Below are 72,089 nucleotides of genomic sequence, written 5' to 3' on the forward strand. Positions count from 1 at the left end.
TTTCTGGAGTTCCAAATGGCATGGTTCCTTTCAGGGTGGCAGGGTTAGTCCTATGGTGTTCCTCACTGTCCCCAATCTCTGAGGCTTTGGAGCCAGGCCGTCGGGGACAGACAAACACAGGCTGGAGAGCTTTAATGTCAGAAATGTATTTTCGCACAGATCTGGAGGCCAGAAGTTCCAGATCAAGGTGCCAGCAAGGTTGGTCTCCAGTGAGCTTTGTCTTGTTGTTCTATAGATCACTACCTTTTCAACTGTGCCCTCAGATGACCTCTTCTCTGTGGGCCCCCAGAGGGGAGGTAGGGGGAGTGCTTTCATGTGTTTCACCCTTATGAGGACACCAGTCCTAGCAGATTAGGACTCCTGTGACCTCACCAAGCCTTCAGTACCTCCTTCTAGGTAGGCCCTATCTCCAGATGCAGTCACACTGGAGATTAGGAATTCTTCATATGACTTTTGTGGGGACACAATTCAGTCCATAACAATTAGTACAGGAGAAAAGCCATGGAGAGAATTCTAGAGGAGTCACACGTTGATGTTATAAGGTAAGTGGGTATAAAAGAGCACCTCTGAAGTCCAATAGGTCATTAGAGCTAGAGGCTGACAGGAAAGTCTCGTACGTGCCACAGTTTTGAGTTTGATGCAAGCGCAACTCTGAAGGGAAGATATTTGGGAGGCCTTGGCCGACCACTATTTCCAGCCAGGGGTGATTCTGGAGGGAGTATCTCTCGGAGTGCTGCCTAGAATCAAGACTTTGGGGTTGGAAAAGTGCCACTTCCAAAGCTGGAGAAGGATGGTGCTGTAAGTTACTTGAAGAGTACTGTTCTGGGAGATAGGAGATCTGGGGTGTCTTCTTTGTTCTGCTGCTGACCAGATGTGAAAATGCAGATTAACTCCCTAACCATCTCAGTTCTACCACCATGTGCTGCTGTCATGTGTCCCAAGCCCCAGAGTTAGTTTGATCCATAAGCAGAAGCCGGTCTTTTAGTTCCCAATCTCTTAATCGGGCTGATCGTCACAATATATAGCGGACACGTGACAGCCACCGGGGAGAAGTAAGGGTTGTCTTCCCCTCAGGGAGAGTGGAAAAGCTCTAGGAGAGGGCATACCCGTAGACCAAAGGCAGCCAGTGCTGGGGAGTGGAGCCACGGAGAAGAGTGTGCTGATGACAGCCTTGTGGAGGGAGGGCAGAAAGAGCCACCACCATGACACTTGAGTTACAGATCGAGCTTGGGGATAGAGAAGGGATCAGGGCACGGTAGAGCAGCAGCTGGCAAAGTGATTCTGTTGAGCTTAAGCTCATAGTGCCTTAGCGAATTAGAATGGGAAATGCCTTGCTATTGTCTGTGACTCTGTGATTGTGTGAGTATGAGTGACAGAGTGGGGACAAAGAGAGAGGGAGGGAGAATACATTAAATTTTAAAGAAGGACAATAAGGGACGCCTGGGTAGCTTACTCAGTTAAGCATCTACCTTTGGTTCAGGTCATGATCCCAGGGTCCTGGGATTGGATCCCATACCAGGCTCTAGTGGGGGGCCTGCCTTCCCTCTGCCTGCAGCTCCCCTTGCTTGTGATCTCTCTCTTCCTCTGTAACAAATAATAGTAAAAAATAAACAAGGGCGATACGTTATGTTTACTTTTGTTTCTGATGCCAGACATGGGTTCAGAGGATTGAAGAGGGAGATCCAAGGAGCTAGCCTCTCAAGAGGAGTGAATACCTAGTCACTGGTAAGACCCCTGGTCCTGCAATACAATATGTCTCCTGTGATCTGGGTCCTGTTAAATGCCCCTCGCCATCCTTCACCCGATAGTTTGATTCTTCATTGCGTTCAGTGTGGGGAACTGGGAGAAGCTATGACACTTGGCCCTTTGTGGAGGAATGTTAGTAGTATAAATAGCAATAGTTATCAGTTCTGGAGCACTTCCATGACTCTGCTGCAGGCACTCTGCTGTGACCTGGGTTTATAGCAGTGAGATAAACATAGAAATAGATGTGGGCTCTGTTCCCAAGAATCTGAAACCCACTATTCTCCTTGTCCCCTTCCCATTCTGTCTTCTTCAGCCCTTGTGCAATCCCACCAAGCAGGAAGCTTGCTTCTCCCCTTCCCTCTCCTGCTCCCCCTGCTTGTGCTCTCATTCCCTCTCTCTGACATGTAAATAAATCAAATGTTTTAAAAAATTATAAAAAAGGCAAAACAAATAACCATTTTTGGAGAGTGATTTTCTGAATGCAGTTATGGGCAGTGCTGGGTACTGAAGAAGACGCTCTGCTGACCAGAGGAGTGGGGAAATTACAGAACAAATTCCACAGGTCATTGAATATATCACATTCATCACCCCACCCATAGCACTCATTAATCTCTAGCCCAGCCAATATGTTGGTTATAAAAATGAGCTTTCTCCAAACTGACAGGAAGTTCTCGTTTTAGCAATGTAAATCATTCTGATCTTTATCACTAATGTGATCTAATCCTGTCTAGTAAAGAAACTTGAGAGTTCTATATCTCTGTAAGCATTTAAGAAAAACAATGGACTCTACTCTAATTACTTTTTAACTAACTTGACTTGCCAAAGGAAGGAGAAAGTAAATATCAGAAATCTTACCACTAAGCACAAGTTGCAAGTTATACCTGCCAAAATGTGGTTCAAAATATAAGTAACCAGTCTCCTTAGAAGCCTTTTACCTTCTTATATCTGTTATGTTGGGTAAATGAGTAGTTACTAGAATACAGCTGGCTCAGTGATCACAATTCAGCTTACCCTCAGAAATATAAATAGATTACATGTTTAGCCCGGTAACTGGACACTGATATAGAATTATTCACTGGCTGATTCCTAGATCAGAAACCACAAAAAATTTTTCTTTTTTATGGAAGTATGGCTGTTACAATAGTCTCACCTGTACCTCATAGTGATTGACTTAACTACTCTATACGTTACAACTCTAGATGTAACATTTTAATAAAACAACAATATCTTTGATGGTATCATGGAAATGTAAGTGCCTTGTGCACTTTTCTTAATGTGTATAATTACCTAAACATCATAGTAAGTAAATCAAGGCCATTGTCAAGCTTCCGTCAAGGAGAGTCCTTAACTAGAGGGATTTCCCATTGCTCTCAGGATGATAACCTCTGAGTTACAGGTTCCGTTAGTTGGCCACACACATTTGGAGCCTTGTGGACTTTCTGACAGCTGAGCAGCATATCTGTTTCAAGCATTGTGATCCCTGTTCTTACTGCAAGAGTGACAGTTGTCACTTTTCCTTTGACCCCTGTCTTTAGGAAAGTGTCTGACTCAGAAAGTCGAGTCAGTACCCCCCAAAAATATTTTCAGGAGAACCACCTCAAAGATGATCACCTGAGATACTGTCAAGAAAAAAAAAAACTGAAATTCTAAGCAACATCCATAAAAAGTATTTTCATGTTGATAAGGAAAGATTTTCCCCTAAATACCAGAGAGGCTCCATGAAAGTGAGATTTTTACCTATTTTGTTCACCGTGTCACCAGTCCCTAGAAGAGCGCCTAAGACATCACTCAAGATTAGGTTGCTTTGAATGAATCAAATGAATGAATGAACTGTAGCCTTTGATAGTGAGGTAGTTTATGGTCCTTAGGCAAGAGATGTGATTTGTGTTGGGATTTCAAGAATGGGAGGTGCCGAAGAGAAAATTGAGAAGCTAAATGTGAAAATATGCAATTTACTGACTGGAGTAGTTCTGAATATATTTCAAACATAATTAAACTATGGCTGTGGGTCTATATGCGTTTTCATAATTTTCCCTTGAAAATGTGAGGCATACAGATGTCATCTCCAATGAATTCTCCTTGTCCGTAAACAGAATCACCAAAAAAAAAAAAAAAAAAAAAGGCATTCTGACAGTCTTCAGACCATCCACTCCAGGATTGTGACTCTTTCTTCTCCATGTTCTTTCTGACATCATGGACTTTCAGGTTGACCTCTCTCATCTTGGGTCCCACTCTCATTAGCTGTAGAAGTCATGCGATGTTTGTGATGTGAGGGTGGCAATACTCTCTGACTTTTGGTTACAATATGTCTTTGAAAGCCAGTGTTTATTCTGCTTTTACAGCATTTCTCCATTTGAATTGGCCACCTTTTAAGTGGTCATTAGCCACATGTGGCTACTAGCCATGGGACTTGGACAGCAGAGGTGTGGAAAGTCCGCACATTCTTCCACTCAAAGGATATTGTGAGTTATGCTACATCTTTTTTTTTTGAAGTGCCTTTTTTAGATATTTAAATTCAATTAGCCATTAGATAGTACATCATTGGTTTCAGAGAATTCAGTAACTCATCAGTTGTGGATAACCCTTGGTGCTCATCACATCACGTGTCCTCCTTAATGCCTATCACCCAGTTTCTCCATGTCTCCCACTCCCCTCCCCCCCAGCAACTCTCAGTTTGTTTCCTATAGTTAAAGGTGCCTCATGGCTTGTCTCCCTTTCTGATGACTCCCATTCAGATTTCCCTCCCTTCCCTCTGATCCTCTGTACTACATCTTAATCTCAACAGTCAAGCAGTGGTAGTAATTCAGTCATGGAGTCATGCATATTCTAAATCTGATGAGGTGGATTCCCATACTGCCCTTGTCTCTTCTAGAGCGCTTACATTTGTTATATTATTGCTGCTGCGTTCATGTTTCTCGTTCACTGAATGTCTGATAAAAGAATTAGTAAAATGTGTGACTGCAGAAAATACAATGGTCATGGATGATGAAGATTTTCTCCTTGACCAGACTCGAGTCAAGTTCCTCTGAGTCCTCTTTCTGTCTAGCCTTGACCTTAGGCTCCGCCCACTTAGCCCAGTTTTAGCAAGAAATCTGCTTGGTCATTTTTCAGCAATCTTCTATCCTACTCTTGATATCTGATCAAATTCCTTATCTCTCACCCCTGGTATCTTACCACTTTTTTTTTTTTTTAAGATTTATTTATTTTGACAGAGAGAGAGCCTGAGCAGGGGGAATAGCAGAGGGAGAGAGAGAACCAGACTCCCCACTGAGCAGCAAGCCCAATGCCAGGCTTGATCCTGGGATCAGATCATGACCAAGCCAAAGCCAGAGATTTAACCAACTAAGCCACCCAGGTGCTTCAGTATCTATAACCCTTAATATCTGATCCAATCCCTTATTCCCAGGGCACCTGGTTGGTGCAGCTGGTTGAACGTTTGACTCTTGGTTTCTACTCTGGTCATGATCTCACGGTCCTGAGATTAAGCCTCACCTCAGGCTCTATGCTCAGTGAAGAGTCTGATTAAAATTCTCTTTCCCTCTCCCTCTACCCCTACCCCTGCTCCCTCTCTCTAAAATGTATTAATAAGTCTTTTAAAAAATTCCTTATCCCCTGATCTCAATAGTTTATGACCCTAGCCTTCCTTCAACAATATTACTGTCCAGATGGTTTAGCCAGAATCCCTTCATCCTTACCCTTGATGTTCCATCTTAATTTTACATTCAGTGATCCCCACCATGCTCTTTAGCTGTAAATCTCCATTTGTCTGAGCTGAGCCAGATTTCTCTCCCATACTATACAATAAAATCTCATCATAGTAGCATCCCTTGAATAAAATCTTCCTTACTCTCTTTAATGGGTGTCACAATATATTTTTTTTCTTTAACAGTCAGGAGGGTGCTAATGGAGTACCATGACAAAAGGCCTAACTTCCTATAATGGACATTTCCTTGGTTTACCTGACAAATACTCTTTCTCTCTTCTAAGGAAAATTTCCGGTTCTCAGTATAACTGCCAACTGGCCCAGGGGTGGACAAGTGAGGCAGATGAGACCAAAATGAAAATTCTGTTGAGACACTGGACCTTGAGGATTCAAGCCAAGGACATAAAAGTGTTGGTACTCCATTATTCTGATGGTCCGTTAACTCTTGCTTTTTTGGTTCCTGTGTCTATCACTGCCCCTGCCTTTTTGAAGATAATGACCATTCATCTGAGTACACGGTTCACAGAATCCCTTTGCAGTGGCCCATGCGGGCCAAGGTAGTAGAGCATAATAGATCTCTGTAAGTTTTTAAAAAATGTCTTTGTCCCTGTTGCCCATGGCCATTAAAGACCAAAGGTCGGGGGTAGGGGGATATTGGAAAAGGTGAAGTTATAGTTACTCACTGATTTTTTGATTGGTAGAGAGAAAGCAACACCTACATACAGGGCCAGTGGGTGAGTGGAGGAAACATCTTTGGCTCTAGGAGGAATGGGGGAAGGAGAAATATTAATAATCTTTGTCTTTGGAACTGCCCCTGAAGACTTCCAGGAAAATGACCTAGCGTGACTCTCCTAAACTTCGGCAAGCCCCTTAAATTTAACTGACTTCTAGATCTGATACTCCCTGCTGGATAACTCTGATCATTATTGGATTGTTACTTATTTTATTTTAAAATTATTTTTAAAGAAAATTTTAATCTAAATACAATTAATTAACATATAATACTAGTTTCATACATACAGGTTAGTGATTCATCAGTCTTTTGTAACACCCAGTGCTCACTGTATCACATGCCTTCCTTAATGTCCATCACCCAGTTACCCCATCCACCCATCCCTCTCCCCTCCAAGAACCCTCAGTTTGTTTACGGTTAAAGCCTCTGCCTTCAACTCAGGTTATGATCTCAGGGTCCTGGGATCGAGCCCCACATCAGGCTCTCTGCTCCCTGGGGAGTCTGCATCCTCCTCTCTCGCTCTTCCTGCCTCTCTGCCTACTTGTGATCTCTGTTTGTCAAATAAGTAAATAAAAATCTTTTTTTTTAAAGTCTCTTCTGGTTTGTCTCCCTCTTTGACTTCATCTTGTTTTATTTTTTTCCTTTACTCCCCTATGATTCTGGTTTGTTTCTTGAACTCCACATATGAGTGAGATCATATGATAATTGTCTTTCTCTGACTGACTTATTTCGCTTGGCATAATACCCTCTACTTTCACCCCTGTCATTGCAAATAATTGCCATTTATTTTAACTCGACAGAGAAGGCCACTAGAAACAGCAGGTGATGGCCCCAGCTCCTGTTCCTCCATGCAGAACATCTGTCAACACCTGTGGACATCTTTTCCTCCCCCCATTCCTATGAATGTTGCTCAGTTGTTACATGGCATGGACAAATGCTGTTGGCTGGTGGCATGGACACACTGGACAAGCTTGGCCTTCGGTAAAACAAAGACTGGCTTCAATTACTCAAACTGAAACAGGAATGCTTGGATGAACAAGCCTGCCAGGAAGTCCCACTGGAGGTACTCAACCTGTGCCCCTTCCCTCCTTGGACCAAGAACCTGAACTTGAGAGATGAATGGCTTATCCAAGGTTATGGCAAGGTTACACAGAGCTGAAACTAGACACAGGTGTACATGCCTATTGATCAAGGCTGGCTGAGAAATCGAACTGCCTCAAATCTTGATTCTTTTTGCCACTTCTTATTCTCTGACCCTGTTTTTCATAGATTAGGATGTAGGAATAATAAAAATATCAGCTAATGGGGTATCCTGACTTTTTGATCTTTTAGTTCTTGTCAGACATTTACCATAATGCTTAGCACATGGATATGTGTGTGCACACACGTGCACATGCATGACACTCAAAAAATTGTTCCCTGATATTAACTTTATCAGTGCACTTTGCATCCACCACCAATTGGCTGTTTTGTCACAAACTGATTAAAGCAGAACTGTCAAGTGAGGAACTTCAAAGCCAAAGCATTAAGTGCTTTGAAAAACCAGCACCTGGGAGGATTTGTCTCAGCATCTGTGATTAGAAGGCAGCAAAAAGAGACTTTGGGGACACAGTTCACCCCTTCATGAAGCAGCCATTCAGAACTTTCTCCGAAGGGCTAATGCCTAATCTTCCAAAGACCAGCAAGAACAAGCTTATGGTCTGTTAAAATCAGATTTTTAAAAGATTTTTATTTATTTATTTGAGAGAGAGAGAGAGAGTGAGAGAGAGAGCATGAGAGGGGAGAAGGTCAGAGGGAGAAGCGGACTCCCCATGAAGCTGGGAGCCTGATGCAGTCCTTGATCCTGGGACTCCAGAATCAAAATCAGTTTGATTGACTCAATACAGTCAGGGAGGACAGTCCTCAGGAGTCACAGAATGCTGGTTGCCATGAGGGAGGAGTCTTTTACAAAGTCTGGGCTCTCACAGAAGGAGTCTGAAGCACGTGTATGGAAAGCAGAGGTCAGTTCTGGATTAGAAGCTCTTTCTGAGGGGAAATGAGTAGAAGCAGGGATTAACCAGGACTTGGGCTCTGCTTTATTCAGTTCAAGTTGCTGCAACAAATGATGACAGACTGGGTGGCTGAAACAGCAAAACATGTACTATTCCTTGCAGTTCTAGAGACTGAGAAGTCCAAAAGCAAGATCCTGGGAGATCTGATATCTAGCAAGAGACTGCTTCCTTATCTACAAATGCCCATATTTCTGTTGTAGACTTGCATGGATGACAGCTGGCAGAACAATCTCTCAGGTCGTTTCTCAGAAGTGCTTTTATCTCATTCACAAGTGTTCCAATCTCATGACCTCACCACCTCTCAAAGCCCATACCTCCTGATGGCACTCCTTGAGGGTCAGGGCTTCAACATCTGAATTGGGACAAGACACAAACATTCAGTCCATTAGCAAGTGTTGTCATGAGGACAGCATAGCTTATCAACTGGGTATCCCCAGGAATCCATGGGACTAGCAAAGCAGAATCTGGGGGTGTCACTGGTAGGAAAGCAGGAGGTCCCCAAGACCGTCCTCATAGCATTTTACAGAGACAGCAGAACCCTTGAGAAACAATAGTTTCCGTGACCCATACACCAGCCTTTATCTATGCCTGTCCTCCCTGCTGGATTCACAGCAAGCCTACTTCTTTCTTTTCCAGTACAAATGGATTTCCACTCTCTGAATCCTGATGAATTTTTGCTCTTTTGCAGTTAGTAGGTTGTCCCTCAGGATTCTGCATGTCTGGATTTGCAATCGTGGAAACTGCCAAAGGTCTAGGGACCTGCATGGCAGAACCCGGCCTCTACCACTATTGCCCAAGGTAGGGACTCTGGTCCCTTGAGTGTCCTGTGCTGCTGTCAAGGGTCTGTGTGCATTGGCTTATTGTTGTTTTTTTTTTTTTAATGTAATTGCTTATACGTGTGTTTCATCATGCTCAAGTGGCCTTTCTGTGAAAAAGTGGCCAAGCTACACCTAGAAGTCACTGAAGAAAGTTCTAAGAACTCCTGGTTAGTATGAGGCTAGAGAGAGAGAGAAAGAGAGAAAAGAAATCTGCCTCTCTGCATTTTGCAAGTCCCTGGGCAAAATCTGTTGGCTGTGCACTCCTCACACGAAGATTCCAGGCAGGGAGACCCTCCTGAGCCTCATCTCCCTGAGTTCCTCTTCCAGAAGCAATCCCTAGTTTGAGACCAGGGTTAGCGAAAATAGAGCAGCAAAGCAGGGTCCAGAAGGAAGGACTGCCACAGACCATGGAGCACCAGGGGGACAGGCTGGTACCTCCTCACGGTTGGGGTACAAATGGGCTCAGCTCAGCAGGTATAGGGGTGCCCTTGGCCCCTCTGGTGGGCTTTGCAGTGCCCCAATCTCAGGAAGAAAAAAGGCTGGCTCAGGTGACATATTTTTGACTGGGAAGGAGCTGACAGCAATGGAAATAAACAAGTAGGGAATGATGTTGGAAAGTTGGAGGGTTTGTCCTTTATATCTCAGCTTTCTCTCCTATCTTCCCTTGCTCTGTAGTGTGTTATCAAAGAAGTTTTTGGCATGATATTCCTGTTCACTGATTAACTCTTGAGCTGTGTCTTTTCTGCTGTTCAGCTCATCTGGTGAATTCTTTTACTGTAAAAAGTATCTTGCCCTTGCAAGGGCAATGGCAAGACCTGAGAAATCCCAGAGATTTCAGCTTGCCACCCAGAAGGAAACCAGGCTATTTGGAATGCTGGAAAGGATTCAGAGTAGGGGAAATCGTCTTGGACATCTGAGACCACCCCCACATTCAGCGGTCCACTGGACACAAACCCAGACCTTGATACTGATCCTGAACCATGCTCTCAACTCAGACCCCTGTGATCCTCGCCACAGTGCTTTCAGATCAGTGCAGCCATGCCCATAGGCACAAACTCTTAAGCCTAGATTCTGTCCTGAGAGGTGTGTCCCCGACGGCCTGGCTCCAAATCCTCAAAGATTGGGGACAGTGAGGAACACCATAGGACTCACCCTGCCACCCTGAAAGGAACCATGCCATTTGGAACTCCAGAAAGGATTCAGAGGAACTGAAATCTGCATTCCTACCTCTGGACACCCCCATATTCAGCAGGCCCCTGGATGCAAACCTGGAGCTTGACACTCACCCTGAACAAATCCCTCGACTGCTTCCTCCCCCAGAAAGATGGACAGAGTGCTGGCAGATCGGGCCTGCCATGTGGTGGGCCCTAACCATAACCTTTGGTTTGGTTCGGTTCTCAGGATTGTGACCCCAAAGGCCTTGCAGTAGGTGCCCTACAATTTGGGGACACATGGGCAATCCCAGAGGACTCAGCCTGCTGCCCAGAAGGAAACTGTGCCATTTGGAACTCCGGAAAGGATTCAGAGGAGCAGAAATCTGCATGCCTAGCTAAGGACACACCCACACAGAGCTGACTCCTGGACACAAAGCCAGAGCCAGACACTCACCCTCACCTCCACTGTCAACTCAGCCACCCTGACAGCTCTCCATGGGGTCTTCAGGTCAGTCCTGCCACGTCCCTGGTTCCTAACACTAACCCTTGGATGGGTTCTGTAATGATCTCCTCATTTCAGGTTATGTGGTGGTTCTGCAGGACATTGTCCTGGTGTGGGATCAAACACACTGAAGCATCCCGTGTGAAGTGGCAAACGTGGTAAAGAAATGACGGCTGGGGAATCTGAGTGTGGAGACAGCACGTATTTGTGCTGCTATAACAAGCTGACTGCACTTTGAAATCACCACAGAGGAAATGAATCTTCCAAACAACCATGTTAGCACGACGACACGGAAGCAGAGAGAACATCAGACTTTGGGATGGAGTCCAAGCCCTCCCAGATCCAGGTCACCCAACATGGAGAGGACACATGTTAGCAAGAGACTCGTGGGAGAATTAAATCATGGGCCCCTGTATCACAGGTGCAGTAGAAGAAGTGGATTTGGAATTTCAGTTTTTCCACAACGTTCCACCACAAGCTGGTTAGAACTGTGCAAAAGCAGGAAGGGAAGCCCCAGTAAAGTGGACTGGGGATGCCAGAAGGGGAGGCTGGAAGGGGGCGCCTGGTGCTCAGTGCCCATTACAGACTCCACATTGCAATTCCCCACAGGAGAGACTCACCAATTCCAGGCCCCACACGGAAAGCTGGAGGTTCATCTCCTGACTTTTTGTAGGAGCTTTGCAGCTCAGCTGGTGAGAATTCTCCATCACCCTGCCTTTCTCCAAGGGACTTTCCTTCAAGCACCCTTCCCAACTTCTTCCTCCTCCATGAAATAATGTTCCTCTCCTTTGTTTCTCACACTTGCCTGTGATGGGACCTTAGCTTGCTCAGCCCAGACTGCCATTCTCTGCTCTTCCCAATTAAACCCATGCTGCTGGTCAAATAACTGGCAGATTGAGTTTAAGGCCAATCGAACAAATAAATTCAAGATCTTGCAAGGAACAAAATCAATATGCACAAATTAGTGGCACTCCTAGGTGCTCGGAAGGAACCATCAAAAAGAGACTGCGGAGAACGATCTCATTTACACCTGCATCCAAGACAGCAAGATACCCGGGAGGCCCCTGAACCAAGAAGGTGACAGACCTGTCATCTGACAGCCCTGCAACAATGACGACAGACAGGGAGGGGTACACACGGAGATGGGGAGGCACTGTGCTCAGGGTAGAACCCACACTGGGAAAATACCTACTCTCCCCAAAACCGTCTACAGAGTCCTCACTCTGGCTCCCGAATTTCTGGACTCGGCGCAAGCCTGGAGTGGGTGTGGACACGGGAAGGACCCCGCAGGGCTGAGGTGGGGAGAGCACAAACACCGAAGAAGGCTGATGCTCCCTGACTGCAGACCATCTGAGGAGCCCAAGGAACCGAATCCGCGAGCACACAAACACAGACGAGGACCGAGGAGCACCCGAGCCCAGAAAGGGGGGACCCCACAGCCCCGTGCACAGCACAGCAGGAGGCCACGTCTCCTCACACAAAACGACGGAAGCCCCAGTGTCTACACAGGGCGCCCTTCCTCTGTGGGGTCCTGAGACCACGAAACCCTTGACAGTGCACTCAGGCGGCTTCTCCTCAGCTCCTCCAGCATCTGGTCCTTAGGAGGTTGGACTGCTGCCAGTGTGGGCGCGTCCTCCACAACGGGTCCGGTCAGTGTGGATGCAGAGCCACACCCTCCTCAGCTTGTCCTGTCAGGGTGGGAGGCGCCCCACATTCTCCAGAAGTCTCCACAGTGGGTCCTGAAGAGGCGGGGCTCTGGTCCCAGCTGTGGCTGTGCAGCCTGGGCTCAGGGCGGGAGCTGGGGTCTGGCGCCCACTGCAGGCGGTGCAAGGCAGTGCAGGACTGTGGGAGCTCACCCTTCAGTGGAAGGTCCTGCTCCCTCCTGGGGTCCAGCTGATGCCATTTCATTCCGGAAATTCAAGCTGCATGGAGCCCAATACCCCCCAACTTCCCCCCAAATAGCTAAGGAATAATGAATTGGAAACAATGTGGAATTACAACAGTCCTTGACCCAAACAGTGTCACTGAACATGGCCCTGATGCAGACCCACACTCTGACCTCAACTTGGTCTCAAGCCTGGACCCTACCCTAATCCAAGACCCTAACCCTAGCCCCCAACCCAAACAATGTTCACAAGAATCAAAAGGTAGAAACTGCAAATATCCATCAATGGCAAGTGCCTAAGCAAAGTGTGGTGAAGCATTTGAATTTGGGTACAGGTTCAGGTTTTAGTCAGAGTTCTAGATCAGGCTTTGGGTTTAGTGTTAGGGTGAGGGTTTAGAGTGAAGGACAAGGGAACAGAGTTATAGTTTAGGGCTTTAAGTTTATGATTTAGGCTTTAAGACTCAGGGCTTATGGGATAAAGTTCAAGGTCAAATTTGGGGTTTGACTTCATGCTGAGATTTGGGTTCAGGTTTCATGACTTGGAGGTCTGGTTTAGGGTTTGGGTTCGTGGTTCAGGGCTTGGATCCAGGGCTCAGGTACAGGCTTTGGGTTCCATTCCAGGTTTGGGATTCAGGGTTCTAGTTTGGGCTTTAAGGTCAGCTTAGGTTTCAGCGTTGGTAGGGTTTAAGGTTAGGTTTAGGGATGACACATTTTTTTCAGTTGTCATCATGGACAAAATAATTCTATCTGAAGTTTCTAAGTCAGAAATGTATTTCATCTGGGGGCGCCTGGGTGGCTCCGTGTGTTAAGCCTCTGCCTTGGGCTCAGGTCATGATCTCAGGGTCCTGGGATCAAGCCCTTCATCAGACTCTCTGCTTGACGAGGAGCCTGCTTCCCCATCTTTCTCTCTGCCTGCCTCTCTGCCTACTTGTGATCTCTGTCTGTCAAATAAATAGAATTAGTAAAAGCTATTATATGATCTTTTACAAACCATTTCCTATCTTTGCATTCTCATGTGCCAAGACAGACAGGGATTATTTAAAACCCTGAAGAGAGTGCTCTTGCTTTTAAATTGCCTGTAACCTTCGTGTAATAGATTTATGATTGATGATAGATTTAGTTAAAATATAACTATTTAAAATATTTACTCTCAGTAAACGATTTCAACCTATGCTCATTTTTTTTTAATTTATTTTTTATTTTCAGCATAACAGTATTCATTATTTTTCACCACACCCAGTGCTCCATGCAATTCGTGCCCTTTATAATACCCACCACCTAGTACCCCAACCTCCCAACCCCCACCCCTTCAAAACCCTCAGATTGTTTTTCAGAGTCCATAGTCTCTCATGGTTCACCTCCCCTTCCAATTTCCCCCAACTCCCTTCTCCTCTCTAACTCCCCATGTCCTCCATGCTATTTGTTATGCTCCACAAATAAGTGAAACCATATGATAATTGACTCTCTCTGCTTGACTTATTTCACTCAGCATAATAATCTCTTCCATTCCTGTCCATGTTGCTACAAAAGTTGGGTATTGGTCCTTTCTTTTTTTTTTTTTTTTTATAAACATAAATGAAATTGGACCATTTCCTTACACCACACACAAAAATAGACTCAAAATGGATGAAGGACCTCAATGTGCGAAAGGAATCCATCAAAATCCTTGAGGAGAACACAGGCAGCAACCTCTTCGACCTCTGCCGCAGCAACATCTTCCTAGGAACAACGCAAAAGGCAAGGGAAGCAAGGGAAAAAATGAACTATTGGGATTTCATCAAGATCAAAAGCTTTTGCACAGCAAAGGAAACAGTTAACAAAATCAAAAGACAACTGACAGAATGGGAGAAGATATTTGCAAACGACATATCAGATAAAGGACTAGTGTCCAGAATCTATAAAGAACTTAGCAAACTCAACCTATGCTCATTTAAGTAACTTGGTGCATAATCCCTTTTCTATTAAACCATAGTGCAAGGACCAATGCAGCGTTTCCAGGAGAACCCCACGCTATTTTTCTAGAATGGCTGTATGCTTATATATGGCGTCCTGTTTTCACTCCCTTTGTGGAGCACCTACCCTGGAGGTCATGTAATAACCAATGACCAAAAAAAACAAACAAAAAACCCAAACATCCAGGTCGAAGTGCCATCCCTGCCTGGAGTGGAGGAGACTGCTCAGACAGATCCCAGGCAGGCATCTCAGCCCAGGCCTGTGCTGGGGAAGCTGGTTCCTGGCTTTGGGCGCAATCTGGAAGCCAGCAAACTGACCCAAGAGTGCAGCCGGCGTTTAAGACTGATGATCTATTCGCAGCCAGGCTGCACGTGGACACCCGTTCAGGGAGCCCGGCTAGGAGGCTGCCCCAGCGCTGGCGCTGGCAATGCAGTAGCATGCCAGGGCTTAGCCCCGCACCCCAGCCATGGCTCAGGTTTCAGAAGTTAGGGGGCAGGGCCGGAGCAGAGAAGGGTCTTTGCTAATTTCTGAAGCTGGAAGTGAGCTCTCAGAGGACTCAGGAGGGAAGGGGGGGGCGGGTCGGGGGCGGCCTTGAGCAGGGGTTTTGCAATTGCCCAGGCGGGAAGGAGGGGCGCACAGCGCCAGGGTGCTGTGCTGCAGCCCATTCGGGACTGCAGGACACACCATACTCGCTGCCCCTGTGCTCCCACGCTGCAGCCTAGCCCCTGACGCAGCGGTGTCCCGTTCCCGTTCAGGCCTTCAGGCCGCCTGCTGCCCCTCCCCGCCCCATGGCTTCTCTGGAGGACCCTCTGCTCACAGGTAAAGTGACACCGCGACGCGCCCTCACCTGAAGCAGAAAACGCAGGACAGGAGCGGGGTGTGGGGTGGTCGGGGCCCAGCCTCCCGCCAACCCCAGGGCACCAGGACCACCCCGGACTCCGCACCACACCCTGTCCGCAGGGGGTCGGGCCAGGACGGCGCCACAGGAGGTACCCCCTCCTCCACCCCGCCAGCTGGCAGGCTAGCCCCCATAGTTCCGCACTCCCACACGCCTGTCAGAGACTCCTGCCATTCCCAGGGCACCCAGAACCCAGAGAGTGAGGCCTTGGGTGCTTTCTAGTGACAGATTCAAGGCAATTTTTCGACTTTGGGACTCAGAGTTAACATAGTTTTCATTTGTGATTATTATTTTTGTGTGGGGGCCGTAGCTTTTCTTTTGACCTATGGTTGTTTTCACTCCCGGTTCTGAAGAAGCCCCTAAATCCTAACCCTGTTGAGGACTCAGAAAGCTCTCAGAGCAGCAGTGCTGGGGGACAGTGTGGACACATGGTTTGGTTTCTCCTCTGGCCTGCTTCTGTGGCAGCCCCGCTCTGTCCTCCTCAGACTTCAGAGCAATATCTGAACAAGTGGAGAAGCGACCAGGGGGTCAGGAAGGTGGCCACCGAAGAGTGACTTTTCTGGAGGGTGGCTGAGCTAGCAAGTGAGCATGTTAATCCAGCTCTGCCTGCATTAGCGATGGAGCTGAACAGGAGCCAGGGAAGGGGAGGAGGAGCAGAGAGCAGGGACAAAGGAACCAAAGAGGAGATTCAGATGAAGGGAAGTAATGGGGAGGAAAGAGAAGAAACTCTAGAAGACAGGCATGTAGAAAGGAAAAGGGATGAAGTGGGCATTGGGAAAGGGCACCACCAGGGAAGGAGAGAGGGGAAGGAAAGAGGGAGGAAGAGAGGAAAGGGGAAAGGGAGAAGGGAGGAGTCAGCATGCCAGGGCTCCCCCTGCATCTGAAGAAGAGGTGACTGGTCCAGCTTGTCAAACAGGGTGCTCACTCTTTGGCCCCAGTTTCTGCTCCCAGTGCTACTGGGCTTTTCAAGGAAGGCAGGCTGTCCCTTGGGACCCACTGGAGCCCACAGGAGGGTGGGAGAGGTAAGATGCCACCAGGTCCTGTCCTGAGCTGCTCCCAGCCACCAGCCTCACCACATGGTGCAAGAGGGACCCCAGAACAAAGGAGGGACACAGGCCAGCATGTCTGCTGGTGGCCCTGGGCACTTAGCTCATCGCAGTGAACCACACGGCCTCCTCAACCCACGCTTTCAAAGCCTCCTTCTTCGTTTCTGGCTTTCATGTCTGTAGGAACATGAGCCAGATCTAACTCATCTCCGACAGACAATTCTGACTCACCCCGTGTCAGATTTTTATGAGTGGCTGTGATAGAGTAAGATAGCAATGCTCCAACAAACGGACTGTTTCCTCCCACTTGACCTCAACAGTCTTATACATTTTCTTAGCGAAAACATCTTGTCTCCTTCCATTAAGCTCATAACGTGGTCTAGTAGTATACATGCGCCTTCGGTAGATGCGAAGCGATACAGAGGTCCTTTTTTTTTTTTTTTTAATTTTACAAGGCAAAGTCAGTGAACACATCCAACTTGACCAATACGTCTCTAAAATGTCAATCCAGGCAAAGCTTTTTCTGCCTACAGTTTGGAGCCTACGTGGTGACATTTTTAAAATGCTTTCAGTCCCTCAGTGAGGCTCTTAGAAGCTAGCCAGGGCTTACTACGTGCCAGGCACTGTGTCAGGTGTTGGAGCTAAAGGGAAGGAGAGCTTGGAGGCTGGCTGGGGAAGGACATCCATGACACAACCACAGCTAGAAACGGAGGCCAGTGCTAGAAAAGAGAGAGCAGGCTGCATGGAGAGTGTGTACCATGGGGCTTGTGAGCTCACGAATAAGTGGGAGTAACTGGAGTGGGGAGATGGGGGAGAGAAGAGGGTCTTCCCATCAATGGGAATCACCTGTGCTTGGAGGCAGGTGCCATGAGAGGTCTCCACAGGAAGAAGGAGGCAGTGTGGTTGAAGGGCAGAGAGATGGGGCAGAACAGGCATCAGTCAGTTGGAGGGGTATGAATAGACTGATGGGAGGATTATGGGTGCCTTTGGAGGACTGAGAATTTGTTAGAAGATCAGTGCAGATTTCTATGGAGACAAATGCCAGGAACTGATAGGTCTTTGAAAGGTCACTCTGGCTGCCTTTTGGCAAAGGGGTTGGTAAAAGGCACTTGCAGGTGTGAACACACCAGGTGGGAGGTGAGTGCAGGAAATCAGGTGAGGGAGCATGGGAACTTGGTCCGGGGGTATATAAGGGAGAATAGCCTTTAAGGAGTTCCACAAATTGGCACCAGCTGTGGCTTCATTACAGAGCTGGAAGGGGTGTGTCCTGGAGGTTACAGAAATTACATGAGAAAGGGAAGTCTTTTTAGATCTCTTTTTCAACTAGAGGAACTCTCACCTTATTGATAGAATTCCAGAGTGGGAACCAATGATATGAGGACATCTTTGAAATGTCTGAATATATTCTTCGACATCTTTGAAAGTGACGAGGAGACCTTGGCCTTAGGAGGCCTTGGCCCTCTTTGTAGCCAGAAAGATTTCACGTACAGATTTGAGTTCTCCATTTTAAAGTCAAGGAGTCAGTCCTTCCAAAGGACACCTCCTATCATTTTACCCTCTCATCATACCTCACGTGCTGGCATCTCCAAGACCCTCTGTTCCAGGTTGAGAGTATCCACTTTGGCCAGGCTGGTCTTGCCAAGAACACCACCACAGGAAATCTAGAGCCTATAATGCTATTAATAACATCATCTAGGACTGTGTTTGCTGCCCTCATAGCCTCTTCCCACCATGACTCACTGAAGCTTTTAACACATTGTATCCATTAAGCTATAGTTCCCAAAGGTCATCTTCTCTAGTGCCATTAATTTTTAGGGGACCAGGCAAACCTTAAACTTGTCCCCCCTAATTGGACCCCTGTTCCCCCACAATCTATTTGAAAGCCTTTCACCATGATTCTTGAATGAGATCTGAGACCACTGCTGGTACCTAACACTTCTTGGCACCTTGTCTGTTAGGTTCTTGGAAGAGGAGATGGCTATGGAGGTGAGTGGGATGGGAGTGGGAGGATTTCTCCCTTCACTTTGCTTTTTGTGTTTTCAAATAATGGGTTTTGAGGGGGCGGGAAAGTTTAACCAGACCATTTATTTTCCATCTCCCATCGATAAAAAGTTTACCACTCCCCACTGGAAGAATTTATATCTTTCCTTTGAATCTCCAGGAAAATCTCCCAAACCCAGACCACCACCATGTGGATTCAGCCATCTTCTGATTCACCTCCAGATTGTCTCCTCCTAACTGCTCAAGCCACAGGTTAAGGGCGAAATGTTCAATGCCCAAGCAATTAAGTGGGGAACACGTTTATCTAAGCAATTGCATGCAGCTCTCTATCTGCATACAGGGGGTCTCTCCCAAGCCTTTCCAACCTCAGCAAAAGAAGACAAAGCCCCAGCAGTCTGGGGTATATATGATTCATTCATTCCTGTGTTCAACACTCATGGCGGATCCCCACCAAGACAGTGGGAGAGCAAGGACTGGAGAAATCCTGGAAGCTGAAGTCTGAGGAGGATTTCAAATTCAAGTCAGAGATGAAAGAAACATCTGGACTTGGTCCTCAGGTACATGCAGTATTCTGAACTGAGGCTAGAACCAGAGACCATTCTAATGAAAGGCCTCTACAGGTGGGCTCTCACAGGTGGGCCCCAACTCAGTTTCGTGTATATTCATTCATGAAATAGCTCTTTGGGTCAACATGCAGAAGAAAACCATTTCAGAAAACTGACAATGAGGAGAGGAAAGGGAAGCCAAAAGGCTTGTGAATGGGGAGAGAGGAGGAGCCAGGGCAGAAAACCAAGAATCCCTCCCTGCCCTCCTTGCTGCCAGGGAGGTCTGAGGGACTAGTTTCCACCTGGGATCCCAAGTCCAGAACAAAAGCAGCGGGGCCACGGCGGGGGAGGGAAGGGGGTCCTCAGCACGGGCGCATGGGGCTGCGGAAAGATGGGGGCTAGCGTGCCTGCTGGCGGGGGGCACCTCGCAAGGCGCTGTCCCCAGCCCGACCCCATGAGGACCCGGGTTTGGCGCAGCGTCCGGGGTGGTCCCGGTGCCCTGGGGTTCCGGGAGGCTGGGCCTCCACAACCTCCCTCTCCGCCCCCAGGTCGGGTCCGCGCTTTCTGCTCCAGGTGAGGGCGCGGCGCGGTGTCACTTTACCCCTGTGCAGAGGGTGGTCCGGAGAAGCCTTGGGGCAGGGAGGGGCAGCAGGCAGCAGGAGCGGGACAGCGGAGCCTCACATGGGAGCGTACGGGCGGCGAGTCCGGTGGGTCCTGAAGTCCCGACTGGGCCGCAGCACAGCACCGCGGCGCTGCCCGCCCCTCCTCCGCCAGCCCCTCCACCTCCTCCCAGACTCTCAGCCACATCCTCTGTGAGCTCACTTCCAGCTTCGGCAATTAGCAAAGCGCCTTCTCCCCGCCGCCCTCCACCCGCCCCCGCCCCCCTCCCTCCTGAGTCCTCCGCGAGCTCCCTTTTCGCTTTGGCAATTAGCAAAGCCCCTTCTCCGCGCCGCCCCGCCCCCCTCCCTCCTGAGGCCCCGCCCTGGCTGGGGCGCGGGGGGAAGCCCCGGGGGCTGCAAGCTTTGCCAGCGCTGGCGCTGGGCAGCCTCCTAGCCTGGCTCCTTGAGCGGGTGTCTACCCGCGGCCTGGCTGCAAAAAGATCATCAGTCCTGTTAACCCTGGCTGCACTCTCCCGTCAGTTTGCTGGCTTCCTGATTGCGCCCAAAGCCATGAACCAGCTTCCCCAGCACAGGCCTGGGCTGAGATGCCTGCCCAAGATCTGTTTGAGCAGTCTACTCATCTCCAGGCAGGGATGGCACTTCCACATGGATGTTTGGGTTTTTTTATTGTTTTTTGGTCATTGGTTATTATTACATGACCTCCAGGGTAGGTGCTCCACAAAGGGAGTGAAAACAGGATGCATGATATACCCCTCACCTCCCATGCTGTCTTTCTCTTAAATAATAAGCACTGCTGAACTATCTTAGATTCTGTACCTTCTCTCCAGCCATGAACCTATCACTGTCTTTAACTCTTGAAAACTTCATTAGACAAATTAATGTGGTGAAGGAAGCAATATGAGAAAGCCTATTAATCTGATGAGCATGGAACTGAACAAACCCTATAGATACTTTCCCTTTGATTTCTAGCCTATCAATACCTACAGTGAGTCACATACACTCAAGATTATTGTTTTTATTGTATACTTCATATATTCATTGATTTTGGACTCGTTATCATTTCGTTGAAGTGTTAAACTATGGTAATAAACAAACTTTTAATTAACTTTTCCTCCTATGATACAAATATAACTTGCACTTGAGCTTTAGCTAATTTTATGTTCTAAAATTGCCAAAACAAAATGATCAAGGTTTCTAGATTATTTACTGTCTTTTCTACTATATAATATTGTTCTATCTCTTCTGTATAAAGAAAATGAATGCTTGGGGCTCTTGGGTGGCTCAGTGTGTTAAAGCCTCTGCCTTCTGCTCAGGTCATGATTCCAGAGTCCTGGGATAGAGCCCCACATCAGGCTCTCTGCTCAGCAGGGACCCTGCTTCCCTTCCTTTCTCTCTGCCTGCCTCTCTGTCTACTTGTGATCTCTGTCTGTCAAATAAATAAATAAAATCTTTAAAAAAAGAAAATGAATGCTTGATAACTAAATGAATGCTTTACTGAACAAATTAAATATGGCAATAGCATTTTATTTTATCATGCTTCACATATTAAACAATAATATTATATCACTAGTCTACAAATAATCTACTCGCATAGTCATTTGGAAGCTTTTAGCAAAAGAATTCTTCCTCCTGATTGTAGTATAAAAGCCACAGAAATATACAGAAGACTCCTAGGATAGAAAGTTAAATCCAGTTATCCGTGATGCCTTGAGGAGGACCTGACCTATGTATGTCCTGGGATGCACTAGTAACTGTTACATGTGATAGGATTATATTTAATATATACAGTTTCATTTACTTCACAAAGGACATGTAAATTTGAGAATAAAATATTTGATGAATCTATAAAGTCTATATCTATTTGTAACTAATGTGGTAGAATTAAGATGTTAATTTGAAAAAAAATTCATTGAACACATTCAATTGTTTTTATATATATAAACAGCATTATTTATTTATGTAAATAAATGCATTGTCAGTAAAATCCATTTACTTATCAATCATAAGGGTAATTTTAAGTACTAAGAATAAGAAATATGTGAAAAGATAAGTGTTCAAGAGTGCAGTTTGTGGTAATTAATACAATATGATAGGCTCATAAAAATGATATATTACTTGAACTTAAAAGCTTCTATAATTAAGCGATGACCACTTGAAATTTGTAATTAGTCTTGCTGCAGTTTTTCCTTGCACTTATTGCCCTTCCCCAGAAGTTCATTAAGAATTTCTGTGAATGTCCTTATGTTTAATCTCATTCATAGATTCCACTGCTGCTCACAAAACAAAGCCAAAAAGAGAGGTAACTCTATGTGGCACTCCATCCACAAGCAATACATTCATAAATAATTAAAAAGCTCTCTACTTCATTTGTTACCCATTCAGCTGATAATTTAAATGAGTAACTGAGGCCATTTTATCAGCACTTTTAATAGAATGCGACTCAGAAACTTCACAGTGTTATTTAAGAAGAAATGCTCACGTGTTAAGGTTTTTATTTTTTTAAATCAACAAAATAATTTTCAAATATTAAAAGCAAATGTCTCCTTTTCCTCCAAGTTTCCTTGCTATGTCAAAGTTACAAATAAATATATTAAAATCGTATTTTGAGTAGTAGATAAAAACAAAAGTTTTGAAACTGTGGGTTGAGTGTCTGGGTTAACTTGTATAAATATCTGAACTCAATGTATTTAGACTTTATTAGATTTTTTTTTTAGACTATTTAAAAATACATGCTGAGATAATGACAACATTATTTTATTCATTTTAATAAATAAATTATTTTATTTAATTATGTTTAGATATTTATTTATTAAATTAATGATTTAATATTTAATAATCTAAATTTGAAATATTTTAAATTCTAAAAATATTTATTTAATTAAATTGATATATTTAATATAAATATTTAATAAATTATTTAACCATTATTATAATTATGCAATACATTATGTATTGTGTAATAATTGCATTTTAATAAATAAATAAATGTATTATTTACATTATTTTATTATATTTTATTTCGTTGACAAAGAGAGGGAGAACGCAAACAAAGGGAGCTGCAGGCAAAAGGAGAGGGAGAAGTAGGCTCCCAGCTGAGCAGAAAGTTCAACCTGGGGTTCCATCCCACGACCCTGGGATCACCACCTGAGTCGAAGGCAGATGCTTAAGTGACTGAGCCATCCAGATGCCCAAGGCTTTGTATTCTTCGCTTCTAAATATTGATGCTCCTTCATCTCTGGAGTTAGTAAATTGATGTTGAGAATTCATATCAAAGAATTGATAGTAGCTGTTAAACAGAAACATGTAATTTAGGGGAAAAAAAAGAACAGAAGGAAGAGAAAGGCCAAAAGTCAAAAGCACATTAATATAAAATTTAATTAGATAAAAAAGCTGATATTCCTGAAGGGGGCTAATAAAAGAGCTGCAAAGAGCTGATAGGATTAGAAAAATTGTCCACTCCTGGTCATTTCATAATTTTAAACTATTCCTTATTAATAAATATACATAGTTCCAGAAACACAAGCACATAGGAACATTTCCACCAAGTTTCCTCTAACAGCATTTACAATTAGACGTTCAAACAATGCAGTTCATTACATGTTGCATCTGTATCTTAAAGTTTAAACACTTTCTGTGACACATTTTCTAACAATTAAAATTAAAATATATATATATATATACCTTATCCCTAAATGGAAAAAAAATATATATATATATATACATAGAAACCTTATTCCTAAATGAAACCTTTCTTTGTTTATTAGCTTAAATAGGTAAATTAGCAACAACAACAACAACAAACAGCTAATATTATAAAGGTAGGAACAATTTACCTTTTCATTTATTGCTATTTTCTAAAAATTCCTATTTTATTTTTTTCTCAAGTCTGTCATAATAATTTTCTAAATCTCCTGCCTTATTCAATTTTTTTCTTTTAGTGGAAATCTCTATTTCATATTTATTTTCTCTTCCTCCACTCTTTGCTCTAATAATTCAATGTATTATTAGATTTTCTGTTTTTCTCTTTATCCAGATATATCTTTTCTTTCTTTCTTTCTTTTTAAAATAATTTGATTTGCTGGCATTTTACATCAGTACATGCTTTCTTATGGATGTTAGAAATGTCTGTGGAACTACTAGAAGAATAAACTTTTTTACCTTTAAGAAGTTTACAGTCTAGAGTGCCTGGGTGGCTCAGTTGGTTAAGTGTCTTCCTTCAGCTTAGGTCATGATGCCAGGGTACTAGGATCCAGTCCTGCATCAGCTGCCTGCTCAGCAAGGAGTCTGGTTCTTCCTCTCCCTCTGCCCCTCCCTCTCTCTCTCTAATAAATAAATAAAATCTTTAAAAAAAAGACTTACTGAAATCTGAGACTGAATTACTAAATTCAGTCTTAATAGAAGACAGCTAAACAAAGCAATAATCACAACTGGAAAATTTAGCGAGATCATGGTTTAACATTTTTGGTTGACACAGGACCTCTTTCAGTAACAACTTTCCCTAAATATCAATTTCTTTGTAAGGCAAAAAATTTTGACAAGAAATCCAGATCCTTCTGATCGTTTTCATATCAATTTAATGTGACATCCTCAGAGTATATAATCAAATATGTAATTATTCTATCTGTTGCCTTGTATATTGCCTGTATCTTTTTCAGACTCAAAGTTCCATTGAGGTAGAGTTTTTTTTTTTTTTAAAGCAGAGATTTTTAAAGTGTTTGATATATACAATATGCTTAATAAGTTTTTAAAAAACCTATGTATTACAGAAGCCTTAAACAGGCTTTAAAAAAAGAAGGTGATATTAGTGGTCATATCAAACAATTTTCAGGTTTCAGTCATGTAAATAACTACATTTCTCAGAGACAGAGAAACATACAAATGATCTGGGTCCAGTAGGATAATGCTAGCATGTGTTGTAAATTCTTTTATATGACCTTATTCTTGCAAGAATTGGTTATGTGGCAGAAAAAAAGGTATCACTATCTTATACTTTATTATTTAAAGAGATTTATGGAAGTGTTAATTTCTTACACTACCCCTTTGTTTCAGTGGACCCAATTTCCGTGGTAATGGTGAGAGGAAAGTAGGCAATTTAGGCAGCAGCCAAAATCACCTACAAGGCACTATAAAATAAGGCTTGTTCTAGATCATGGGTCTGTCCAAAGGGGAATGTTAAGGGGTAGAATGGATGATGGATGCATTGTGGACTTATAACTTTAAGATTAATACTGTTATGCCCCAATAATGGGTCTATGATTAAAGGAGCGAGACTGATGTAAAGCAAAGGTCAAGCAAAGCTTTATTTCATGCGAAGCATCAAGAATCTAACCGAACGTTTGGGGCCACACCTCTTATGAGAGAAGGCAACCCTTTGCTGTTTCACAGTCTAGCTTTTAAGGGCAAAGGCCATGCAGTCAGGCCTGGCCACGCACAGGTGACCAATGAGATTTTAACACACACAGGAAACTCCACAGTGAGGCTAGGTGACCAATTGAGGTTCAATTTACCCTAGTATAGACATTTGACCCAGCCTATTACACCTTGATTAGGATTAGTGCCAAAAAGGTTCCCAAAGAGCAGAGGAGTGGGGCATACTCATTAGTATCTAGGGAGACAATATGCAAACGCCGCCCCCCCCCCTTCTGCTCATTGATGTCTCCACCTGGCCTGACCCACCCTTGTATATTGGCTTTGTTACCTGGAGCTGATTTCCAGGACTTGTTTTTAAGTGAATCCCCTGGGGGAAGGGGAACAAGGACAGTTTAAGGGTTAACCTCAATGAAAGCCTCTTGCTAAAATATAAAAATATAAAATAGGTCCTTACATTACAACAACTCAGTAGGGAAAGTCCCAGTGTGGTGATAAAAGAAGTGAGGTAACTTGCATTGCACATTTTTTTTTAAAAAGTGTAAGTTGTATTATTCCGTGCCATGACATCATACTTTATCTTCATCTCTGTCTACTAGTTTAAAACTAGTTAAACAAATTCAACAATTTTTTTAAAAATATTTTATTTATTTATTTAAGAGCAAAAGCCAGAGAGAGAGAGAGAGCATGAGCAATATGGGGCTCGATCCCAGGACTCTTGAGATCCTGATCTGAACCAAAGGCAGACACTTAACTGACTAAGGAAATGAGACTCCCACAAACTCAACAATTTTATAAAATTTTTATTTGTTGGGGTGCCTGGCTGGAACAGTCAGTAAAATATATAAATCTTGATCTTGGAGTTGTACGTTTGAAATCCACCTTGGGTGTAGAGGTTTTATTTAAAAATAAAATCTTTAAAAAAATTTTTTTCATTTTTTTATTTAAGCCATTGTATGGCAGTGTTGATCACTATATTGTACACCTGAAACTAATATTAACCTTATTTTACCTAACTGGAATTTAAATAAAAACTTTAAAAATAAAATAAAAATAATAATCATAAAAATAAAAAAGAGGAAAAATTATTTGGCAGGAAATTTTCTTAATTGCATTATTATTTATTATTATCATAGTCTGTGTGTGTCGGTGGGAAGTGGCTGGTATTACAGTGAGTTCCATATCTGTGTTACACTGAGTTCCATGTCTGTAGTCAGTCTTTTTTTTCTTTTAGTTTATTTTCAGGGATCCAAAATTCATTGTTTATGCACCACACCCAGTGCTTCATGTAATAAATTCCCTCCTTAATACCCACCACTGGGCTCACCCAACCACCTGCCACCCTCCTCTTCAAAACCCTCAGTTTGTTTCTCAGAGTCCACAGTCTCTCATGGTTTGTCTCTCCCTCCGATTTCCCCCAGCACACTTCTCTCCATCTCCCAGTGTCCTCCACGTTATTCCTTATGTATTGATTCTTATAAGAACTTTTATTTCTTTGTCATTTCCTATTTAAAATCTATTAGAAGGCACTCTTATTTTCCCTTAAGTGGGAAGTCAAATGTGGAACAAATTCATCCCAAAGGAACTGATTCTATATTCCACTGAAGACCAGGTGGCTTCCATGTGGCATTTTGCCTCTTGCATATTGTTCATCTCCTACAACAAATGGGGGTATGCTCTTTAGTAAACTAATTCAACTCAATTAGAGGCATTGTCTTCAAGGGATAACATCATAGAGACTAGAATCAGAATCATACTTTTGGGAAAATTGGGCCCAGGATTTTTGTTTTGTTTTGTTTTAAGATTTTATTTATTTATTTGACAGGCAGAGACCACAAGTAGGCAAAGAGGCAGGGGGGGTGGGGGGAAGCAGGCTCCCTGCTGAACAGAGAGCCTGATGCAGAGCTTGATCCCAGGATCCTGAGATCATGGCCTGAGCCGAAGGCAGAGGCTTAACCCACTGAGCTACCCAGGGGCCCCTGGGCCCAGGTTTTGATGGCTTCTTTCCTCAATCTTATAAAACCTATGTGAACTCTACTGGATGCCAGAACTGCTTAAAAATATTTGGTCCCTTGTAATTTTAACCTTCCAGTATTCAATGCACCTGATCCATGTAATATCCTATAGTATTTTTGTCAAATGAAGACTCTCAAAGTGTGTTTCTTGGGAGACACTTTTCAATTGGTTGCTTACATTTCTGCATTTATTATTTGTTCTAGGCCATCCTTTGAAGATGGTTGTATTGAATAGACTTGGAAGACAGAAATAGTATCTTTTTTTTTAACTTAACCTGTTGTGTTTGCAAATATTATCTGCCTCTGTTTTGATTCTTCTTGTGGGAACTGAGGCTCAGAACTGATATATAACTCCCACCCCTACACACACACACACACACACACACACACACACACACACACAAATACACACACACACACAAATACTGTTAATATTCTGGCTACCTCTATTGCTGTGAATAATAAACTATATTATTTCTGAACCATGAGTCTGCGTCTTCTATCAACACCCAAGAAACTACGGCAGACTCATACACCAGCTTTCAAATAAGGGAAAATAATCTCAGATGCTTTATATTTTTTGATAGTGTTACCTACTTCTGAACATATGACTGAACACATATAAAGCTGGAGCCCTTTCCATTTAGAGCTTCTTCTGTGGAAGAACTATGCATTCACTAGTAAACAAAAGTAGATTCATCTTTTTTTTTTTTTCCTCCTGACACCATTTCCTCTCTCACACTGTTGCTCAAATTGGATGGAGTCTAAGGTCCTTTGAGGAAATTTTTGTTTAATGACTCAAAATAAAATAGGAAGAGTCTAAAGTGCTAAAAATACTTCTAGATAAAAGGTATAAGATAATGCCAGAAAGGATAGTAATTTTATCTAACAACTGCCTGTTCACCCCTTTTTTGTTCATTAACTAATCTCCAAATTCCTGACTAAATCCCTTTTGTAAGCCAGAATGTGAGCTAAAAACTGGGATTTCAAAAAATTTTCATTTGAAATCCAGTTAGTTAACATATATGGTTGTATTAGTTTCATGTGTACAATATAACATATAGCACTCAGTGCTCATCATGACAAGTGCTCTAATTAACCCCCATCACTTATTTAATCCATCACTCCTTTCAGATCCCCTCAAGTAACCATCAGTTTGTTCTCCTTAATGAAATGTCTGTTTCTTGCTTTGTTTCTCTTTCTATGTCTTATTATTTCCCCTTTGCTTGTTTGTTTTGTTTCTTTTATTCCATATATGTGTAAAGGTATTTGTCTTTCTCTGACTGACTTATTTCACTTTTAGCATTATACTGTCTAGTTCCAACCATGTTATTGCAAATGGCAAGATTTCAGTCTTTTTTATGGCAGAATAATATTCCATTGTATATACATACCACTTATTCTTTATTTATTCATCAATTGATGGATACTTGGGTGCTTTCCATATCTTAGCTTTATAAATAATGCTGCTATAAACATAGGGGTGCTAGAATCCCTTTGAATAAGTTTTCTTATATTCATTGGGTAAATACACACCAACAGGATTGTTGGATCACAAAGGACTTCTATTTTTAAATTTTATGGAAATTCCATACTGTTTTCAAATATGGCTGTATCAGTTTGCATCACCACCAACAGTTCACAATTGTTACTTTTTTTTTTAAGATTTTATTCATTTGACAGAGAGAGATCACAAGTAGAGAGAGAGAGAGGAGGGAGCAGGCTCCATGCCTGGCAGAGAGCCCGATGTGGGACTTGATCCCAGGACCCTGAGATCATGACCTGAGCTGAAGGCAGAGGCTTAACCCACTGAGCCACCCAGGCAGCCCCCACAAGTGTTACTTTTTCACATCCTCTCCAACACCTTTTGTTTCTTGTAGTGTTGATTTTAGCCATTCTGACAGGTGTGAGGTGGTATCTCTTTCTAGTTTTGCTTTGCAATTTCCTGATGATACATGATGATGGACATCTTTTCATGTATCTACTGAACATTTGAATGTGTGCTTTGGGGAAACACTTGTTCATGTCTTCTATCCATGGTTTTATTGGATTATTTGTTTTTGGATGTTGACTAAAAACTGGATATTAAGTAACACACAAGACAGGTTTCTTGAGCTTAAATTTTATTTGCATGAGTATCATTAACAGGAAAAAATATGCATATGTGTATGTATAAGTGTGTTTATGTATACATCTATCTATCTATCCTCTATCCCATGTCTTCTAATTGTGGTAAATCCTGTAAGGTGGGGAATGGGATAGTCTGAAGAAATATGCTTCTGGATATGCTGGGTAAGCAAATTTAATTGCACTCAGATGCATTGGATATAAGTGAATCACTTAAATGAGTTATTTAATATTATATAGAAACAAATTAAAAGTTTATGTAGTTGAAAATAATAGGTAGTTAAAATAATTTTTTTGTTTGTTGTTTTTGTGTCTTTTTTTGTTTATATATACTATGGTGTGAATGTTTATGTCTCCCAAAATCATATTATGGAATCTAACTCTGGAAGTGATAGTATTAAAACTTAGGGGCCTTTGGGAGGTGATTAGGTCATAAGTGGGATTACAGTCCTTTTAAAGGAGACCCCAGAGAGTTCTCTTGATTCATTCATCATATACGTTTACAGTGAGAAGATAGCCATCTATGAGGAAGTGGGCTCTCCCTGGATCTGCCCATTCCTTAATCTTGAACTTCTCCGTTCTAGAACTGTGAGAAATAAATTCCTGTTCTTTATAAGCTATTAAGTCTATATCATGTCCGTTATAGCAGCCTGCATGCAGAAGGACACTATGACCTAAAATGAGAGCAATAAATATAAAGTTTCAGTAAAGTCAGTTGGTACAATGTTTTTTTTTTTTTTTTTTACTTAGAGAAGACATGCTGCTTCATGTTAAACCTTGATATTGTATATGTTTCTTGAAGGGCCACTTCTTACTCCTTTGTGTGTTTTCCACAAAGTCCAGGATGATGCCTTACATAAAGGTAATATTTTATAAATACTGTTGGAAATATATACTTCTCTAAAATCTTATTTTGCCTACAGATTACTTGGATCCACTTTGCCTTGTGTAGAATATTTGAAATATATTAAGTAAAGAATGTCTCTCTAAATAACATTTAGAATCATCATTAGTTTATGACTCCTGACTCATTTGTTTATACAGTGATACTTACTTCAAGAACACTGAAATTTGTAATATAATTTTGAATTAATCACCAAGCTAGTTTATTTTAACTTATGAAAAAATAATTTCTCATGTTGGTTTAATTCTGCTCTTATGTTATGGTCATGACATTTTCATTAAAATAAAGTAGAAAATAGAAGTAAATAATTAATGAAAAATAAAAAATAATAAATAAAAAATAAAAGCAAATCTCTTGTGAAATGTTAAACTTTTCTTACTTATTTTGTTTTGCTTTTCCTCTACCATGCTGGCAAAGCTGTATGTTGCAGATAAGTATAATTTTCTAGGTGGTAGGTTTGTTACTTTTACTAAAATTTTCAAAATATAAAGAGTTGAATAGTCATGGATTGTTTATTAAACTCCTTATCTACACATATAAAAATAAAACAATGATGGTGACCTGGGTATTTCTAAAATTGTATTCTGTTTTTCCATATTATGGTTTACAATGTAATTAATAAAGATTCTGCATATATTAACATCCATCCCCTTCTATCTCATCTGTATGTCCATACAGAGCATGTATGATTTCTATTCATTTCTATGTTGTGGTGAAGAGATTGTCTGAAGTAGCCTATATTTATGCAGGTAGATCTTAAGCTACGGTGCTCTTGTTTATTTGCTTGTTTGTGATCAGTATGTCTGAAAGATGATAACTATTGCATCAGGTGTGACGATTAAAAAATATTATTGGTGCCTGATACACTGTGATGAAATAGGTAAGTCAATTCATAATTTGTTAATTAAATTAGAAAAGAAATTCCTTTGGATTTGTTCTTTATTAAAGTTTTTTTTTAACGAATGCCTTTGGATGTTTTTTGTGTAATATATATCACATGCCTCAACCTTTAAATTTGAATGTAGAAAAGAGTTATCAGAATGAGCCTAGAGGGCGCCTGGGTGGCTCAGTGGGTTGAGCCGCTGCCTTCAGCTCAGGTCATGATCTCAGGGTCCTGGGATCGAATCCCACATCGGGCTCTCTGCTCAGCAGGGAGCCTGCTTCCTTCTCTCTCGCTCTCTCTGCCTGCCTCTCAGTGTACTTGTAATTTCTCTCTGTCAAATAAATAAATAAAATCTTTAAAAAAAAAAAAAAAAAAAAAAAAAAAAGAATGAGCCTAGAAAATATTGTTATGGGGGCGCCTGGGTGGCTCAGTGGGTTAAGCCGCTGCCTTTGGCTCAGGTCATAATCTCAGAGTCCCGGGATCGAGTCCCACATTGGGCTCTCTGCTCAGCAGGGTGCCTGCTTCCTCCTCTCTTTCTGCCTGCCTCTCTGCCTACTTGTGATCTCTCTCTGTCAAATAAATAAATAAAATCTTAAAAAAAAGAAAACATTGTTTTGAAATATTTTTGTTCTGTTATATTATGTTAACTTAGGAAATAATGGTAGTTATTTTTATTAGCATTTCCTACTTTCCACATGCCCTTACAGATAAGATATCATGTTTTTCCTACTCTTTTTATCGTGGTTGTTATATTCTTCATGATCAATAACAATCAATAAAAATTCATAACATTAGTTTTCTTTGGGAAAGTGATATTTTAGCAAGAATCCATGACCAAAAATTTTAGCTGTTGTTCTTCCAGGAGATGAGACTATCAATGTTCCCGAAATTTCAAGAAATAGAACTTATTAAATGTGTTGGTTGATGTTTATTGTCTCTGAACTTAGAGGTGCATAATTCAATTTAAAATTTATTTTGGGGGCACCTGGGTGGCTCAGTGGGTTAAAGCCTCTGCCTTTGGCTCAGGTCATGATCCCAGGGTCCTGGGATCGAGCCCCGCATCGGGCTCTCTGCCTAGCAGGGAGTCTGCTTCCTCTTCCCTCTCTCTCTGCCTGCCTCTCTGCCTACTTGTGATCTCTATCTGTCAAATAAAATAAATAAAATCTTAAAAAAAACGGAGTGGACCTTATGGGGGTGCTTATCTGAAATTGAGGGACATTATAAAAAAATAAAAAATAAAATTTATTTTGAATTGAAAACAAGATCTTACTGAAGTTTAGGCATCCCACTTTATATCAGGCCTCCAGTACATTCTAATTTATTTATAGAAAATATCATAAACATGAATGACACTTTTCCTATTGCATTTATATGAAACTACAATGACTCAAAGATGTCAGATTTGAAAAGCACTACCTTTCTATAATTTCTGTTTCCTAGGAGGAATGGATATACCATTTTAGCTCAATTATCCAACAGTATTCAAAACCACCATGAATTTTAAAACATAGTTATTACACCCTAAAAATCAAGTATGAAAATGTATAAACAACCAAATCTCTATCTGTAAATGAAATACTCCCACACAGACGGGTTTTAAAACTTTCTAACTTAAGGAATTTGATAGCACAGACTCAGGGTAGTAGTTTCAGTGCCTACAGTATACTTTCAGGGAGAGAGTAATGTAAGCTCTGAGTCACTTTCTGCCTAGAGATGACCTAATAGTGGTTCTGGCATTGTTTGTTTGTTTTTGAAAATACGTTCCTGGGCGTCATTCAGAAAATGCAGAGTTTGGCATCTATATAAATTAAGGATGATCTTTTTGAACTTTTGTCTTTCATTACATCAAATTACCATAATTGGACAGAAATTCCACTAAATTAAGCATTGTTAGGAAATGTGTAAATTGGAGCTACTCAAATTAGTTGCTCTTTGAACTATGTGCTGTTGGTTCAGGATTAGATAAGGAGTTTGAAGGCAAACCTAAATCATTGCTTCCTTTTTTGAGAGATTCTCAGCATATTTTCTTAAAATTAGCTGAAATAAACAATGTGTTTAGTCGCAAAGTGATTTGCATTTTTGCACAAACTCCCTATCTCCTTGAGAATTATAACAGATATTTCATGAAACATCATTGATCTTTACTTTGTTACACTGCTGTAAAGTACATTCAGAGTTGCCAGTTAAAGGTGTTAGTGTTGAGATGAAATGTCATGCATTTTTCTTCACTTCCATGCAAATGAACACAGTAATTTATTAAGACACAATGAAGAAAAAAAAATTGACAATGAGTTCCAGATTTTAAAAATCACTTGCCATTCAATCCAAATTGTGAGTTTGATCGGTTACCGAACACTTTATAATGCACCCCCGGTAATTTTACAGAGATTACTTTTTTCTTACCAATTCTTGATTATTCTGTCTTGCAATGCAGAGAAAGCTAACTAATTTAAAATAAACTTCCGTTAATTTTGATTGTTATAAACTTAAAATTGACTAATTTCCATATACAGAGTTTAAAATGTTCACAATTTACATTAAATATATATTCTGTGTATACCTTGGAAAAATTATACTGAAAATTGAAATTAAAATGATGTTGTATATAGCTGCAAGAAGCCGCCTGTCCCATTTCATCTTACTATATAAGTTGTGTCAGGTAATTTATAAAATCCCTGCTGCATAACAAATCTATTTTTTGTTGGAATGGGTAGTAATGTTTCTTCTTATTTCGAAATAAGAGTTGGTCTATGAGTGCCTCTGCAACTGTATTTTTCCTAAGTGGCTTCATGGTCTTGAACTGAGAAAGTTCAGAGCATTAAACATCAAAGTAATATATTTTGACATAATTAGACATCAAGGAAATGCAATTAAAATGACACTGAGATATCACTACACACTTACCAGAATGGCTAAAATAAAATATAATGACAAGCCCAAAAGAAAAAAATATACCATTTGATGATACACAATGGCAAGTTGTACCATAACTTAACCATCTCAGACTAGTGTAGTGTTAAATTTGTTTTTCTAAGCCATGTTTTGGGTCACTTACCACTTTTCAAGAATATAAAGTGCTATCATTTTACTTAAAACTGTGAAATTTGGTCAGATTTAAATTTCAATTTATGTTAAAACATTCTGTAAACTGTGTTAGACTTTGACATTTGTTCCCTCAGTTCAGTGAATAACACTATATCATATTCTGAAAAATACGCTAATTTTTTATTATTTTGAAAAATATCCCTTTTTCCTCTTATGGTAATTATGAATATGAATTAATAGTAGAATTTGATATGGTCCAGTATGACCATAAATACTTTATTGTATATTATCAAATTTAATAATGAATATAATGTACTTCTTTGGACAATTTTTAAAGACCAGTCTACTCTTAAAACAAAAAAAATGGAGATGCACTTCTTTAGTTCACACAAATTTCATTTTATTATATATGACCTCAGATAAATTTCAACAAATCATAATTTATTAAAATCATGTCTACTTAAAAATCTCATAGAAGAGTTAAACCATCAAAAATAAAAATAAACCCACACAACACACACACATCACCCATGTATTGGCAAATCACAATTGCTGTAACAATACATTAGGCATTCCACAGTTAAGGGCTATCAAAATTTCCATCAGTGACAAAAAGATTTGTATCCAAATGGACTGATTTTCCAGAATCCAAGAAAAAGTCTCCTAGGATTTATTTAAAGATAAATATTTGAACAAATACTTCTTAAATTTAGGAAATTCAGAACATACGATTAAAGAATATTTGCAGTGCAGACTATATTCAATCCTTCCTTCAAAATGTGCCTTTGAGTACATAATTCTGTTTTCTCGATCTAAATTGAGCTGTCTTCCAAGGAAGTTTTCCAAAATGTGTGTCTCTGTGTGATAAATGTTCTAAGACCTAACATGCTTCATTGTATTTTTACTGTGCTCTCAAATTTAATCAATAATTTGGATTGATGTATAATACCTAGTTTCAAATATCTTTTCCATCTATAAAAACTCCCAGCTGTCTCTTTATATGCTATTACTATTGAGAATTGTGCTGTCAGTATTATTCTTGTACATTTTAGGTGATCTGTTCTTCTCTTGGGCATCATTTATGCTCTTCTCTGTTTTTGATATTCTTAAAACTCACCATAATGTATACAAGTGGTTTTTAGTGTGTGTAGTTTTTGTTTTGTTTTGTTTCTGATATCTCATGTTTGGCATCATTTTAAGTCTGGTATCTTTTATCTTTCTTTAATTCTCCAAAATTTATCTCAGTACTTATTTAAATATTTTCTTTATTTTTTTTTTTCTCTTCTGCTGTATTTGGGCAGAAGTCATTAATTTGTTTGTTTTTCCCAACTCATTTATTCATTTTACAGCTATATTCATCTTAGTCTCCATTTATTGTATTCTTTATTTCAACAATTTTCACTTAATTTATATTCACAGTATAGTATCTTTCTTTTCCTTGTATATGTATATCATTATTTTATCATATACTTTTAAGCTATTTTTAAAAATATTTTATTTATTTATTTGACAGTGAGAGATCACAAGTAGGCAGAGAGGTGGGCAGAGAGAGAGGAAGAGAAGCAGGCTACCTGCTGAGCAGAAAGCCCGATGTGGGGCTTGATCCCAGGACCCTGAGATCATGACCTGAACGGAAGGCAGCGGCTTAACCCACTGAGCCACCCAGGCGCTCCTTTTAAGCTATTTTTTAAAAGTACAGTCATTCTTTTTTTTTTAAAGATTTTATTTATTTATTTATTTGACAGAGAGAGATCACAAGTAGACAGAGGGCAGGCAGAGAGAGAGAGAGGGAAGCAGACTCCCTGCTGAGCAGAGAGCCTGATGCAGGACTTGATCCCAGGACCCTGAGATTATGACCTGAGCTGAAGGCAGTGGCTTAATCCACTGTGCCACCTAGGCGCCCCTAAGCTATTTTTTTAATTCCTGTTCCAATAACACTTGGATTGGCATATAAAGTTAACCACATCATATTTTTTAGGTAAGTAATTGTACTTTTTATGTGCATAGTTATTTTGGTCCATGAGTTCAGCTCTTCTTAGGATCATCAAATCTCTGTAAAGTCTGGGTATGCTAGGATTTTCTAAGCAACAATAAAATACATTGAAACCTGGTAGCTTAATTATAATAATGTTTTCTTTCTCAATCATTCACAATAGTATTCCATTCTGAGTAGCTTCCTTCTATTTTGCAGCTATAGTGTTTGGAAAAACTTGAATTATGATATTACTGTGATAATGTGAATTAGTCAGGGTTTTTCAGAGAATCGGGAAGAGAAAAAAAGGAAGATATTCTCCAGGGCCAACTCTAGAAGTGACTATTAAAACATCTGTCCAAATTCAATTGAACAAAACTCAGAAATGCCATCTCCAGTGAAATACAAAAAAGATTATATATAGTTCTGGGCACACACATCTCATTTGACCCAATGATGTATATCAATGAAAGACTGAAGGCCAATCACCACTCCATGGGAGAATTTAAAAATAAATTTACTAATGAGGCCAAGAATTCAGAATCACAAATACTTCAGAACTAATAATAACTGCCTTCACTTGATGTTATTCTATAAGATAAATCCTACGGTCAAGTTTCAATTTTAAATTCTTAAATCCTTATGAAGAAGCATCATTTGGAGGGAGCAGTTTTCATAATTTATCATCCATCAGCTTTTTTTTTAAAGATTTTATTTATTTATTGGACACAGAGAGAGAGAAAGAGAGAGAGAGAGAGATCACAAGTAAGCAGAGAGGCAGGCAAGCAGGGAGGGAAGCAGGCTTCTTTTTGAGCAGAGCCCGATGTGGGGCTGGATCCCAGGACCCAGAGACCATGACTTGAGATGAAGGCAGAGGCTTAACCCACCACCCACGTGATGAGAGAGCCACTCAGGTGCCCCTCATCCATCAGTCTTAATTGATTGGAGGAAAATGTGTGGAGGAATAATGCCTTAGGGAGCTAATCTCTCTAAAGAATTTTCAAGTCTTTACCCCTTCAAGGTTTTTGTAAAGTTATGATAGCCTCTAAACATCTAGTGGATTTCTACAGTGACAGGCCTGTTAAAACCTGTCTTCAAACCAGGAATAGAGCTTGAAACATACCAGTCAAGGGCAACTTTGAGTCTTTTAAGGAATTTATCATCATTTCTTTCTTTTTGGTTAATATCTGAAATAGTTCCATATTACACTGGCATAATTTCTCCAGAGCTGACTTTGAAGGAGGCATTCAGTTCCAGCTAGTTCCATATTTTGGCAAGAACTATACTTCTATATTAAAAAAAAAACATATTTTAGGGCACCTGGGTGGCTCAGTGGGTTAAAATCTCTTCCTTCGGCTCAGATCATGATTCCAGGTTCCTGGGATTGAGTCCTACAGTGGGCTCTCTTCTCAGCTGGGAGCATGCTTCCATTCCTCTCTCTCTGGCTGCCTCTCTGCCTTCCTATGATCTCTGTCAAGTAAATAAATAAAATTTTTAAAAAAACATATTTTATACCAGTTATCCATGTTTATTAACTAAGATACCACAATACAAATAATACAAACAGTTGCTCTTTATTAATACCTTCAACCAAGATAAAAAAATATGTCATATTTTCTCCAAAAATTTTATATCATCTGATAGGTCAGATATATATATAAAATTACATTTAAAGTTTTAAAAATATCAGCAAATATTTTCATTTAAATGCCAATTTGAAAAGAAATCTACTTTTCCAAACACGACTTTTAATCCTATTTATTTTGAATTTTGTCAACAACTGATAAAATGTTTAGCGAGACTATAAATGTTAGATCGAAAAAAATGATTAATAGATGTAGGTTCAAATTATTATGTTCCATTAAAAATGATTTAGTCTTTGATGAACATCTGTTTGGTAATATGTTGATCCAGATATAGTAAATTAAAGACATATATAAAATTATAGGGAAATGACATCTTTCGTTCCATTATGAGTAGAGCTTTTAAAATGCTATTTGTCACAACCTGTCATCTTGTCATTATGTAGCATTATGTAGCAATTAAAAAATGTATATTCTTCACTTAGAAGTCTTTTAGAAATCTAAAATATGACTTTCTATGGTTTGTGTCTCCATATTGCTTTATTGCCAGTTAAAACAAATCCACATGCTTTGATTCAAAGGTAATAAATTCCTCTTATTTGGAAAAAGGATGTTTATTTTTGTTCTCTCACCCTTAGCAGGTGGTTTCATTTTAGCACACTTCAGAGTTATAATTTCATGCTTATTAAAAATATTTATTTTGATCTACATAGATGAATGAAACTTTTATTTTATTAAATTATTTGCCAAAAAATCTGTGAGTTTTAAAAATGTATTTCCTTTGAAGGGTTATTTTAGAGCATTCAAAGAGGATCTAAGAGTGTGGTATTATGCAGTTTTTAAGTAGGTATGAAATGGTTAATTATAGGATTGTTTCTTTAGGCTTATGTATATTGTCCATTATATGCTATAAAATATTTTGAAAGTAAATTTAAAGTATGTTTTATGTAGTTTATTTTTTGGAAAAAAATATTGAAATGACTTATGAAATTCAGTATACTCTCAACATTGATTTATTTTGAAATTTACCAGTTGTCTACTGAACTATTATATGGCAGATATTACTTCAGACTACACTGGTAAATGAAATACTTGGCTTTGTAGAACTTTTATTTTAATGGGTGAGACAATTCAAAGCTATAAACCTTAATAAAAATGGCATAGTGCATTCAAAAAGGATGAGTAAAATGGGGAAAAAGAAAAATTCGATCAGGGTGAGAAAAATCAAGGTTGCTAGGCAGGGGATGGGGAGTTAAATCTTTTAATAGAAAGATCAGGGTAGTTACAATGAAGCTGACAATTGAACAAATGTATGGAAAGGTGATGAATTTGCGCAGAACTATCAGCAATAAGGTCACTCCAGACAAAGGAATTGGCTATCTTGAAGGCCATAAGGTTGGATCATGCCTGGCATATCTGAGGAATAGCAAGGAGGCCACTGTGAGTGACTGAAGAGTAGCAGGGAAAGAGGTCACAGAGGTTAAATGAGTGGCTAGATCATGTAAAAGCTTAGAAGTCATTGTAAAACTCTGGCTTTTATATTTGGAAACTTACTGTGTGATAGAATTTCTGCTAATAACTGAGAGTTCAATTGTCCATAAAATTTCAAGGACTCTTATTCTAGTAAGACAGAATAAAGAGAAAGAGTTCATATTTTCACATGGTGTAAGAAATGCTCGGAGATCCAAGTGTAGGAAGCTATGGGAGCACAGAAGAAGGCACTAAAATCACACCATATATTTGATGACTGTGACTATATATAAATTTGTATTTTCTAGATGTTTTGTAGTCATGGAATCACACAGTATATACTATTCATGGCCTGGATTTTCTTTTCTCGGCATCATTACTTTGAGAATCTCCAATTGTCTTTGCTCTATGGATGGACATTGATGAACATTTCCACTGTTTTCAATTCTTAAAAATAAAGCTGCTATGAAATTCATATACAAGTCCCTGTATGAACATAGGGCTTGTTTCTCTTGGTTAAATGCCTAGAAGTAAAATGGCTATTTTTGTAACTGCAACATATTTTGCATTTAAAAAAATTTTCAAACTATTTTCCAAAGTGGTTGTATCATGATATATGCCAACAACAGTTTAGATTTTTTGTTGCTTCTCAATCTAGCTCAGACCAAGTACAATTAGCCTTTATAATTTTAGCCATTCTAATAGATATGTAAGCATGTCTCATTATGATTTTAATTTGTATTTCTTTAATGTCTAAATGTTGAGAAATTTGTCATGTGCCTATAAGCCATCCATATACTTTTGGTGACATGTCTCTTCCATTATTTCCTTCACATGTAAAATTGGATACTCTGTTTGGTTATTAGTAAGGTTTTTTAATTTTTATTCATATTTAAATAATCAGAGTAGATGTCCATTATCAGATATGTAATTTGGAAATCGCTTGTCCATCTTTACAGTTTCTCAATGGAGCTTTGATAGCTGTGTCTTTCAAGAAATATGCTACTTCTTTCCTGGTACACGGAGGTATGACTAGAACATTATCAATGTTGACCTTTGCAAAGAAAATCATGGCTTAAGATATATGTAGTCTGCAGTTGTTGGGAGTGTTCACCATCCTTGCCTCTAACTCATCTCTCACTGCCCACACATTCAGATATAGGGGAATATTGATTGACAAAATATTAATTGCCAAATAACACTAGTTAGAGAATAAGAAAAACGCAGGCACCTGATTATATAATATTACATAAATAAAATGTGTTTTTATAAGTGCTATTGGAAGTAAATTCCTCAATACTTTAATCACACAGAATGATGGAATCCTAGATTTTTTTTTCTTGTATTTACTAAGAAAATGATCATGCCTCAAGTATATTAAAATGGAATAGGGAAAATTAAAAATTGTTTTAAGATGATTTGCGTGTGTTGTGCGTATGTGAGAGAGAAAGTGAGAGAGAAAGAGAAAGAAAAAGAGAAAGGGAAAGACAGAGAGGTGGCTGCAGTGAATTGATGAGTTGGAGGATAGATTTTAAAGTTTTGTCTTTTGCTTTCTACATTTCTTTTTCCTTAGGTACAAGAGAACAATCAGTAATATCTCAGAAGCCTGCTGGTAACATCAGCAGAAAGAATTAGAGGTTCCCAGAAAATTAAGATGACATATAGTTTTCCTGACATAAGAAAATCATTTTTTGTCCCCAGCTATTTTCAATGATCTATACCCCACCTGTGTACTTGCACAAGCACACTTCTTCCAAAACTTCCTGGGAGGTTCTTACAAAGAAATGCAAAAACCTCACTCCTTAAGGATTTTGAGGGAACAAGGCAATGGGAAAACTAACAGTCACCACCAGACCAGGAAATAGCCTAAGCTATTGAGACAATAAATCAGTGGCAAAACTCCTAGTGCTATTTCAAAAGCAATCAAGGCCTTGCATTCCTTGTCCCAGAAAATGAGCCCAAGACCCCATCTAGTTTCTATCTGCTCTTGAAGCCTGCAGAGTCCCTTTCCCTTGTCCAACAGTTACCTCTGCTTTATTCTAACGTTGAAGTTTCTGCCCTCGGTGGAATACAAGCTTCATTCAGGTGAACATGCAATACATATTGCACAAATACATATGTGGATGTGCATGCATCCACAACCTTATGACCAACCATACACGGAATAATAAAACTCTCCCTTCTGAGTATTCATCTTAAATACTAAATAAAAATCTCTCTCCTGTTCAAACAGTCAAGGCTTTGGAACTTATTCCCTGTGATCTCCTTGTATGTTGTAAACAAAGATTCCTTTGTTTGACAACTCCACCTGTTTCTGTGATTCACCAAAGACTGACCTCAGTTAGTTCAGTTGCTGTAATGGCTTTCACTACTCTGATTCTACCTCTGCAAGTCTCCAAATTTAACTATTTTTTCTCCCAATTCTGCATGTTCTTGGCTTTAAACTGCAACTCTGAAGAGAAGATTTGCTTGTTTAAAAAAAAAAAAATCAAGAAAAGGTAGTAGTAGTTAACATTGTTACTTTGAACTTCCTGCCCTAAGGGGCTCTCCTGTTCTTTCTCTTTGACTTCCTGGACTAAAACGACAGAAATTTGGCAATACATCACTCCCCAATCCAGATTACTGCCAGAACAGTTTATACTCTTAGAAAAATATTAGTTTAAAAGATCACATAATTAAATACTTAAGCATGTAGTGTAATATAGTGGTTTACAAGAAATATATTTTGGTCATCTGAATATTTGGTTTTCAACCATGGCTACTGACTCACAGCTCCTAAAACTCTTGGGATTTCCTGTGATAAGGGTGAGAGAGGTGTGTTTTGTTCTGTTAATGAAGTGACCTTCAGACCTCACTCAAGGCAAGGGCTGTTTGCCTGAAGGACCAACCACTTGGTGAAAGCCTTCACAACTTTTTGCCTCCCCTTCCTCCCAATACAGGATTATCTGGGGAGGGAAGAGGATCTGGAGATTAGATCAGCAAATGACAATGATTTAGTCAGTCATGACTATGTCATGAAGCCTCCACAGAAAAGCTGAAAGGACTGGGTTCAGAAAGCTTTTAGTTTGTGAAATGTATGAAAAGGCAGGAAGAGTGGCAGTCTTACAGAAGGTAATAGAAGCTCTGTGCCCATTCTCCATACCTTGCCCTGTGCACTTCTTTATCTATCTATTGATTTAAATCTTCTATTATATCTTTTAATAAGCTGGCAAACATAAAGTAAGTATTTTTCTGAGTTTTGTGAGTCCCTGTAGCAAATTAAAAGAACGTAAGAAGTAGGCCACTGGGACCTCCAACCTGTAGTTGCTCAGTCACAAGCACAGGTAATAACCTGGGGCCTACAGTGAGACTGGCATCTGAGGTGGGGTTGGAGATAGTCTTGGAGGACTGATCCCTTAACTGATGAAATCTTACACTATGTTCAGGTAGATAGTGTCAGAATTTAGTTGAATTCTTGGAGATCCTGCTGTTGTCTGAAAATTATTTGGCATTGTTGGTATGATGTCCTAAAACCCAAAAAGATATAGCTACCTCAAAATAAGAATACGGTTGACAGCTTATATATAATAAGTGAGTATTTCAGGGATTTAAAATATACCCAATAAATAATGTAAGGAAATAAGGAAAGATTTTGAAATAAAAACAAGAATAAGAACCTAGTGGTACTAATAGATTAAATATATGTAATCTAGTTGAATTAAGAATACAATGGATAGAATACATAATGGATTCAATAGAGATAAGAAGTCACTTAAGGATATAGTCATCTGGATACCAGCAAAGCATTAAAATTATCAATATAAAAGAGGTGTAAGATGTAGGTGATGTGTGTGGAACAAAAGCTAGAGAAGAAATTAGATTTCCTTACTACTCATAGCCTGTTGACAAGTCCTTGAAGCTCCTCTGGGGACTCAGCTGCTTCCATGTGGACACATCCACTCAGGGCAAAAAGCATTCTTAGTCCACCCCCCAGGATACTGAAAATCTACTTTCACATGTAAAAATTACTTTGGAAACTTCTTTATCTCTACTCCCCACCCCTGCCCTCAAGATATACATTGGCAATCATCTCCCAAGCATATACCCACTGATACACATCAGAAGAGTCTCTTCCCTGAGTTTTTACTAAATAGTAATAAATGACCTTTCCCTAACAATAGCTAGCCCCCTCAAGGTCCTGGAAACCTTGTTTATAAAATACCTTGGAGGCTTGTGCTATCCCTAACCTCCTCCCAAATTGAAAGTATATAATCAGCCACTCTTCATGACCCTCTCTCTCTACTCCAAATAAATAAATAAATATTTTTAAATAAAATAAAATAAATGACTTTTTTTAAATGAAAGAAGAAAAAGGAAAGAAATATTTGAATATTAATGTACATCTATTTCTCAAGCATAAAATAGTCAAGACACTGGATTAAAACTTACATACAAGAAAAGAAAGAAAATATTCATAACTAGAGTTGACTCTATGAATCCCAAACTAGGGCATACATACCAAAGACACACAAAAAAAATCACAAGTGTTAGAGAGAAAAAAAATAATTCATTAATAAAGAAACAAGAATCAGACTGACAGAAATTTTTTAAATAACATCAGATATAAAAAAGAATGAAGTAATAGCTTTATTATCTTGAAAAAAAATCACAAATGGAAACATTTAGATCCTTATAAAATGTCATTGGCATAGGAAGGCATAATAAAAAAAATATTTTCAGGAATACAGATCACAGATAATTTGCCTTAATTTGTGTAGGCAGCACTTAAATACTAATATTATTTTAACAGTTAAAATATACTCTATGATCTTTGAGGTTGGGGAAAAGAGGATGACCAAGTCATCTTGAAATAATTCAGTTTTATGAAAAAAGTAAAAAGATCAAAAAAAAAGACTTGTAGAAAAGAGAGATAAAACATATGCATAATAAAAATAAATAAATAAATAAACAGCTGGAGTGCCTGGGTGACTTAGTCGGTTCAAGTGTCTGCCTTCAGCTCAGGTGATGATCCCAGGGTCCTGGTATTGAGCCCTGCATCAGGCTCCCTGCACAGTGGAGAGTCTGCTTCTCCCTCCCATTGAGAAAAAAAAATTTGACTTATTTATTTGAGAGAGATAATCTTTAAATTTTACTTATTTATTTGAGAGAGAGTGAGAAAAGAAAAACATGCACACAGCAGAGGGAATAACAGAGGGAGAGGGAGAAGCACGCCACTGAGCAGCGAACCCCCTGCGGGGCTCTATCCCAGGACCCGGGTATTATGACCTGAGCTATAGGTAGACACTTAACTCAGGTACCCCAATAAATACAATCTTTAAAAAAAAATAAATAATAATAAAAATAAATAATATTTCAGATAGTATGATTTTTTTAATGTGAGACTTGGTATAAAAACAGGATGACATACTTGTCTACTTATAGCAAAGACTTTGATAAGTTTAGATGCAGTAGTACATAAAAAATTTAACTTCTTTCATTAACTGATAATTTAATTAGATTAAATTAAGAGACATCAAAATTTAGAGAATCTAATAGTCCTGATCTATTAATAAATGTAGCCATCCTAACCCCAAAACAAGAGTCTTCAGTAAGTATATAAGCATAAGTTGAACATTTACACAAACAGGCCATTATTTAGGCCAGAAGTATATGCCAATAAATTCCTAGAGTTAAATATCAGGCTATATTTTCCAAGAATAAGGCAATAAAATTAGAAAACAATGACCAAAATATTAAATTCATATAATTGGAAGTTAACTTCATACCTAAAAAGAAATAATACAGCTAATTCAGAAATTTTTAGAATTACAGTACTTTGGTAATATCAACTCTCAAAATGAGTAACGGACAGGTGGGGCTAGCAAGAGACTCGTGGGAGGATTAAATCATGGGCCCCTGTATCTCAGGTGCAGTAGAAGCAGTGGATTTGGAATTTCAGTTTTTCCACAACGTTCCACCACAAGCTGGTTAGAACTGTGCAAAAGCAGGAAGGGAAGCCCCAGTAAAGTGGACTGGGGATGCCAGAAGGGGAGGCTGGAAGGGGGCGCCTGGTGCTCAGTGCCCATTACAGACCCCACATTGCAATCCCCCACAGGAGAGACTCACCAATTTTAGGCCCCACAGGGGAAGCTGGAGGTTCATCTCCTGACTTTTTGTAGGAGCTTTGCAGCTCAGCTGGTGAGAATTCTCCATCACCCTGCCTTTCTCCAAGGGACTTTCCTTCAAGCACCCTTCCCAACTTCTTCCTCCTCCATGAAATAATGTTCCTCTCCTTTGTTTCTCGCACTTGCCTGTGATGGGACCTTAGCTTGCTCAGCCCAGACTGCCATTCTCTGCTCTTCCCAATTAAACCCATGCTGCTGGTCAAATAACTGGCAGATTAAGTTTAAGGCCAATCGAACTAATAAATTCAAGAACTTGCAAGGAACAAAATCAATATGCACAAATTAGTGGCACTCCTAGGTGCTCGGAAGGACCCATCAGAAAGAGACTGCTGAGAACGATCTCATTTACACCTGCATCCAAGATAGCAAGATACCCAGGAGGCCCCTGAACCAAGAAAGTGACAGCCCTGCAACAATGACGACAGACAGGGAGGGGTACACATGGAGATGGGGAGGCACTGTGCTCAGAGAAGAACCCACACTGGGAAAATACCTACTCTCCCCAAAACCGGCTACAGAGTCCTCACTTTGACTCCCGAATTTCCGGACTAGGCGCAAGCCTGGAGTGGGTGTGGACACGGGAAGGACCCCGCAGGGCTGAGGTGGGGAGAGCACGAGCACCAAAGCAGGGGGACGCTCCCTGACTGCAGACCATCTGAGGAGCCCAAGGAACCGAATCCGAGAGCACACAAACACAGACAAGGACCAAGGATCACCCGAGCCCAGAAAGGGGGGACCCCACAGCCCCGCGCACAGCACAGCAGGAGGCCACGTCTCCTCACACAAAACGACGGAAGCCCCAGTGTCTACACAGGGCGCCCTTTCTCTGTGGGGTCCTGAGACCACGAACCCCTTGACAGTCCACTAAGGGACTTCTCCTCACCTCCTCCAGCGTCTGGTCCTTAGGAGGTTGGACTGCTGCTGAAAGACCCCCCCTCGGCGTTAAGTAATTAACTGCTCTTTTGTTGTGTAAAAGTACCCCTCCTCCCCTTGCAATGAAAAGACCCTTCCCCCAGGGTTGAATTCAATGTAACTGCTCTTTTGCCTTTCTGTAACCCGCTTGGCTTTTAGGGCATGACACTTGACTCCTGTTTGAACAAGATACCCTCTCCTAATAGCCGGGGCATGGTCACGTAGGCAAGGGGGCTGCATGGTCACATAGACAGGATGTCTTTCTGCTGAGTAATAAGGTCAAACTTCCTCTCTTTGTTTCCCCTTCCCGCCTTTCTCTTCGCGCGAGGGGGGTCTTCCAGGGCCAATCCACTAACACCAAGTATGCCTTTTTCAAAAGTTCAAACTGTCCACCAATCAGTTGCGCCCCACCCAAAACTTGTTTGTACCTGTCTATAAAAACCCGGCACCACCCCAGCCGGGTGTGCTCAGCTAGCAGGAGCTGCTGACCACCCGCAGGTGCGCGCTGACCACCCGCAGGCGCCTGCGTAACAATAAAGAACCTCTTGCTGATTGCATCCTGTGGCAGTGTTGGATTCTTGGGTAAGGGGATCCGCGGGTCTTTCACTGCCAGTGTGGGCGCGTCCTCCACAACGGGTCCGGTCAGTGTGGATGCAGAGCCACACCCTCCTCAGCTTGTCCTGTCAGGGTGGGAGGCGCCCCACATTCTCCAGAAGTCTCCACAGTGGGTCCTGAAAAGGCAGGGCTCAGGTCACAGCTGTGGCTGTGCAGCCTGGGCTCAGGGCGGGTGCTGGGGTCTGGCGCCCTCTGCAGGCGGTGCAAGGCAGTGCAGGACTGTGGGAGCTCACCCTTCAGTGGAAGGTCCTGCTCCCTCCCCGGGTCCAGCTGATGCCATTTCATTCCGGAAATTCAAGCTGCATGGAGCCCAATACCCCCCAACTTCCCCCCAAATAGCTAAGGAACAATGAATTGGAAACAATGTGGAATTACAACAGTCCTTGACCCAAACAGTGTCACTGAACATGGCCCTGATGCAGACCCACACTCTGACCTCAACTTGGTCTCAAGCCTGGACCCTACCCTAATCCAAGACCCTAACCCTAGCCCCCAACCCAAACAATGTTCACAAGAATCAAGAGGTAGAAACTGCAAATATCCATCAATGGCAAGTGCATAAGCAAAGTGTGGTGAAGGGTTTGAATTTGGGTTCAGGTTCAGGTTTTAGTCAGAGTTCTAATCAGGCTTTGGGTTTAGTGTTAGGGTGAGGGTTTAGAGTGAAGGACAAGGGAACAGAGTTATAGTTTAGGGCTTTAAGTTTATGATTTAGGCTTTAAGACTCAGGGCTTATGGGATAAAGTTCAAGGTCAAATTTGGGGTTTGACTTCATGCTGAGATTTGGGTTCAGGTTTCATGACTTGGAGGTCTGGTTTAGGGTTTGGGTTCGTGGTTCAGGGCTTGGATCCAGGGCTCAGGCACAGGCTTTGGGTTCCATTCCAGGTTTGGGATTCAGGGTTCTAGTTTGGGCTTTAAGGTCAGCTTAGGTTTCAGTGTTGGTAGGGTTTAAGGTTAGGTTTAGGGATGACACATTTTCTTCAGTTGTCATCATGGACAAAATAATTCTATCTGAAGTTTCTAAGTCAGAAATGTATTTCATCTGGGGGCGCCTGGGTGGCTCCGTGTGTTAAGCCTCTGCCTTGGGCTCAGGTCATGATCTCAGGGTCCTGGGATCGAGCCCTTCATCAGGCTCTCTGCTTGGCGGGGAGCCTGCTTCCCCATCTTTCTCTCTGCCTGCCTCTCTGCCTACTTGTGATCTCTGTCTGTCAAATAAATAGAATTAGTAAAAGCTATTATATGATCTTTTACAAACCATTTCCTATCTTTGCATTCTCATGTGCCAAGACAGACAGGGATTATTTAAAACCCTGAAGAGAGTGCTCTTGCTTTTAAATTGCCTGTAACCTTCGTGTAATAGATTTATGATTGATGATAGATTTAGTTAAAATATAACTATTTAAAATATTTACTCTCAGTAAACGATTTCAACCTATGCTCATTTAAGTAACTTGGTGCATAATCCCTTTTCTATTAAACCATAGTGCAAGGACCAATGCCGCGTTCCCGAGAGAACCCCAAGCTATTTTTCTAGAATGGCCATATGCATATATATCAGGCGTCCTGTTTTCACTCCCTTTGTGGAGCACCTACCCTGGAGGTCATGTAATAACCAATGACCAAAAAAACAAACCAAAAACCCAAACATCCAGGTTGAAGTGCCATCCCTGCCTGGAGTGGAGGAGACTGCTCAGACAGATCCCAGGCAGGCATCTCAGCCCAGGCCTGTGCTGGGGAAGCTGGTTCCTGGCTTTGGGCGCAATCTGGAAGCCAGCAAACTGACCCAAGAGTGCAGCTGGCCTTTAGGACTGATGATCTTTTCGCAGCCAGGCTGCCCGAGGACACCCGCTCAGAAAGCCAGGCTATGAGTCTGCCCAGCGCAGGCGCTGGCAATGGGGCAGCATGCTAGGGCATAGCCCTGCACCCCAGCCAGGGTTCAGGCCCCTGGAGTGAGGGGGCAGGGCCGGCGCAGAGAAGGGTCTTTGCTAATTTCCAAAGCTGGAAGTGAGCTCTCAGAGGACTCAGGAGGGAGGGGGGCGGGGGCGGGGCGGGGGGGGGCCAGGAGAAGGGGCTTTGCTAATTGCCCAGGCGGGAAGGAGGGGCACACAGCTCCAGGGTGCTGTGCTGCAGCCCATTCGGGACTGCAGGACCCACCATACTCGCTGCCCCTGCGCTCCCACGCTCCAGCTTAGCCCCAGAGGCCACGGTGTCCCGTTCTCATTCCTGCTGCCTGCTGCCCCTCCCTGCCCCATGGCTTCTCTGGAGGACCCTCTGCTCACAGGTAAAGTGACACCTCGACGCGCCCTCACCTGAAGCAGAAAACGCAGGACAGGAGCGGGGGGGGGGGGGGGGGGGCAGGGTGGAGTGGTCGGGGCCCAGGCTTCCTGCAACCCCAGGGCACCAGGACCACCCAGGACGCCGCGCCACACCCCCTACGCAGGGGGTCGTGCCAGGACAGCGCCACAGGAGGTACCCCACCCCTGCCAGCTGGCAGGCTAGCCCTCATAGTTCGGCACCCCCACGTGCATGTCAGAGCCTCCTGCCATTCCCAGGGCACCCAGAACCCAGAGAGTGAGGCCTTGGGTGCTTTCTAGTGACAGATTCAAGGCAATTCTTCGACTTTGGGACTTCAGAGTTAACATAGTTTTTATTTGTGATTATTATTTTTGTGTGGGGGCCGTCGCTTTTCTTTTGACCTATGCTTGTTTTCACTCCCGGTTCTGAAGAAGCCCCTAAATCCTAACCCTGTTGAGGACTCCAAAAGCTCTCAGAGCAGCAGTGCTGGGGGACAGTGTGGACACATGGTTTGGTTTCTCCTCTGGCCTGCTTCTGTGGCAGCCCCGCTCTGTCCTCCTCAGACTTCAGAGCAATATCTGAACAAGTGGAGAAGCGACCAGGGGGTCAGGAAGGTGGCCACCGAAGAGTGACTTCTCTGGAGGTTGGCTGAGCAAGCAAGTGAGCATGTTAGTCCAGCTCTGCCTGCATTCAGTATGGAGCTGAACAGGGGCCAGGGAAGGGGAGGAGGAGCAGAGAGCAGGGACAAAGGGACCAAAGAGGAGATTCAGATGAAGGGAAGTAATGGGGAGGAAAGAGAAGAAACTCTAGAAGACAGGTATGTAGAAAGGAAAAGGGATGAAGTGGGCATTGGGAAAGGGCACCACCAGGGAAGGAGAGAGGGGAAGGAAAGAGGGAGGAAGAGAGGAAAGGGGAAAGGGAGAAGGGAGGAGTCAGCATGCCAGGGCTCCCCCTGCATCTGAAGAAGAGGTGGCTGGTCCAGCTTGTCAAACAGGGTGCTCACTCTTTGGCCCCAGTTTCTGCTCCCAGTGCTACTGGGCTTTTCAAGGAAGGCAGGCTGTCCCTTGGGACCTACTGGAGCCCACTGGAGCCCACAGGAGGGTGGGAGAAATAAGATGCCACCGGGTCCTGTCCTGAGCTTCTCCCAGCCACCAGCCTCACCACATGGTGCAAGAGGGACCCCAGAACAAAGGACGGACACAGGCCAGCATGTCTGCTGGTGGCCCTGGGCACTTAGCTCATCGCAGTGAACCACACCGCCTCCTCAACCCACGCTTTTAAAGCCTCCTTTTTCGTTTCTGGCTTTCATGTCTGTAGGAACATGAGCCAGATCTAACTCCTCTCCGACAGACAATTCTGACTCACCCCGTGTCAGATTTTTATGAGTGGCTGTGATAGAGTAAGATAGCAATGCTCCAACAAACGGACTGTTTCCTCCCACTTGACCTCAACAGTCTTATACATTTTCTTAGCGAAAACATCTTGTCTCCTTCCATTAAGCTCATAACGTGGTCTAATAGTATACATGCGCCTTCCTTAGATGCGAAGCGATACAGAGGTCCTTTTTTTTTTTTTTTAAATTTTACAAGGTAAAGTCAGTGAACACATCCAACTTGACGAATACGTCTCTAAAATGTCAATCCAGGCAAAGCTTTTTCTGCCTACAGTTTCGAGCCTACGTGGTGACATTTTTAAAATGCTTTCAGTCCCTCAGTGAGGCTCTTAGAAGCTAGCCAGGGCTTACTACGTGCCAGGCACTGTGTCAGGTGTTGGAGCTAAAGGGAAGGAGAGCTTGGAGGCTGGCTGGGGAGGGACATCCATGACACAAGCACAGCTAGAAACGGAGGCCAGTGCTAGAAAAGAGAGAGCAGGCTGCATGGAGAGTGTGTACCATGGGGCTTGTGAGCTCACGAATAAGTGGGAGTAACTGGAGTGGGGAGATGGGGGAGAGAAGAGGGTCTTCCCATCAATGGGAATCACCTGTGCTTGGAGGCAGGTGCCATGAGAGGTCTCCACAGGAAGAAGGAGGCAGTGTGGTTGAAGGGCAGAGAGATGGGGCAGAACAGGCATCAGTCAGTTGGAGGGGTATGAATAGACTGATGGGAGGATTATGGGTGCCTTTGGAGGACTGAGAATTTGTTAGAAGATCAGTGCAGATTTCTATGGAGACAAATGCCAGGAACTGATAGGTCTTTGAAAGGTCACTCTGGCTGCCTTTTGGCAAAGGGGTTGGTAAAAGGCACTTGCAGGTGTGAACACACCAGGTGGGAGGTGAGTGCAGGAAATCGGGTGAGGGAGCATGGGAACTTGGTCCCGGGGTATATAAGGGAGAATAGCCTTTAAGGAGTTCCACAAATTGGCACCAGCTGTGGCTTCATTACAGAGCTGGAAGGGGGAGGTGGGTGTGTCCTGGAGGTTACAGAAATTACATGAGAAAGGGAAGTCTTTTTAGATCTCTTTTTCAACTAGAGGAACTCTCACCTTATTGATAGAATTCCCGAGTGGGAACCAATGATATGAGGACATCTTTGAAATGTCTGAATATGTTCTTCGACATCTTTGCAAGTGACGAGGAGACCTTGACCTTAGGAGGCCTTGGCCCTCTTTGTAGCCAGAAAGATTTCACCTACAGATTTGGGTTCTCCCTTTTAAAGTCAAGGAGTCAGTCCTTCCAAAGGACACCTCCTATCATTTTACCCTCTCATCATACCTCACGTGCTGGCATCTCCAAGACCCTCTGTTCCAGGTTGAGAGTATCCACTTTGGCCGGGCTGGTCTTGCAAAGAACACCACAACAGGAAATCTAGAGCCTATAGTGCTATTAATAACATCATCTAAGACTGTGTTTGCTACCCTCTTGGCCTCTTCCCACCATGACTCACTGACGCTTTTTACACATTGTATCCATTATGCTATAGTTCCCAAAGCTCATCTTCTCTAGTGCCATTAGTTTTTAGGGGACCAGGCAAACCTTAAACTTGTCCCCCTTAATTGGATCCCTGTGCCCCCACAATCTCTTTGAATGCCTTTCACCATGATTCTTGAATGAGATCTGAGACCACTGCTGGTACCTAACACTTCTTGGCACCTTGTCTGCTAGGTTCTTGGAAGAGGAGGTGGCTATGGAGGTGAGTGGGGATGGGAGTGGGAGGATTTCTCCCTTCACTTCCCTTTTTGTGTTTTCAAATAATGGGTTTTGAGGGGGAGGGAAAGGTTAACCAGACCATTTATTTTCCATCTCCCATCGATAAAATGTCACACAGGAGAGAGGTGGCAGAAACGCACTTTCAGGTTAATTTTTTTACAAGGAAGATTGACTTATGAACCTACTTTGTTATTCCCTTTCATTCAATTTCCCTGTACCTCCTTTTCTATGAAGTGTAACGGTAACCCATTATTATTTTTATTGTTGGCACGTGCTTTGTGAACCATAAAGTGTACGCTATAAATGGGAGCGCTTTTCTTTTTTTTTTTTTTGTAGTTTACGAAAAACTAATATTTTTTAAATTAATTTTTTATTTATTTTCAGCATAACAGTATTCATTCTTTTTGCACCACACCCAGTGCTCCATGCAAGCAGTGCCCTCTATGATACCCAACACCTGGTACCCCAACCTCCAAATCCCCCGCCCCTTCAAAACCCTCAGATTGTTTTTCAGAGTCCATAGTCTCTCATGATTCAGCTCCCCTTCCAATTTCCCCCACCTCCCTTCTCGTCTCTAACTCCCCATGTCCATGAAAAACTAATTTAAAAACATTCATCCACCAGAGTACCCAAAGGGCTCCCATATAAACTATCTGTCGTTACATTATGTCCCGATGTGGAGCTCGATCCCAGGATCCTGAGATCATGACCTGAACTGAAGGCAGAGGCTTTAACACACTGAGCCACCAGCCCCAATGTATTCTCTTCAGTACCAGAATTTGTAACCAATTGACAGATGAAAAAGGAGGCAGTCAAGTGAAAATCAATAGGTCTTAGACCTGCAAGAAATTTGAATTAGATGAATTCAGCTACTCAGGCACTGTTTCACATTTTCAGATCTCTGCAGAAAAGGGGTTAACCTTTTTACAGCATGTAAAAGAGAAGACTATAACACATACTATGTGTAAGCATGTAAATATCAAAAAATATCCCATTAGTTGCTAAGACACACAGGGCCTATATTTTCTCTCAAATTCATGAATATGTAGGAGCAATAAGTGAGAAGTGAATGTATACTTTTCACTTCGAAGTCTTTTAGAAATCTAAAATATGACTTTCTATGGTTTGTGTCTCCATATTCCTTTATTGCCAGTTTGAACAAATCCACATGCTTTGATTCAAAGGTAATAAATTCCTCTTATTTGGAAACATGATGTTTATTTTTATTCTCTCACCCTTAGCAGGTGGTTTCATTTTAGCACACTTCAGAGTTATAATTTCATGCTTATTAAAAACATTTATTATGATCTACATAGATGAATGAAACTTTTATTTTATTAAATTATTTGACAAAAAATCTGTTATTTTTAAAAATGTGTTTCCTTTAGGGTTATTTTAGAGCGTTCAGAGAGGATCTAGGAGTGTGGTATTATGTAGTTTTTAAGTAGGTATGAAATGGTTATTTATAGGATTGTTTCTTTAAGGCTTATGTATATTGTCCATTATATGCTATAAAATATTTTGAAAGTAAATTTAAGGTATGTTTTACATAGTTTATTTTTTGGAAATAAATATTGAAATGACTTGTGAAATTCAGTATATTCTCAACATTAATTTATTTTGAAATTTACCAGTTGTCTACTGAACTATTATATGGCAGATATTACTTCAGACTACACTGGTAAATGAAATACTTGGCTTTGTAGAACTTTTATTTTAATGGGTGAGACAATTCAAAGCTATAAACCTTAATAAAAATTGCATAGTGCATTCAAAAAGGATGAGTACAATGGGGAAAAAGAAAAACTCGATCAGGGTGAGAAAAATCAAGGTTGCTAGGCAGGGGATGGGGAGTTAAAATTTTTAATAGGAAGATCAGGGTAGTTACAATGAAGCTGACAATTGAACAAAGGTATGGAAAGGTGATGAATTTGCGCAGAACTATCAGCAATAAGGTCACTCCAGACAAAGGAATTGGCTATCTTGAAGGCCATAAGGTTGGATCATGCCTGGCATATCTGAGGAATAGCAAGGAGGCCACTGTGAGTGACTGAAGAGTAGCAGGGAAAGAGGTCACAGAGGTTAAATGAGTGGCTAGATCATGTAAAAGCTTAGAAGTCATTGTAAAACTCTGGCTTTTATATTTGGAAAATTACTGTGTGATAGAATTTCTGCTAATAACTGAGAGTTCAATTGTCCATAAAATTTCAAGGACTCTTATTCTAGTAAGACAGAATGAAGAGAAAGAGTTCATATTTTCACATGGTGTAACAAATGCTCAGAGATGCAAGTGTAGGAAGCTATAGGATCACAGAAGAAGGCACTAAAATCACACCAATATATTTGATGACTGTGACTATATATAAATTTGTATTTTCTAGATTTTTTATAGTCATGGAATCACACTGTATATACTATTCATTGCCTGGCTTTTCTTTTCTCAGCATCATTACTTTGAGAATCTCCAATTGTAAATAGTTCATTTTGATGTTGAATAGTAATCTCTTTAATGAATAGATCATAATTTTTCTTTGCTCTATGGATGGACATTGATGAACATTTCCACTGTTTTCAATTCTTAAAAATAAAGCTGCTATGAAATTCATATACAAGTCCCTGTATGAACATAGGGCTTGTTTCTCTTGGTTAAATGCCTAGAAGTAAAATGGCTATTTTTGTAACTGCAACATATTTTGCATTTAAAAAAATTTTCAAACTATTTTCCAAAGTGGTTGTATCATGATATATGCCAACAACAGTTTAGATTTTTTGTTGCTTCTCAATCTAGCTGAGACCAAGTACAATTAGCCTTTATAATTTTAGCCATTCTAATAGATATGTAAGCATGTCTCATTATGATTTTAATTTGTATTTCTTTAATGTCTAAATGTTGAGAAATTTGTCATGTGCCTATAAGCCATCCATATACTTTTGGTGACATGTCTCTTCCATTATTTCCTTCACATGTAAAATTGGATACTCTGTTTGGTTATTAGTAAGGTTTTTTTATTTTTATTCATATTTAAATAATCAGAGTAGATGTCCATTATCAGATATGTAATTTGGAAATCGCTTGTCCATCTTTACAGTTTCTCAATGGAGCTTTGATAGCTGTGTCTTTCAAGAAATATGCTACTTCTTTCCTGGTACACGGAGGTATGACTAGAACATTATCAATGTTGACCTTTGCAAAGAAAATCATGGCTTAAGATATATGTAGTCTGCAGTTGTTGGGAGTGTTCACCATCCTTGCCTCTAACTCATCTCTCACTGCCCACACATTCAGATATAGGGGAATATTGATTGACAAAATATTAATTGCCAAATAACACTAGTTAGAGAATAAGAAAAACGCAGGCACCTGATTATATAATATTACATAAATAAAATGTGTTTTTATAAGTGCTATTGGAAGTAAATTCCTCAATACTTTAATCACACAGAATGATGGAATCCTAGATTTTTTTTTCTTGTATTTACTAAGAAAATGATCATGCCTCAAGTATATTAAAATGGAATAGGGAAAATTAAAAATTGTTTTAAGATGATTTGCGTGTGTTGTGCGTATGTGAGAGAGAAAGTGAGAGAGAAAGAGAAAGAAAAAGAGAAAGGGAAAGACAGAGAGGTGGCTGCAGTGAATTGATGAGTTGGAGGATAGATTTTAAAGTTTTGTCTTTTGCTTTCTACATTTCTTTTTCCTTAGGTACAAGAGAACAATCAGTAATATCTCAGAAGCCTGCTGGTAACATCAGCAGAAAGAATTAGAGGTTCCCAGAAAATTAAGATGACATATAGTTTTCCTGACATAAGAAAATCATTTTTTGTCCCCAGCTATTTTCAATGATCTATACCCCACCTGTGTACTTGCCCAAGCACACTTCTTCCAAAACTTCCTGGGAGGTTCTTACAAAGAAATGCAAAAACCTCACTCCTTAAGGATTTTGAGGGAACAAGGCAATGGGAAAACTAACAGTCACCACCAGACCAGGAAATAGCCTAAGCTATTGAGACAATAAATCAGTGGCAAAACTCCTAGTGCTATTTCAAAAGCAATCAAGGCCTTGCATTCCTTGTCCCAGAAAATGAGCCCAAGACCCCATCTAGTTTCTATCTGCTCTTGAAGCCTGCAGAGTCCCTTTCCCTTGTCCAACAGTTACCTCTGCTTTATTCTAACGTTGAAGTTTCTGCCCTCGGTGGAATACAAGCTTCATTCAGGTGAACATGCAATACATATTGCACAAATACATATGTGGATGTGCATGCATCCACAACCTTATGACCAACCATACACGGAATAATAAAACTCTCCCTTCTGAGTATTCATCTTAAATACTAAATAAAAATCTCTCTCCTGTTCAAACAGTCAAGGCTTTGGAACTTATTCCCTGTGATCTCCTTGTATGTTGTAAACAAAGATTCCTTTGTTTGACAACTCCACCTGTTTCTGTGATTCACCAAAGACTGACCTCAGTTAGTTCAGTTGCTGTAATGGCTTTCACTACTCTGATTCTACCTCTGCAAGTCTCCAAATTTAACTATTTTTTCTCCCAATTCTGCATGTTCTTGGCTTTAAACTGCAACTCTGAAGAGAAGATTTGCTTGTTTAAAAAAAAAAAATCAAGAAAAGGTAGTAGTAGTTAACATTGTTACTTTGAACTTCCTGCCCTAAGGGGCTCTCCTGTTCTTTCTCTTTGACTTCCTGGACTAAAACGACAGAAATTTGGCAATACATCACTCCCCAATCCAGATTACTGCCAGAACAGTTTATACTCTTAGAAAAATATTAGTTTAAAAGATCACATAATTAAATACTTAAGCATGTAGTGTAATATAGTGGTTTACAAGAAATATATTTTGGTCATCTGAATATTTGGTTTTCAACCATGGCTACTGACTCACAGCTCCTAAAACTCTTGGGATTTCCTGTGATAAGGGTGAGAGAGGTGTGTTTTGTTCTGTTAATGAAGTGACCTTCAGACCTCACTCAAGGCAAGGGCTGTTTGCCTGAAGGACCAACCACTTGGTGAAAGCCTTCACAACTTTTTGCCTCCCCTTCCTCCCAATACAGGATTATCTGGGGAGGGAAGAGGATCTGGAGATTAGATCAGCAAATGACAATGATTTAGTCAGTCATGACTATGTCATGAAGCCTCCACAGAAAAGCTGAAAGGACTGGGTTCAGAAAGCTTTTAGTTTGTGAAATGTATGAAAAGGCAGGAAGAGTGGCAGTCTTACAGAAGGTAATAGAAGCTCTGTGCCCATTCTCCATACCTTGCCCTGTGCACTTCTTTATCTATCTATTGATTTAAATCTTCTATTATATCTTTTAATAAGCTGGCAAACATAAAGTAAGTATTTTTCTGAGTTTTGTGAGTCCCTGTAGCAAATTAAAAGAACGTAAGAAGTAGGCCACTGGGACCTCCAACCTGTAGTTGCTCAGTCACAAGCACAGGTAATAACCTGGGGCCTACAGTGAGACTGGCATCTGAGGTGGGGTTGGAGATAGTCTTGGAGGACTGATCCCTTAACTGATGAAATCTTACACTATGTTCAGGTAGATAGTGTCAGAATTTAGTTGAATTCTTGGAGATCCTGCTGTTGTCTGAAAATTATTTGGCATTGTTGGTATGATGTCCTAAAACCCAAAAAGATATAGCTACCTCAAAATAAGAATACGGTTGACAGCTTATATATAATAAGTGAGTATTTCAGGGATTTAAAATATACCCAATAAATAATGTAAGGAAATAAGGAAAGATTTTGAAATAAAAACAAGAATAAGAACCTAGTGGTACTAATAGATTAAATATATGTAATCTAGTTGAATTAAGAATACAATGGATAGAATACGTAATGGATTCAATAGAGATAAGAAGTCACTTAAGGATATAGTCATCTGGATACCAGCAAAGCATTAAAATTATCAATATAAAAGAGGTGTAAGATGTAGGTGATGTGTGTGGAACAAAAGCTAGAGAAGAAATTAGATTTCCTTACTACTCATAGCCTGTTGACAAGTCCTTGAAGCTCCTCTGGGGACTCAGCTGCTTCCATGTGGACACATCCACTCAGGGCAAAAAGCATTCTTAGTCCACCCCCCAGGATACTGAAAATCTACTTTCACATGTAAAAATTACTTTGGAAACTTCTTTATCTCTACTCCCCACCCCTGCCCTCAAGATATACATTGGCAATCATCTCCCAAGCATATACCCACTGATACACATCAGAAGAGTCTCTTCCCTGAGTTTTTACTAAATAGTAATAAATGACCTTTCCCTAACAATAGCTAGCCCCCTCAAGGTCCTGGAAACCTTGTTTATAAAATACCTTGGAGGCTTGTGCTATCCCTAACCTCCTCCCAAATTGAAAGTATATAATCAGCCACTCTTCATGACCCTCTCTCTCTACTCCAAATAAATAAATAAATATTTTTAAATAAAATAAAATAAATGACTTTTTTTAAATGAAAGAAGAAAAAGGATAGAAATATTTGAATATTAATGTACATCTATTTCTCAAGCATAAAATAGTCAAGACACTGGATTAAAACTTACATACAAGAAAAGAAAGAAAATATTCATAACTAGAGTTGACTCTATGAATCCCAAACTAGGGCATACATACCAAAGACACACAAAAAAAATCACAAGTGTTAGAGAGAAAAAAAATAATTCATTAATAAAGAAACAAGAATCAGACTGACAGAAATTTTTTAAATAACATCAGATATAAAAAAGAATGAAGTAATAGCTTTATTATCTTGAAAAAAAAATCACAAATGGAAACATTTAGATCCTTATAAAATGTCATTGGCATAGGAAGGCATAATAAAAAAAATATTTTCAGGAATACAGATCACAGATAATTTGCCTTAATTTGTGTAGGCAGCACTTAAATACTAATATTATTTTAACAGTTAAAATATACTCTATGATCTTTGAGGTTGGGGAAAAGAGGATGACCAAGTCATCTTGAAATAATTCAGTTTTATGAAAAAAGTAAAAAGATCAAAAAAAAGACTTGTAGAAAAGAGAGATAAAACATATGCATAATAAAAATAAATAAATAAATAAACAGCTGGAGTGCCTGGGTGACTTAGTCGGTTCAAGTGTCTGCCTTCAGCTCAGGTGATGATCCCAGGGTCCTGGTATTGAGCCCTGCATCAGGCTCCCTGCTCAGTGGAGAGTCTGCTTCTCCCTCCCATTGAGAAAAAAAAATTTGACTTATTTATTTGAGAGAGATAATCTTTAAATTTTACTTATTTATTTGAGAGAGAGTGAGAAAAGAAAAACATGCACACAGCAGAGGGAATAACAGAGGGAGAGGGAGAAGCACGCCACTGAGCAGGGAACCCCCTGCGGGGCTCTATCCCAGGACCCGGGTATTATGACCTGAGCTATAGGTAGACACTTAACTCAGGTACCCCAATAAATACAATCTTTTAAAAAAAATAAATAATAATAAAAATAAATAATATTTCAGATAGTATGATTTTTTTAATGTGAGACTTGGTATAAAAACAGGATGACATACTTGTCTAATTATAGCAAAGACTTTGATAAGTTTAGATGCAGTAGTACATAAAAAATTTAACTTCTTTCATTAACTGATAATTTAATTAGATTAAATTAAGAGACATCAAAATTTAGAGAATCTAATAGTCCTGATCTATTAATACATGTAGCCATCCTAACCCCAAAACAAGAGTCTTCAGTAAGTATATAAGCATAAGTTGAACATTTACACAAACAGGCTATTATTTAGGCCAGAAGTATATGCCAATAAATTCCTAGAGTTAAATATCAGGCTATATTTTCCAAGAATAAGGCAATAAAATTAGAAAACAATGACCAAAATATTAAATTCATATAATTGGAAGTTAACTTCATACCTAAAAAGAAATAATACAGCTAATTCAGAAATTTTTAGAATTACAGTACTTTGGTAATATCAACTCTCAAAATGAGTAACGGACAGGTGGGGCTAGCAAGAGACTCGTGGGAGGATTAAATCATGGGCCCCTGTATCTCAGGTGCAGTAGAAGCAGTGGATTTGGAATTTCAGTTTTTCCACAACGTTCCACCACAAGCTGGTTAGAACTGTGCAAAAGCAGGAAGGGAAGCCCCAGTAAAGTGGACTGGGGATGCCAGAAGGGGAGGCTGGAAGGGGGCGCCTGGTGCTCAGTGCCCATTACAGACCCCACATTGCAATCCCCCACAGGAGAGACTCACCAATTTTAGGCCCCACAGGGGAAGCTGGAGGTTCATCTCCTGACTTTTTGTAGGAGCTTTGCAGCTCAGCTGGTGAGAATTCTCCATCACCCTGCCTTTCTCCAAGGGACTTTCCTTCAAGCACCCTTCCCAACTTCTTCCTCCTCCATGAAATAATGTTCCTCTCCTTTGTTTCTCGCACTTGCCTGTGATGGGACCTTAGCTTGCTCAGCCCAGACTGCCATTCTCTGCTCTTCCCAATTAAACCCATGCTGCTGGTCAAATAACTGGCAGATTAAGTTTAAGGCCAATCGAACTAATAAATTCAAGAACTTGCAAGGAACAAAATCAATATGCACAAATTAGTGGCACTCCTAGGTGCTCGGAAGGACCCATCAGAAAGAGACTGCGGAGAACGATCTCATTTACACCTGCATCCAAGATAGCAAGATACCCAGGAGGCCCCTGAACCAAGAAAGTGACAGCCCTGCAACAATGACGACAGACAGGGAGGGGTACACACGGAGATGGGGAGGCACTGTGCTCAGAGAAGAACCCACACTGGGAAAATACCTACTCTCCCCAAAACCGGCTACAGAGTCCTCACTTTGACTCCCGAATTTCCGGACTAGGCGCAAGCCTGGAGTGGGTGTGGACACGGGAAGGACCCCGCAGGGCTGAGGTGGGGAGAGCATGAGCACCAAAGCAGGGGGACGCTCCCTGACTGCAGACCATCTGAGGAGCCCAAGGAACCGAATCCGAGAGCACACAAACACAGACAAGGACCAAGGATCACCCGAGCCCAGAAAGGGGGGACCCCACAGCCCCGCGCACAGCACAGCAGGAGGCCACGTCTCCTCACACAAAACGACGGAAGCCCCAGTGTCTACACAGGGCGCCCTTTCTCTGTGGGGTCCTGAGACCACGAACCCCTTGACAGTCCACTAAGGGACTTCTCCTCACCTCCTCCAGCGTCTGGTCCTTAGGAGGTTGGACTGCTGCCAGTGTGGGCGCGTCCTCCACAACGGGTCCGGTCAGTGTGGATGCAGAGCCACACCCTCCTCAGCTTGTCCTGTCAGGGTGGGAGGCGCCCCACATTCTCCAGAAGTCTCCACAGTGGGTCCTGAAAAGGCAGGGCTCAGGTCACAGCTGTGGCTGTGCAGCCTGGGCTCAGGGCGGGTGCTGGGGTCTGGCGCCCTCTGCAGGCGGTGCAAGGCAGTGCAGGACTGTGGGAGCTCACCCTTCAGTGGAAGGTCCTGCTCCCTCCCCGGGTCCAGCTGATGCCATTTCATTCCGGAAATTCAAGCTGCATGGAGCCCAATACCCCCCAACTTCCCCCCAAATAGCTAAGGAACAATGAATTGGAAACAATGTGGAATTACAACAGTCCTTGACCCAAACAGTGTCACTGAACATGGCCCTGATGCAGACCCACACTCTGACCTCAACTTGGTCTCAAGCCTGGACCCTACCCTAATCCAAGACCCTAACCCTAGCCCCCAACCCAAACAATGTTCACAAGAATCAAGAGGTAGAAACTGCAAATATCCATCAATGGCAAGTGCATAAGCAAAGTGTGGTGAAGGGTTTGAATTTGGTTTCAGGTTCAGGTTTTAGTCAGAGTTCTAATCAGGCTTTGGGTTTAGTGTTAGGGTGAGGGTTTAGAGTGAAGGACAAGGGAACAGAGTTATAGTTTAGGGCTTTAAGTTTATGATTTAGGCTTTAAGACTCAGGGCTTATGGGATAAAGTTCAAGGTCAAATTTGGGGTTTGACTTCATGCTGAGATTTGGGTTCAGGTTTCATGACTTGGAGGTCTGGTTTAGGGTTTGGGTTCGTGGTTCAGGGCTTGGATCCAGGGCTCAGGTACAGGCTTTGGGTTCCATTCCAGGTTTGGGATTCAGGGTTCTAGTTTGGGCTTTAAGGTCAGCTTAGGTTTCAGTGTTGGTAGGGTTTAAGGTTAGGTTTAGGGATGACACATTTTCTTCAGTTGTCATCATGGACAAAATAATTCTATCTGAAGTTTCTAAGTCAGAAATGTATTTCATCTGGGGGCGCCTGGGTGGCTCCGTGTGTTAAGCCTCTGCCTTGGGCTCAGGTCATGATCTCAGGGTCCTGGGATCGAGCCCTTCATCAGGCTCTCTGCTTGGCGGGGAGCCTGCTTCCCCATCTTTCTCTCTGCCTGCCTCTCTGCCTACTTGTGATCTCTGTCTGTCAAATAAATAGAATTAGTAAAAGCTATTATATGATCTTTTACAAACCATTTCCTATCTTTGCATTCTCATGTGCCAAGACAGACAGGGATTATTTAAAACCCTGAAGAGAGTGCTCTTGCTTTTAAATTGCCTGTAACCTTCGTGTAATAGATTTATGATTGATGATAGATTTAGTTAAAATATAACTATTTAAAATATTTACTCTCAGTAAACGATTTCAACCTATGCTCATTTAAGTAACTTGGTGCATAATCCCTTTTCTATTAAACCATAGTGCAAGGACCAATGCCGCGTTTCCGAGAGAACCCCAAGCTATTTTTCTAGAATGGCCATATGCATATATATCAGGCGTCCTGTTTTCACTCCCTTTGTGGAGCACCTACCCTGGAGGTCATGTAATAACCAATGACCAAAAAAACAAACCAAAAACCCAAACATCCAGGTTGAAGTGCCATCCCTGCCTGGAGTGGAGGAGACTGCTCAGACAGATCCCAGGCAGGCATCTCAGCCCAGGCCTGTGTTGGGGAAGCTGGTTCCTGGCTTTGGGCGCAATCTGGAAGCCAGCAAACTGACCCAAGAGTGCAGCTGGCCTTTAGGACTGATGATCTTTTCGCAGCCAGGCTGCCCGTGGACACCCGCTCAGAAAGCCAGGCTATGAGTCTGCCCAGCGCAGGCGCTGGCAATGGGGCAGCATGCTAGGGCATAGCCCTGCACCCCAGCCAGGGTTCAGGCCCCTGGAGTGAGGGGGCAGGGCCGGCGCAGAGAAGGGTCTTTGCTAATTTCCAAAGCTGGAAGTGAGCTCTCAGAGGACTCAGGAGGGAGGGGGGCGGGGGCGGGGCGGGGGGGGGCCAGGAGAAGGGGCTTTGCTAATTGCCCAGGCGGGAAGGAGGGGCACACAGCTCCAGGGTGCTGTGCTGCAGCCCATTCGGGACTGCAGGACCCACCATACTCGCTGCCCCTGTGCTCCCACGCTCCAGCTTAGCCCCAGAGGCCACGGTGTCCCCTTCTCATTTCTGCTGCCTGCTGCCCCTCCCTGCCCCATGGCTTCTCTGGAGGACCCTCTGCTCACAGGTAAAGTGACACCTCGAGGCGCCCTCACCTGAAGCAGAAAACACAGGACAGGAGGGGGGGGGGGAGGGTGGAGAGGTCCAGGCCCAGGATTCCGGCAACCCCAGGGCACCAGGACCACCCAGGACGCCGCGCCACACCCCCTACGCAGGGGGTCGTGCCAGGACAGCGCCACAGGAGGTACCCCCCCCTGCCAGCGGGCAGGCTAGCCCTCATAGTTCGGCATCCCCACGTGCATGTCAGAGCCTCCTCCCATTCCCAGGGCACCCAGAACCCAGAGAGTGAGGCCTTGGGTGCTTTCTAGTGACAGATTCAAGGCAATTCTTCGACTTTGGGACTTCAGAGTTAACATAGTTTTTATTTGTGATTATTATTTTTGTGTGGGGGCCGTCGCTTTTCTTTTGACCTATGCTTGTTTTCACTCCCGGTTCTGAAGAAGCCCCTAAATCCTAACCCTGTTGAGGACTCCAAAAGCTCTCAGAGCAGCAGTGCTGGGGGACAGTGTGGACACATGGTTTGGTTTCTCCTCTGGCCTGCTTCTGTGGCAGCCCCGCTCTGTCCTCCTCAGACTTCAGAGCAATATCTGAACAAGTGGAGAAGCGACCAGGGGGTCAGGAAGGTGGCCACCGAAGAGTGACTTCTCTGGAGGTTGGCTGAGCAAGCAAGTGAGCATGTTAGTCCAGCTCTGCCTGCATTCAGTATGGAGCTGAACAGGGGCCAGGGAAGGGGAGGAGGAGCAGAGAGCAGGGACAAAGGGACCAAAGAGGAGATTCAGATGAAGGGAAGTAATGGGGAGGAAAGAGAAGAAACTCTAGAAGACAGGTATGTAGAAAGGAAAAGGGATGAAGTGGGCATTGGGAAAGGGCACCACCAGGGAAGGAGAGAGGGGAAGAAAAGAGGGAGGAAAGAGGAAAGGGGAAAGGGAGAAGGGAGGAGTCAGCATGCCAGGGCTCCCCCTGCATCTGAAGAAGAGGTGGCTGGTCCAGCTTGTCAAACAGGGTGCTCACTCTTTGGCCCCAGTTTCTGCTCCCAGTGCTACTGGGCTTTTCAAGGAAGGCAGGCTGTCCCTTGGGACCTACTGGAGCCCACTGGAGCCCACAGGAGGGTGGGAGAAATAAGATGCCACCGGGTCCTGTCCTGAGCTTCTCCCAGCCACCAGCCTCACCACATGGTGCAAGAGGGACCCCAGAACAAAGGACGGACACAGGCCAGCATGTCTGCTGGTGGCCCTGGGCACTTAGCTCATCGCAGTGAACCACACCGCCTCCTCAACCCACGCTTTTAAAGCCTCCTTTTTCGTTTCTGGCTTTCATGTCTGTAGGAACATGAGCCAGATCTAACTCCTCTCCGACAGACAATTCTGACTCACCCCGTGTCAGATTTTTATGAGTGGCTGTGATAGAGTAAGATAGCAATGCTCCAACAAACGGACTGTTTCCTCCCACTTGACCTCAACAGTCTTATACATTTTCTTAGCGAAAACATCTTGTCTCCTTCCATTAAGCTCATAACGTGGTCTAATAGTATACATGCGCCTTCCTTAGATGCGAAGCGATACAGAGGTCCTTTTTTTTTTTTTTAAATTTTACAAGGTAAAGTCAGTGAACACATCCAACTTGACGAATACGTCTCTAAAATGTCAATCCAGGCAAAGCTTTTTCTGCCTACAGTTTGGAGCCTACGTGGTGACATTTTTAAAATGCTTTCAGTCCCTCAGTGAGGCTCTTAGAAGCTAGCCAGGGCTTACTACGTGCCAGGCACTGTGTCAGGTGTTGGAGCTAAAGGGAAGGAGAGCTTGGAGGCTGGCTGGGGAGGGACATCCATGACACAAGCACAGCTAGAAACGGAGGCCAGTGCTAGAAAAGAGAGAGCAGGCTGCATGGAGAGTGTGTACCATGGGGCTTGTGAGCTCACGAATAAGTGGGAGTAACTGGAGTGGGGAGATGGGGGAGAGAAGAGGGTCTTCCCATCAATGGGAATCACCTGTGCTTGGAGGCAGGTGCCATGAGAGGTCTCCACAGGAAGAAGGAGGCAGTGTGGTTGAAGGGCAGAGAGATGGGGCAGAACAGGCATCAGTCAGTTGGAGGGGTATGAATAGACTGATGGGAGGATTATGGGTGCCTTTGGAGGACTGAGAATTTGTTAGAAGATCAGTGCAGATTTCTATGGAGACAAATGCCAGGAACTGATAGGTCTTTGAAAGGTCACTCTGGCTGCCTTTTGGCAAAGGGGTTGGTAAAAGGCACTTGCAGGTGTGAACACACCAGGTGGGAGGTGAGTGCAGGAAATCGGGTGAGGGAGCATGGGAACTTGGTCCCGGGGTATATAAGGGAGAATAGCCTTTAAGGAGTTCCACAAATTGGCACCAGCTGTGGCTTCATTACAGAGCTGGAAGGGGGAGGTGGGTGTATCCTGGAGGTTACAGAAATTACATGAGAAAGGGAAGTCTTTTTAGATCTCTTTTTCAACTAGAGGAACTCTCACCTTATTGATAGAATTCCAGAGTGGGAACCAATGATATGAGGACATCTTTGAAATGTCTGAATATGTTCTTCGACATCTTTGCAAGTGACGAGGAGACCTTGACCTTAGGAGGCCTTGGCCCTCTTTGTAGCCAGAAAGATTTCACCTACAGATTTGGGTTCTCCCTTTTAAAGTCAAGGAGTCAGTCCTTCCAAAGGACACCTCCTATCATTTTACCCTCTCATCATACCTCACGTGCTGGCATCTCCAAGACCCTCTGTTCCAGGTTGAGAGTATCCACTTTGGCCGGGCTGGTCTTGCCAAGAACACCACCACAGGAAATCTAGAGCCTGTAGTGCTATTAATAACATCATCTAAGACTGTGTTTGCTGCCCTCTTGGCCTCTTCCCACCATGACTCACTGAAGCTTTTTACACATTGTATCCATTAAGCTATAGTTCCCAAAGCTCATCTTCTCTAGTGCCATTAATTTTTAGGGGACCAGGCAAACCTTAAACTTGTCCCCCCCTAATTGGATCCCTGTTCCCCCACAATCTATTTGAAAGCCTTTCACCATGATTCTTGAATGAGATCTGAGACCACTGCTGGTACCTAACACTTCTTGGCACCTTGTCTGTTAGGTTCTTGGAAGAGGAGATGGCTATGGAGGTGAGTGGGAATGGGAGTGGGAGGATTTCTCCCTTCACTTCCCTTTTTGTGTTTTCAAATAATGGGTTTTGAGGGGGCGGGAAAGTTTAACCAGACCATTTATTTTCCATCTCCCATCGATAAAATGTTTACCACTCCACACTGGAAGAATTTATATCTTTCCTTTGAATCTCCAGGAAAATCTCCCAAACCCAGACCACCACCATGTGGATTCAGCCATCTTCTGATTCACCTCCAGATTGTCTCCTCCTAACTGCTCAAGCCACTGGTTAAGGGCGAAATGTTCAATGCCCAAGCAATTAAGTGGGGAACACGTTTATCTAAGCAATTGCATGCAGCTCTCTATCTGCATACAGGGGGTCTCTCCCAAGCCTTTCCAACCTCAGCAAAAGAAGACAAAGCCCCAGCAGTCTGGGGTATATATGATTCATTCATTCCTGTGTTCAACACTCATGGCGGATCCCCACCAAGACAGTGGGAGAGCAAGGACTGGAGAAATCCTGGAAGCTGAAGTCTGAGGAGGATTTCAAATTCAAGTCAGAGATGAAAGAAACATCTGGACTTGGTCCTCAGGTACATGCAGTATTCTGAACTGAGGCTAGAACCAGAGACCATTCTAATGAAAGGCCTCTACAGGTGGGCTCCAACTCAGTTTCGTGTATATTCATTCATGAATTAGCTCTTTGGGTCAACATGAAGAAGAAAACCATTTCAGAAAACTGACAATGAGGAGAGTAAAGGAAAGCCAGAAGGCTTGTGAATGGGGAGAGAGGAGGACCCAGGGCAGGAAACCAAGAATCCCTCCCTGCCCTCCTTGCTGCCAGGGAGGTCTGAGGGACTAGTTTCCACCTGGGATCCCAAGTCCAGAACAAAAGCAGCGGGGCCACGGCGGGGGAGGAAAGGGGGTCCTCAGCACGGGCGCATGGGGCTGCGGAAAGATGGGGGCTAGCGTGCCTGCTGGCGGGGGGCACCTCGCAAGGCGCTGTCCCCAGCCCGACCCCATGAGGACCGGGGTTTGGCGCAGCGTCCGGGGTGGTCCCGGTGCCCTGGGGTTCGCGGGAGGCTGGGCCTCCACAACCCCCCTCTTCGCCCCCAGGTCGGGTCCGCGCTTTCTGCTCCAGGTGAGGGCGCGGCGCGGTGTCACTTTACCCCTGTGCAGAGGGTGGTCCAGAGAAGCCTTGGGGCCGGGAGGGGCAGCAGGCAGCAGGAGCGGGACAGCGGAGCCTCACATGGGAGCGTACGGGCAGCGAGTCCGGTGGGTCCTGCAGTCCCGACTGAGCCGCAGCAAAGCACCGCGGCGCTGCCCGCCCCTCCTCCGCCAGCCCCTCCACCTCCTCCCAGACTCTCAGCCACATCCTCTGTGAGCTCACTTCCAGCTTCGGCAATTAGCAAAGCGCCTTCTCCCCGCCGCCCTCCACCCGCCCCCGCCCCCCTCCCTCCTGAGTCCTCCCCGAGCTCCCTTTTCGCTTTGGCAATTAGCAAAGCCCCTTCTCTGCCCCGCCCCCGCCCCCTCCCTCCTGAGGCCCCGCCCTGGCTGGGGCGCGGGGGAAGCCCCGGGGGCTGCAAGCTTGACCAGCACTGGCGCTGGGCAGCCTCCTAGCCTGGCTCCTTGAGCGGGTGTCCACCCGCGGCCTGGCTGCAAAAAGATCATCAGTCCTGTTAACCCTGGCTGCACTCTCCCGTCAGTTTGCTGGCTTCCTGATTGCGCCCAAAGCCAGGAACCAGCTTCCCCAACACAGGCCTGGGCTGAGATGCCTGCCCAGGATCTGTTTGAGCAGTCTACTCATCTCCAGGCAGGGATGGCACTTCCACATGGATGTTTGGGTTTTTTAATTGTTTTTTGGTCATTGGTTATTATTACATGACCTCCAGGGTAGGTGCTCCACAAAGGGAGTGAAAACAGGATGCATGATATACCCCTCACCTCCCATGCTGTCTTTCTCTTAAATAATAAGCACTGCTGAACTATCTTAGATTCTGTACCTTCTCTCCAGCCATGAACCTATCACTGTCTTTAACTCTTGAAAACTTCATTAGACAAATTAATGTGGTGAAGGAAGCAATATGAGAAAGCCTATTAATCTGATGAGCATGGAACTGAACAAACCCTATAGATACTTTCCCTTTGATTTCTAGCCTATCAATACCTACAGTGAGTCACATACACTCAAGATTATTGTTTTTATTGTATACTTCATATATTCATTGATTTTGGACTCGTTATCATTTCGTTGAAGTGTTAAACTATGGTAATAAACAAACTTTTAATTAACTTTTCCTCCTATGATACAAATATAACTTGCACTTGAGCTTTAGCTAATTTTATGTTCTAAAATTGCCAAAACAAAATGATCAAGGTTTCTAGATTATTTACTGTCTTTTCTACTATATAATATTGTTCTATCTCTTCTGTATAAAGAAAATGAATGCTTGGGGCTCTTGGGTGGCTCAGTGTGTTAAAGCCTCTGCCTTCTGCTTAGGTCATGATCCCAGAGTCCTGGGATAGAGCCCCACATCAGGCTCTCTGCTCAGCAGGGACCCTGCTTCCCTTCCTTTCTCTCTGCCTGCCTCTCTGTCTACTTGTGATCTCTGTCTGTCAAATAAATAAATAAAATCTTTAAAAAAAGAAAATGAATGCTTGATAACTAAATGAATGCTTTACTGAACAAATTAAATATGGCAATAGCATTTTATTTTATCATGCTTCACATATTAAACAATAATATTATATCACTAGTCTACAAATAATCTACTCGCATAGTCATTTGGAAGCTTTTAGCAAAAGAATTCTTCCTCCTGATTGTAGTATAAAAGCCACAGAAATATACAGAAGACTCCTAAGATAGAAAGTTAAATCCAGTTATCCGTGATGCCTTGAGGAGGACCTGACCTATGTATGTCCTGGGATGCACTAGTAACTGTTACATGTGATAGGATTATATTTAATATATACAGTTTCATTTACTTCACAAAGGACATATAAATTTGAGAATAAAATATTTGATGAATCTATAAAGTCTATATCTATTTGTAACTAATGTGGTAGAATTAAGATGTTAATTTGAAAAAAAATTCATTGAACACATACACATATTCAATTGTTTTTATATATATAAACAGCATTATTTATTTATGTAAATAAATGCATTGTCTGTAAAATCCATTTACTTATCAATCATAAGGGTAATTTTAAGTACTAAGAATAAGAAATATGTGAAAAGATAAGTGTTCAAGAGTGCAGTTTGTGGTAATTAATACAATATGATAGGCTCATGAAAAAGATATATTACTTGAACTTAAAAGCTTCTATAATTAAGCGATGACCACTTGAAATTTGTAATTAGTCTTGCTGCAGTTTTTCCTTGCACTTATTGCCCTTCCCCAGAAGTTCATTAAGAATTTCTGTGAATGTCCTTATGTTTAATCTCATTCATAGATTCCACTGCTGCTCACAAAACAAAGCCAAAAAGAGAGGTAACTCTATGTGGCACTCCATCCACAAGCAATACATTCATAAATAATTAAAAAGCTCTCTACTTCATTTGTTACCCATTCAGCTGATAATTTAAATGAGTAACTGAGGCCATTTTATCAGCACTTTTAATAGAATGCGACTCAGAAACTTCACAGTGTTATTTAAGAAGAAATGCTCACGTGTTAAGGTTTTTATTTTTTTAAATCAACAAAATAATTTTCAAATATTAAAAGCAAATGTCTCCTTTTCCTCCAAGTTTCCTTGCTATGTCAAAGTTACAAATAAATACATTAAAATCGTATTTTGAGTAGTAGATAAAAACAAAAGTTTTGAAACTGTGGGTTGAGTGTCTGGGTTAACTTGTATAAATATCTGAACTCAATGTATTTAGACTTTATTAGATTTTTTTTTAGACTATTTAAAAATACATGCTGAGATAATGACAACATTATTTTATTCATTTTAATAAATAAATTATTTTATTTAATTATGTTTAGATATTTATTTATTAAATTAATGATTTAATATTTAATAATCTAAATTTGAAATATTTTAAATTCTAAAAATATTTATTTAATTAAATTGATATATTTAATATAAATATTTAATAAATTATTTAATCATTATTATAATTATGCAATACATTATGTATTGTGTAATAATTGCATTTTAATAAATAAATAAATGTATTATTTACATTATTTTATTTTATTTTATTTTATTTACTTGACAAAGAGAGGGAGAACGCAAGCAAAGGGAGCTGCAGGCAGAAGGAGAGGGAGAAGTAGGCTCCCAGCTGAGTAGAAAGTTCAACCTGGGGTTCCATCCCACAACCCTGGGATCACCACCTGAGTCGAAGGCAGATGCTTAAGTGACTGAGCCATCCAGATGCCCAAGGCTTTGTATTCTTCGCTTCTAAATATTGATGCTCCTTCATCTCTGGAGTTAGTAAATTGATGTTGAGAATTCATATCAAAGAATTGATAGTAGCTGTTAAACAGAAACATGTAATTTAGGGGAAAAAAAAGAACAGAAGGAAGAGAAAGGCCAAAAGTCAAAAGCACATTAATATAAAATTTAATTAGATAAAAAAGCTGATATTCCTGAAGGGGGCTAATAAAAGAGCTGCAAAGAGCTGATAGGATTAGGAAAATTGTCCACTCCTGGTCATTTCATAATTTTAAACTATTTCTTATTAATAAATATACTTAGTTCCAGAAACACAAGCACATAAGAACATTTCCACCAAGTTTCCTCTAACAGCATTTACAAATTAGACGTTCAAACAATGCAGTTCATTACATGTTGCATCTGTATCTTAAAGTTTAAACACATTCTGTGACACATTTTCCAACAATTAAAATTAAAAAATATATATATACATATATATCTATGTATATATATATATACCTTATCCCTAAATGGAAAAAATCTATATATAGAGAGAGAAACCTTATCCCTAAATGAAACCTTTCTTTGTTTATTAGATTAAATAGGTAAATTAGCAACAACAACAACAAACAGCTAATATTATAGAGGTAGGAACAATTTACCTTTTCATTCATTGCTATTTTCTAAAAATTCCTATTTTATTTTTTTCTCAAGTCTGTCATAATAATTTTCTAAATCTCCTGCCTTATTCAATTTTTTTCTTTTAGTGGAAATCTCTATTTCATATTTATTTTCTCTTCCTCCACTCTTTGCTCTAATAATTCAATGTATTATTAGATTTTCTGTTTTTCTCTTTATCCAGATATATTTTTTCTTTCTTTTTTTCTTTTTTAAATAATTTGATTTGCTGGCATTTTACATCAGTACATGCTTTCTTATGGATGTTA

This window comes from Mustela nivalis, assembly GCF_964662115.1.
Source record: "Mustela nivalis genome assembly, contig: HAP1_SCAFFOLD_234, whole genome shotgun sequence".
Lineage (NCBI taxonomy): Eukaryota > Metazoa > Chordata > Mammalia > Carnivora > Mustelidae > Mustela > Mustela nivalis.